General features: G+C 38.7%; 2 gene segments (V, D, J or C); both read right to left on the bottom strand.

Moving 5' to 3' along the window:
• Positions 1 to 8,347: 8,347 nt before the first annotated feature.
• On the bottom strand, positions 8,348 to 29,368 carry LOC117404589 (T-cell receptor beta-2 chain C region-like). The segment is given in 5 exon segments: positions 8,348 to 8,527; positions 9,030 to 9,136; positions 10,514 to 10,531; positions 11,369 to 11,707; positions 29,056 to 29,368. Coding segments are annotated over 5 exon segments (618 nt in total).
• Positions 29,369 to 31,488: 2,120 nt separating this feature from the next.
• LOC117404523 (M1-specific T cell receptor beta chain-like) lies at positions 31,489 to 40,196 on the bottom strand. The segment is given in 5 exon segments: positions 31,489 to 31,743; positions 32,286 to 32,392; positions 34,158 to 34,175; positions 34,579 to 34,920; positions 40,108 to 40,196. Coding segments are annotated over 5 exon segments (555 nt in total).
• Positions 40,197 to 72,089: the final 31,893 nt, after the last annotated feature.

The following is a 72,089-nucleotide window of genomic DNA, read 5'->3' on the forward strand; positions in this document are numbered from 1 at the left end:
CAATTTTAACCGTCACACTTGCTTTGACTCCACACCTGAACTAAATAACTAAATGAGACAGAGGGGAGCGCTTGTGTTAAACAAGTACAGCCACTGTTCTACACACAGTGCAGAGTTTCTTTTTTTCCCAATAGATGTCACTGTTGACTCAGTTTTTAAGTTTTCTTCAGCATTTTGACTCATTAAAATAAATTTGAACTAATAGGGTGTAAGGTAAGTTGGCAGTAGTTTTTACACTGCAGACCGCTAGAATGATTGTTGATCAGATTTGAGGGCAATAGCGCGAAATATGTTGTATTATACATAATAGTTTGCGAGTTGATATCAAATATCTAATAATGGAAAAGTGGAAGAGGAAATGATGAAGAGTTTAGTTATTAAAAAGGACACGGTACTGTGTATACGTGTGCAGCGTCACGTTACCTAGCCCTCTATTTCACTTTATGGGCCAGTATATTCTATACTGCACAAGCCACGCTCTCTCCCCATAAAAAGTATTAATTTTACAACTTAGCCCTGTGTCCTACACGGACTGAACACACCCAATGTTGCTGCAGACAATGCCAAGCAATGTGGACCTCAGCCCCTGATTTATTCTAGTGTGTCTCTAGCCCGATTCTAAACACCCCCACCAGTCAGAAGAATATTCCATTCTCAACGTCACACTTCCTCTGACTGAACAGCATTGAATAAGCAGAGACTAACTACTGGAGCCCAGTGTGTGACTCAAAGCACCATGTTCATATTAAACTGTGTGCTACTGCTGTTGGTCGACAGTGAGTATTTAATAAAACTTCTCAGTTATCCTCAAAGTGTTTTGATCATCATGAAGTCTGCTGATTGGGATGTGTGAAATGTTTCACCATTAACAGAATGTCCTCAGTTATGTGTAATCAATTCTTACATTGGTATTTCTTTTCTTTTAGGTGTGGATACTCTGTCTGTCCATCAATCCACTCCTTTCTTATCCGTGCTGAGGGGCACTCACCTGAAACTGAGCTGTTTTATTACAGGGCACAGCAATTATGATATTTACTGGTACTGGCAGTCCCCTCACACTGGACCTCAGCTAATGTTCTATTCGTCTGGCACTGACCTTGTGGACCCCTCTAACCTGGGCCAGTTCACTGCTTCTAGACCCAACAGCTCTCATTTCTTTCTGGAGTCCACAGGTGTTGCAGTGAATGACTCGGCCGTGTATTACTGTGCAGGCAGCCCCCACAGCGACTCAAACACACACTCTCTGTACAAAAACCACACCTGCACTGTTTCCCAGTCACTTTCCTGTCTGTTTATAACTCTCTAAGACAGTTATTAACACGCATTCCTAACAGTAATATAAAATGATTCAGTTTTAACCGTCACACTTGCTTTGACTCCACACCTGAACTAAATAACTAAATGAGACAGAGGGGAGCGCTTGTGTTAAACAAGTACAGCCACTGTTCTACACACAGTGCAGAGTTTCTTTTTTTCCCAATAGAGGTCACTGTTGGCTCAGTTTTTATGTTATCTTTAGCCTTTTGACTCATTAAAATACATTTTAACTAAGCTACGGTGTGAGGTAAGGGGTCAGAAGTTTTTACACTGCAGTCCGCTAGAATGACTTAAACAGATTTGAGGGCAATTGTGCAGAATATTTTGTATTATACAGAATAGTTTGAAGGTTGATATCAAATATCTAATAATAATAATAGAAAAGGGGATGAGGAAATGATGAAGAGTTTAGTTATTAAAAAGGACACAGTACTGTGTATACATATGCAGCGTCACATTACCTAGCCCCCCATTTCACTTTATAGAACAGTATATTCTATACTGTACAAGCCAAGCTCTCTCTCCTTAAAAAGTATTCATTTTATAACCTAGCCCTTTGTCCTACAAGGACTGAACACGCCCAATATTGCTGCAGGCAATGCCCAGCAATGTGGACCTCAGCCCCTGCTTTATTCTAGTGTGTCTCTAGCCCAATTCTAACCCCCCCCACCAGTCAGAAGAATATTCCATCCTCAGCGTCACACTTCCTCTGACTGAACAGCATTCAATAAGCAGAGACTAACTACGGGAGCCTAGTGTGTGACTCAAAGCACCATGTTCCTATTAATCTGTGTGCTACTGCTGTTGGTCGATGGTGAGTATCTCATCCCATTTCATTTCTCAACTGTCAAATACTTTACTGTTTGTCATCATGAAGTCTGCTAGTTGGGATGAATGCAAAGCTTCACCATTAACAGAATTTCCCCAGTTTTCTGTTTTTAATTCTCACATTGATTTGGTTTTCTTTCAGGTGTGGATAATCTGTCCATCCAGCAGTCTCCTGCATTCTTATCTGCAAAAGCTGGTGCTTCAATTAAACTAAGCTGTGAATTTACAGACGTTGGCTCTACACTGCTATATGCCTACTGGTACAGACAGGACCCTCACAGTGGACCTCAGCTGCTTTTCTCCTCTTTGTCTGCTCCCAGTGTAGACCCCTCTAACCTGGGCCAGTTCACTGCTTCTAGACCCAACAGCTCCCATTTCTTTCTGGAGTCCACAGGTGTTGCAGTGAATGACTCGGCTGTGTATTACTGTGCAGGCAGCCCCCACAGCGACTCAAACACTGACACTCTCTGTACAAAAACCACACCTGCACTGTCTCCCAGTCACTTTCCTGTCTGTTTCTTTCTCTCTAAGACAGTTATTAACATGCATTCCTAACAGTAATATAAAAAGATACCGTTTTACCCGTCACACTTGCTTTGACTCCACACCTGAACTAAATAACTAAATGAGACAGAGGGGAGCGCTTGTGTTAAACAAGTACAGCCACTGTTCTACACAGTGTGGAGTTTCTTTTTTTCCAATAGATGTCACTGCTGGCTCAGTTTTTATGTTTTCTTCAGCCTTTTGACTTATTAAAATACATTTGAACTAATAGGGTGTAAGATAAGTTGGCAGTAGTTTTTATACTGCAGACCGCTAGAATGACTGTTGATCAGATTTGAGGACAATAGTGCAAAATGTTTTGTATCATACAGAATAGTTTGCGAGTTGATATCTAAAATATCTAATAATAATAGAAAAGGGGATGAGGAAATAATGAAGAGTTTAGTTATTAAAAACGGACACAGTACTGTGTATACGTGTGCAGCGTCACATTACCTAGCCCCCCATTTCACTTCATGTGCCAGTATATTCTATACTGTACAAGCCACCCTCTCTCCCCTTAAAAGTATTCATTTTACAACTTAGCCCTTTGTCCTACAAGGACTGAACACACCCAATGATGCTGCAGGCAATGTCCAGCAATGTGGACCTCAGCCCCTGCTTTATTCTAGTGTGTCTCTAGCCCGATTCTAAACACCCCCACCAGTCAGAAGAATATTCCATTCTCAACGTCACACTTCGTCTGACTGCCTCCCTGACTGAACAGCAATGAATAAGCAGAGACTAACTACTAGAGCCTAGTGTGTGACTCAAAGCACCATGTTCCTATTAAACTGTGTGCTACTGCTGTTGGTTGACAGTGAGTATCTCATGCCATTTAATTTCTCAATTATCAAATATTTTACTGTTTGTCTTTATGAAGTCTGCTGGTTGGGATGCATGCAAAGCTTCACCCTTAAGAGAATTTCCCCAGTTATCTGTTTTTAATTCTCACATTGATTTGGTTTTCTTTCAGGTGTGGACGCTTTGTCTATCCAGCAGTCTCCTGCATTCTTATCTGTAAAATATGGTGCTTCAATGAAACTAAGCTGTGAAGTTACAGACTTTGGCTCTGGAGCTCTATATGTCTACTGGTACAGACAGGACCCTCACAGTGGACCTCAGCTGCTTTTCTCCTCTTTGTCTGCTCCCAGTGTAGACCCCTCTAACCTGGGCCAGTTCACTGCTTCTAGACCCAACAGCTCCCATTTCTTTCTGGAGACCACAGGTGTTGCAGTGAATGACTCGGCTGTGTATTACTGTGCAGGCAGAACCCACAGCGACTCAAACACTGACACTCTCTGTACAAAAACCACACCTGCACTGTCTCCCAGTCACTTTCCTGTCTCTTTATGCCTCTCTAAGACAGTTATTAACACGCATTCCTAACAGTAATATAAAATGATTCAGTTTTACCCGTCACACTTGCTTTGACTCCACACCTGAACTAAATAACTAAATGAGACAGAGGGGAGCGCTTGTGTTAAGCAAGTACAGCCACTGTTCTACACAGTGCAGAGTTTCTTTTTTTCCAATAGAGGTCACTGTTGTCTCAGTTTTTTATGTTTTCTTGAGCCTTTTTACACAATAAATTTGCACTAAGCTAGGGTGAGAGGTAAGGGGGCAGTAGTTTTTACACTGCAGACCACTATAATGACGGTTGACCAGATTTGAGGGTAATAGTGCAAAATATTTTGCATTATTCAAAATAGTTTAGTGAGCTGATATCTAAAATATCAATAATAATAACAATAATGCTGTTTTCTGGCATTGATGTCCTTAACTTTTCAGTAATGATTCCTCAAGCTGATTATGTAATAAAGCTAATTAGATGACAGAAACACATTGACGTTTCTGTCCTCTCATTAGCATTAGGCCTCCTTTAAGCAGCAGGTGAAATGCTCAAATGCACCCTCTCCCAGCAACAGGTAGTCAGTTAGATTCACTGCTGAGCCTTTCAGGTGAACTGAGTTTGAGAACCTGCGTGATGATCTTCTCTGACCAGCAGGGGGCACTGCAGTTCAAATAATCTCTGGAAAGGGTCTCAGGAGGTGATGAAGAGTTTAGTTATTATAAAGGACACAGTACAGTTTTTACGTGTGCAAAGCCACATTACCATCCAGAATATCACTGGGGTGCCACAGGGTGATTCTAACAAGCCATTCATTCCTAAAGATTTAAAATAACCAACAAAAAAATGTTCCCCCTGTCTTTCCAATTTCAAAAGTTACTGACTTGAACAGCTCCCTGAGATGCTGCTGCTCTGGCAAATGGGGGGTGATTGTACAGTTCAGGGCTCCAGTGCTAACGGGGGGTGCTTGTACAGTTCAGGGCTCCAGTGCTAACGGGGGGTGCTTGTACAGTTCAGGGCTCCAGTGCTAACGGGGGTGCTTGTACAGTTCAGGGCTCCAGTGCTAACGGGGGTGCTTGTACAGTTCAGGGCTCCAGTGCTAACGGGGGTGCTTGTACAGTTCAGGGCTCCAGTGCTAACGGGGGGTGCTTGTACAGTTCAGGGATCCAGTGCTAACGGGGGTGCTTGTACAGTTCAGGGCTCCAGTGCTAACGGGGGGTGCTTGTACAGTTCAGGGCTCCAGTGCTAACGGGGGTGCTTGGACAGTTCAGGGCTCCAGTGCTAACGGGGGGTGCTTGTACAGTTCAGGGCTCCAGGGCTAACGGGGGGTGCTTGTACAGTTCAGGGCTCCAGTGCTAACGGGGGTGCTTGTACAGTTCAGGGCTCCAGTGCTAACGGGGGGGGGGTGCTTGTACAGTTCAGGGCTCCAGTGCTAACGGGAGGTGCTTGTACAGTTCAGGGATCCAGTGCTAACAGGGGGTGCTTGTACAGTTCAGGGCTCCAGTGCTAACGGGGGGTGCTTGTACAGTTCAGGGCTCCTGTGCTAACGGGGGGTGCTTGTATAGTTCAGGGCTCCAGTGCTGACAGCTCTTTATGATTTATGACACAGTGTGTTTGGGTGAGCCTGTCTGTGTGTGCTTTGTGCATGCTGCTGTTTCCAATTGAAAGGAATGGTTTTGCTACTGTTCACTCCACTGTTTACTTCTAGTAAACTAAACTTTTAGTTTTTTACATTTGTAATGAATATATGTTTCCCATTTAAAAGAACACAAACTGCCAGAAGCTAGATGCGCTGACTCACCTTTGAGCACCTGTGATTGACGTGTTTTCAATGTTCAAAACTGAATTCACCTCTACCATGATGTGTGCGTTTCTCATATTGGAAAATCTGAGAAATGATGGCAATATATATTAGGTAGGATTTACTGGAGTTATTTTGTTAGCACTGTGTACTTCAATAAAAGATACTCTCATAACAAAACAAATGGTCTTTTTGATTGCATTATACTAATCCTGCTTTTCAGAGACCTTCTGTGGTTATGGTTACAAGAAAAATAGATGTAGCAGCTATGATAATAACATAAGATAATAGACGAATGAGAGGAAGTTGGTCATCTTATGACTCATTTAACCCAAAAGGGTAGACAGCTTTCGTATTGACTAAATAGATCCATGTCCCTCAATCGTGATAACTGAGACATAGATTTGAGTAAGTGTGACTTCTATTGTTCTTTAGAAACAGCATAACATTTTATAAATAGGACATGCAAACATGTGTTTCAAAAACATATCCTTGATCAACGACACAGCTGCTGCATGAACAAAGCATGCTTCATATTTTCCTTTGATGGCATCTTTAGAGCCCTCCTCCCCCTTCTCTCAAGCTGCAACCCCACAGAACATGTGCTGTGGTTTCATGACCTGCTTTCAGAGCACCTCATTTCTACCCCTCACGCAGAGAGGCAAGCAGCTCGCTGAGATCAGCTCCACCACATCCTCCGCACTTGCTGCTCTGCACAACTGTGAAAACAACACCCTAGCAAAATGTGCTGATCCCGGTCTGACAAGTTATTCTAAGAAACGCTGCAGTGAAAAGGCTCCAACTGAAAATAACAAAAACACAACCCCCCCACACACAGGTCTTAAATTAGTCGTGCCTGTGACAAAGGTTCTAAAACTTTTTCTAACTACACAAAAACAAAAGCCTTTACTGATATTCAGATGAAGCACGCCTCAATGTAGATTTTTTTTACAGTATGAACAGAAAATACATTAATAATAAAGCTAAAACATATACATGTTTTTTTAAAGGACCTCCTCCGAGTGGCTGATCAGAATAAGACCAGTCCTTGCCGCTTGACTCAGAGCTGGCTGTTTAGTTGAATGGGGAGACGTTTGTCTTTGAACCGTATGGTTTGCAGTCTGTGTCCAGCCCTTTCCATTGGGTTTAATGGGCTGAGATGCCAATTCATAACAGTATGAGAACTCCCAGCTGGAATAGGGGGAGGGATTCTGCATGCCCTGCACCCAGTCCTGGGCTCAGTTCTACATGCCAATGGAATGTAGTGTCAGACGAGTACCATGTTGTGAGCAGAGTATACAATAGAGGTAAATAGAGTTACTATATATAGTTGATCAGTTGATATACAGTAGAAATAGAGTTTCTCTATAAAGCTGATCAGTTGATTGTATTACCTGGCATACTCTGCTATAAATAGGACAGCTAGATTACAGTCAATTCATTACACTTTGAAAACTTGGCTGCTCTAATTCATGCACTATGTTTAAGACAATTACATTGGCAGAAGAAGTGTGCATCAGATCTTTCACATGGTTTCTCATCAAGAAATGATAGTAAAGAGCCACTTCAAAGATAGTTACATGGATTTTTTGCTTCATCAATTCACGTTTGTGCTTTCTAAAGCCTTATCCATATTAAAACTGAAATGTAGTGCAAACTGAAGTAATGGGTAAAGTTTAAGATTTGCTGTAGTGATTTAGTCATGTTAGCAGCTTCACATTTTCTTATAATATGTGACAGCCTCACAACATACTCATTTATTATAAATAATAACAAACTAAATGTGTACTTATGAACTACTATTACACATAAACAATGTCATTTGTTAACTTCAGAACTATTCAGTGTGTTCTGTGGCTCTGGACATGAGATAAGATCTGGAATTCTGACAGAAGCTTTCTTATACGGAATAAAAGTCAATAGAAACTAAACACCCAAATTACTAAATAACTGAACTACATACCCAATACACATTTCACTTGGGTGCAGGTTGCAATTTCTGTTTTACAAATTAAAACACAGGAACAGACAAATATGCTGGTACACTGTTTATTAAGTACACAGGGAGAATAGAAGCATAGGGAAATGACATATACTGTAAATACAAAAACGATTGTTTATTTGCAGCAGTACTAAAGAATTATAATATAACTGTGCAGTTTTACTTCATTAAAACTGATTGTGTCTAAAATATTAAATTGCAGAAATGCTGCTATATATTTCTGTATACCCCCCTCCCTCCATCCCCGTCTCTCCACGCACACACACACACACACACACACACGCGCACGCACACACACACACACACACACACGCGCACGCACACACACACACACACACACACACACACACACACGCACGCACACACACACACACACACACGTGCACACACACGCACGCACACACACACACGCGCACGCACATACACACACACACACACACACACACACGTGCACACACACATGCACACACACGCATGCACACACACACGCGCACGCACACACACACACACGTGCACACACACACGCACATACACACACAATGCAACAGTGCGAAATTAGCAGTTTATAAATCCTACAGTAAGATATGTGTGCACACAGCTATATACTTTAGTCTGCAGGCAGCAGGTATTTCTCTGGTTTTCACACAGACTCATCCTTTCAGTTGAACCGCTTCTCAATTTTAGGCTACAAGGGAAAAAATAAAAAGAAAATTAAGAATTATTCTAAAACATTTTCATTCTCTAAATTTGATTTAAAATAAACCCTAATTGCAACTTTCAAACTAGTAATGAGCTATATGTGTTTCAATATCTCAGCTCTCCGTTTAGCAAGCATAGCAGACACAGTGGAAATTACAAGAGATGGCACGCCAGTCTTTGCCAGTAACGTTTGATTTAAAAAGGATCTTTTTAAAAGAAGGTAATACTGTTTAGAAATGTATGCCTTTTCATAAAACAAATTCACATGTGTCTATGTTGTATAACATCCATAAATATACAATATAAGTAGCAGTACTGAAGAAAATGGTAGAAACTTGAGGAGTTATCTTCCTAACTTATATTTTTGAAGCCCGGGATTAATTTAGTTGCTGCTCTGATCTCTCCCCTTGTGTATCAAATTAATACCAGTTTGTAATTCATGAGAAAAATACTATTAACATTACTACTAATAATAAAAGACAATATACCTTCAGCTTCCACACCAGCGCCGTCACTAGCAGACCGTACAGGACGCTCTTACACACCATGAGGAGGTAGGTCAATCGGGCTGCTCCCAAGTCCTTGTGCATGGAGTCTATAGAATGTGAAGGTCGTTAGATAACATCCTGTTCAGGCAATTTAACTTTAATAGCTGTAAAAATATTAGGCTGCTGACATGACCTTGGGAGGAGAGACAGAAAGATACTGCAAAGAAGGACCTACAAACCCATGATCAATTATAATACATTGTATGAATGTGAAGGGTTGACATGGTCTATTAGATTAGCTATGGTCACACCTGAAGAAGAGTATATGGAGGTCTTGAAAGCGTGTATCAAATGGTCTAATAGATGAGTATGAGATCCATTTTCACTACAACCTATTATTAACACAGAAAAAACTATAGTTTTGTTTTTATATAAACTAAGGAATTCTATATTGACTTTGCCACCCAGCAACATAAAGTGTGCATGCTCTGTGTTGTCAAGACCATTTTTTTCCCCCATACATTTATCAATGTTTCCCTTATTGAAAAAACATATATATTTTAATATATGGTAGAAAAGTATGATCCTTATATTTTTCATATATAGAAATTGGCCCCTTTTTATATATTTAAAATATATTGGATATATTTCAAATATATTTTAGTCTGTAATCCATGTGTTTATTGTATATGGATTACAGACTAATGAAAATAATGATGCACAATATATTTTCAACATATAAAATAAATATATGGATTACAGTCTAAATATATATTTCGTCTGTAATCCATATATTCATCCCATATATGGATCCCATATATTTTAAATATATAAAAAATGGGCTAATTTCTATATATGAAAAATATAAGGATCATACTTTTCTACCATATATTAAAAATATATGTTTTTTTCCATAAGGGTTATTAAAGGCAGCGTTAAAAATGAATGGTTAAAATCAATGTGAATAATACATTTTCCATTTTTTTCACGGGGAAAGAAAAATGGTTCAAGTGATTATATTCCCTGTGACTGCTAAGACCTGAGTACAGTGTAAAGCTGAGGAGGTCAGATCAGTAAATCTGTTTGTTAACAAACAGGTTGGTATTGCACCAAAACACCATGCAGACTTCATATCATATCTGTAGAGAATTTCCATTTCCAGATTGAGCAGACACTGTTTCCATTGAAAAACATGAGCGTTAACTTAGAACAAAAAAACATGAAATTTAACTTAGAAAAAAACATGAGCTTTAACTGAAAAAACATGTGCTTTTAACGTAAAAAAACATGAGTTTTAACTTAGAAAAAACATGAGCTTTAACTGAAAAAAACACACATGAGCTTTAACTTAGAAATGAGCTTTAACTTAGAAAAAAGCATAAGCTTTAATTTAGAACAAAAAAACATGAGCTTTAACTTAGAAAAAAAACATGAGCTTTACTTAGAAAAAAAACATGAGCTTTAACGTAGAAAAACACACATACCAGAAGTGACACCGCAACCTGAAAGATAATAAAAAATGTATTTTAAAATGTGAACTCAATGCTTTCAGATGAGAAAATGAGCAGTGCAGTGATCTAAATATTTCACAAAGGGGCATTCGGTGTGTGTACTCAAGTTTTAAAGTTCATTTTACAAAACTTCGAACTTGTGTTACGGCTACGCAATTTAATTCAAGGTCTTAAGTTGTTTTTTTTGAAAGAGGAATTTTTTCCTTTCAAAAAGTAGGAGTGAATTTTTTAAAAAAAAGCAAAAAAACAACGACGAAACCCTAAAATCATGTCACCTTGAATTAAATTAATACAGGGTTGATTTGATCAAAGTATATTTTGCCAATCCGATAAAGATGCTGAGATGTTGGCTCATGTTTTTGTTAATTCTCAGCTAGATTATTGTAATGCTTTGTTTGCTGGCCTTCCTGATTCTAAACTGCGTAGAGTTGGGTTGAAAATGCTGCAGTTGACTCGCACTCTCCTTTCCTAACACATTACTCCTGTTCTTAAGTCACTGCATTGGCTCCCTGTTAAGTTTAGGATGGAAAAAAACAAACATATTGGGGTATTTTACCAAAGGATTGCGTCAGCTATCACTTATTTGTAGTGAAATACCACACTGTTCCTACCTCGCATTAGCACTGGCAGTGTTAGTGGTGCCCCTTTAAAGGATTGCTAAGCAGGGCTTTATATTCTATTTCTATTCTTACTATTAACCCTAGAAACATTACTAGCCCCTTTGTGGCAATGGTTCTATTACGATTAGTGACATAAAGGTTTTGTATGTCGATAAAATTGAATTTGGTTTGAGCTATTAAGACTTACAGAAAGTCTTAATAAACCTACCATCCTTTCCAGAAATGTGTTTTTCAGGAGTTACAGTTTCTGAACCGTTTCCTTTGTAGAACTTCACAGCGCAGGTGAAGGTGTTCTTGGGGTTAAACCATTCTCTCGGAGTCAGTCTTAGCCGGCTGCTGATGCTGGATGTGTTCTTGTCATCCTTGGTTGCATAATCGTCTGTTTTAACCCCGTCCTCTCTGTTCTTGCCATTGATCTTCCAGGTGATTTCAATGTGATCCGGGTAGAAATCAGTGGCCAGACACACCAGGGTCACCCGCTTCTTCTGCACAATCTCTTCCTTCGACGGCTCGAGGATGTGAAGTTTAGGTTCAGAAATGTTACGCTCTGGTAAAGAGAAATGAGAGTAGAATTGAACACACTGTAGGTATTGCCCCAAATGTTTGTCTGCTTTTTCCAATTTTCCCTCAATAATACTGATGAAGGCACTAGCCCAAATGTTGTTTGTTTGCCTTAGCATTTACTCCAGTCCCTAGTTAACTCCTATATTTTGACAGAATAAAACGGGGGGGACGGGGGGGGGGGGACATTGTTAAACTTACTAAACTAGAATAATAAAAACAAATATATAATGCAATTTGCAGGAGCTAATGCTTTTCTTCAACTTGTACCTCTATAACATTAAAGAATGCATTAACCAAACTTTACTTTGTTTGACTCAGTTTTTTACTTGTACCTCTATTACACCGATGAAGGCGCGAGATGAAACGTTGGTCTATTTTCCTACAGTTTTACTTCAGTAATACTGATGCAAATTGTAGCCAACAGAATATCCTACTTGTCTTGGTCTCTTATAATTTATTTGATAACTCTGATGAAGACATAAGCTGAAATATTTTCTTACAGGACTTATTTTTCTATAGTTTTACCTCAATAAATTGATAAAGGCAAGCCCTGAAACTCTGTTTTCTTGACTGGTTTTGAATAGTTTACTGCATTAACTCTGATGAAGACATTAGCCAGAATATTTGTCTGCTTGATTTCAGGTTTATATGTTGCATTGGACAGACTGTTTGATACCCAGATAATTCTTGTGGCTGAATTCACAGACCCCAGTTAACACTAATCCGAGACTACCTTACCAAACATTAGTGCAAGATGTATGCCTTATAAAGACTTACTTTAACTTATTTAGTTCTGCTTACATTTTACATTATTTTCAATAGTCTTTAATCAAAAAGATGAATCTCCCCTAATTTCTATACAATACCAAAGTTTGTTCAGTGGTAAACAGGCATTTTCACTGCTAACTACAGTCATATTACTAATTATGCCACTAGTACTGTTATCCACAGTATAGGACTTAGACAACACCTCAGACATCACATTTTTCACATATTACACATTTAAACAAAATATTGTATAAACTGGAATATTTGAACTGGAATAAAAATCTATGGGGGAAACCTACAAAGACTGTTACAACAAAGAGTCATTAACACATTTTCATTTCTGTCACTCAATATGAACCAAACAGCCACCCTCCTGCAGCACAGGGGGCTGAATTCTACAAAAGATGTTTTTCTGAACAGCAAAAAAAAAACATGTTAATGTCAAGAAACTAAAACTTAGAATATCAAAGAGTACTACAGTTTTTTATGCTCATTTTAGACACAACTAATAAATAAATGACACTTTGATGTAACTAACTTTGTGTATTCCCCTTCTATGTTTTTATTTAAACATTATTACCGTAGCTTCAAAGGAAATTCACCTTTAAGTTTAGCCCGTAGATTCTTACCTAAAAATGTCAGTTTTGTTCCTGGCCCAAAGTGCTGTTCATTGCCAGAGCACAGTTTAACAAGACAATCACAAAACTGTTAAACTGAGAAACACTAAGACGGCATCTACATGATACCCTGTCTTTGAGTACAACATCAGTGTATTATAAACTGTTTTCAAATATAGAGTTTCTTACCTAGAACACTTAGTTTTGTTCCTCTACCAAACTCTAGGGGTGAAGTGCTTGAGCACAACACTGCCAGACCTTAACAAAACTAACTCCAGTGAAGTGAGCAGTATTTACATTACAGCCTACTATAATGCTTAAAGGGAATTGGGTCACACTTTATTTTGCTTGGCATAAAAGTATTGGATTGCTATGTAATAAACACTTAACAGATATTCAGTAAGGGTGCTTGTGTGATCCACCGTTAAGCTGCATTAACAATTTGCACCAATTTTGCATTTTGATGTTGATTTTTTTTTTACTGTTCAGCTAACCAGTAGAAAATTAGCCGATCTAGGTAGTTTCGATCACATATTTAAGACATAAAAACAGTTAAATCATTTAAATATGTTTTTAAAAACCACAGAATTTCAGTCATATTCCTTACCTAGAACTGATAGCTTGGTTCCTTTTCCAAATTCTAGAGGATAAGTCCCAGAACACAATGCTATGAGACTTGAACAATACTAGCACCTACGGGACCACATACAGTATAGAGCAGCTATCTAACCATGATCAACAGTCATACCATTGCCAGGGAGTTCATAATAGCAGACTGAATTGCATTAAAATACATGCAAAACTAAAGACACAGAAAATATATAAGGTTTAACCAGACTGCTGCAGTACAAACAGTGCAATGTTTGAAACGTAATGTACTGTACAATATGTACAGAAAGTACATGCATTGCTTTCTGCTTAGTGTTTCAATACATTACTAGAATGATTATTCGAATGCACCCCGACAAATGTAGTCAAAATGAATTTCTTATAATTTGGTATTCCGCGTATACGGGACTGCTTGCAGAAAATGTAGACCAATTTAGACGAATGTAAAAAAAAGTTCAACGTTTTTGCTTTTAAGATTAAAGTTTTTTTTTTCTTACCCGAAACAGCGAGCTTGGTTCCTGCACCAAAGTGTAGGATGGATGAAGAGCCAGAACACTGCACTGCAAGACTTTAACAAAACCTGCACATGCAGCAGCCAACACACTGCTGGGATATGCTGCTTTGGGTTGTAAAATTGATAGAAAAAAACGTGCCTTACCCAGAACTGTCAGACTGGTTCCTTCCCTGAACCTTACAGGCTCAAAGCCAGAGCTCTACACTTCATTACTTTACCAGAACCTGCAGTTCGTTAACAATATGCCAATGATATGCTTTTTTTGGTTTATACATTGTGCTTGGTCTAGTTTTCTTACCGAGAACTGTCAGCTTGGTTCCTTCACCAAAATACAATGGGTTATAACCAGAGCACTGCGCTACAAAGTATTAAGAAAACCAGCACACCTGGCAGAGCAGTATACTCTCCAGCAGTGCCAGTCAATGGAGTTCTCTGCTCTTCACAGGGGACACATACAGACTTCAATATAACAACTACAAAAGCACTTTACTGTGGAAATTAATCTGTGCTTGTACTCATCAATCATAACTTCAAAACGCTCAAACATGAATTACAAGATTATTATTTGCATCAAAGTCCGGTTGACTTTATAATAATGCATGAGAATGAAACTCTAGTCACCAGAACTGAAATACGCAATGTATAACGAATATGTTGAGAAATGCAATATGTAACAAATGTGTTGTTTTTACTTTTTGACTAGTTTAGAAACGTTCTCTGTCAATATAATAATGTTTAAACCCATTTGTTGATTTTTCTCAATTGAAATCAAGCACTTGACAATGAGAAGCTACATGACACAGTTTATAATGTTATGTAAAAGTATTTAATATTTGTACACTGGTTACAAAACTCAAATTAAAAATGTATTTCTCATTTGCTGCTCACGTTTCTGAAGCATGTCTTGTTTGAAATATGTCTCATTTGTTTTACCCAGGGTTCTCAACCTTTCTGAGAAGTGAAAGAGCCTTGTAGGCACCATAATGTCTTGAGGTTCGTTTCAAAGGCAGTGTTCTTTATTGTGTTTGTTTTCTTGTTTCTTGAATGATCCTCTGTCTTAAGAACATAAGAACATAAGAAAGTTTACAAACGAGAGGACGCCATTCAACCCATCTTGCTCGTTTGGTTGTTAGTGATCCCAGAATCTCATCAAGCAGCTTCTCAAAGGATCCCAGGGTGTCAGCTTCAACAACATTACTGGGGAGTTGGTTCCAGACCCTCACAATTCTCTGTGTAAAAAAGTGCCTCCTATTTTCTGTTCTGAATGCCCCTTTATCTAATCTCCATTTGTGACCCCTGGTCCTTTTTTCTTTTTTTAGTTAAAAAAAGTCCCCTGGGTCGACATTGTCAAAACCTTTTAGGATTTTGAATGCTTGAATCAGTTCACCACATAGTATTCTTTGTTCAAGACTGAATAGATTCAATTATTTTAGCCTGTCTGCATACGACAATTCTTTTAAACCCAGGATAATTCTGGTTGCTCTTCTTTGCACTCTTTCTAGAGCAGCAATATCCTTTTTGTAACGAGGTGACCAGAACTGAACACAATATTCTAGATGAGGTCTTACTAATGGATTGTAAAGTTTTAACATCACTTCCCTTGATTTAAATTCAGCACTTCTCATAATATATCCGAGCATCATGTTAGCCTTTTTTATAGCTTCCCCACATTGTCTAGATGAAGACATTTCCGAGTCAACATAAACTCAGAAAATGTCTTCATCTAAACAATGTGTATGGACTTCTCCTCACAGGACCGCAGCCACAGTTCATATATATGTCAGGACCTGGCAGTGCCCACAAGGGGAGCTGGGCTGCTTCTGCTGCTGCTCAGTGAGAGGGCCTGGGAAAGGGTGATCCATGACGTCTACCCTCGTGGACGTGTTGTGTCAGTATATTCAGTTTGTTATAATGTTTCTGTTGACACAAAGTATATTGCCTCAGCTCATTTAGTAAGATATCATAAGTGCATTAGACCTTCTTTGGATTTATCTAGATGACTTGTCATGACATGCACCAGCTGTTTGCACAGGACTGGGGAGCTTTTGCCAGATCTGCTTTCAATAGATCGGTTGCAAAGGCTTAATACATTGAAGACCGTGTGCTTGTCACTACTCTCTTGAGTTCTATCCAGGATTCAGAACTGGAGATAGTCTGGATCAACTCGCCCTCCTTCTCCATCTTCTTGCCCCTCTCAGACTCTGACCTCTCCTCCCTGCTCCAGGGTCACAAACCCACCACGTGTGCCTTGGACCCCCTCCCCACTCACCTCTTTCAAGCTGCTGCTCCTGCTCTACTACCCTTCATCTCCTCCCTCCTCAACACCTCTCTACTTTCTGGTATCTTTCCCTCTGCCTTCAAAAAAGCCTCTATCACTCCCCTCCTCAAAAAACCTACGCTCGACCCCACTTCCCTCCAGAGCTACCGTCCTGTCTCCCTCCTACCCTTCCTCTCCAAAACCCTTGAGTGGACTGTACACCGCCAGCTCTCTGCTTTCCTGTCCAACCACTCTCTGCTTGACCCTCTCCAATCTGGCTTCCGCTCTGCTCACTCCACTGAAACCGCCCTCCTGCCTGTCACCAACTCACTTAAGTGTGCCCGAGCTGCCTCTCTCTCCTCTGTCCTAATTCTCCTCAACCTCTCTGCTGCCTTTGACACTGTTGATCACTCTATTCTACTATCATCTCTCGCTGACCTGGGGATCTCTGGCACTGCTCTGGCCTGGTTCTCCTCCTACCTCTCCAACCGCACTTACCAGGTAACATGGCGTGGAGCAACCTCCACACCTCACCAACTCTTAACTGGAGTCCCCCAAGGGTCAGTCTTGGGTCCTCTCCTGTTCTCTCTCTACACCAGCTCCCTGGGCCCCTTCATCGCATCCTATGGTTTCTCATACCATTTCTATGCTGATGATGCTCAGATTTTCCTCTCCTTCCCCACCTCTTACTCCACCATCTCCTCCCGTATCTCTACCTGTCTGTCTGCTATTTCCTCCTGGATGCACTCGCATCACCTCAAACTCAACCTCTCTAAATCTGACCTCCTTTTCTTTCCCTCCTCCTCCCCCTCCTCTGATCTCTCTATCTCTGTTCCTCTGGAATCTACCACACTCTCTCCCTCTTCCTCCGCTAAGAACCTTGGAGTCACCCTGGACCACTGCCTCTCTTATTCCCAGCACATCTCCACTCTGGCATGCACTTGCCGATTCTTCCTGAGCAACATCCAAAGAATCCGACCCTTCCTCACCAACTATGCTACCCAGCTCCTGGTCCAGGCCCTGGTACTCTCCTGCCTAGACTACTGCAACTCCCTCCTGGCTGGCCTCCCTGCGTCCTCCACCCATCCGCTCCAGCTCATTCAGAACTCTGCTGCCCGCCTGGTGTTCTCTCTGCCTCGCTTCGCCCACGCTACTCCACTACTCCGCTCACTCCACTGGCTCCCGATCACCGCTCGCATCCAGTTCAAGACTCTTGTACTAGCCTACAGATGCCTTGACCAGACTGCACCCAGCTACCTCCAGACCCTCATCTCTCCCTACACCCCCACTCGACCTCTCCGCTCCGCCTGCACTAGAAGACTGGCTCTACATCCGCTACGCTCCCCTGCCTCCAGAGCCCGCTCCTTCTCCACCCTTGCTCCGCAGTGGTGGAATAACCTTCCTACAGATGTCAGGACTGCCCAGTCCCTGACCACATTCCGGCGCCTCCTTAAGACTCACCTCTTCAAACAGCACCTGTAGAACTCCTCTGTTGTATCCTGGGACACTATGACCCTTCATTTATATGTGCTTTATTTTGCTCTTATCTGCCCCCTATTTTACTGCATTTAATCCTGTACTTCAGAATACTGTAATCTGCCAAGTGTTTAACCTGTAGTATTTTGTACTTAATCATATCCTGATGTAACTATCACTATTTAATCATATCCTGATGTAACTATCACTATTATCTGCTGTATTATTGATTTGTGGTTTGTCACACTTGAACAAAAATTATTGTATTTCTTGCTCTTATTGTATTACTTGTATTGTAACACTTGAAATGTATTTGCTTGCGATTGTAAGTCGCCCTGGATAAGGGCGTCTGCTAAGAAATAAATAATAATAATAATAATAATAATAATAATAATAATAATAATAATAATAATAATAATAATAATCAAGAGCCTCACTGCTTCCACTCAAATGTTAAAACATTGAATCATACTAAACAATGATTGCAGATGTTTTTAGTAGAAACAGGGTATATGAGTGTACTGAGTGTAATTAAAGACTGCGAGTGCATCAGAGAATACCACGTGACTTAAACACAATAGAGAAATAGAAGGGGCAGCGTCTTCAGAGCACTCTGGAGTGAGGAATTGCTTTTCCAGATTACACAATCGAGGGGTGTGATAGGTGTAGATGTAATGACAACAGGCACACACTTTGCTGAATGAATCAGTCAGTGATCATATAGAAGGTTATTAATATATATATATATATATACTTGTGGAAGGGTGGTGGGTAATTCACTGACGCAGAGACAGACAGGTGTATTTGGAGTCACCACACAGGTGCCCAGTTTTATTTTCGTTTTGAGCAGGGATTTGGTTTCTTTAGCCCGCAGATGGCGCTGTGGGTCCGTGGTCTGCGTACCACCGATGGTAAACAGAGCCACGGAGAATACCAGGAGTCTGGTAAACCAGGGATCGGGCAGTAGCACTCGCAGGTGCCTCAAACAAAACAATGAAAACAAAAGGCCAAAGAAAAAGAGAAAATAAAACACAGTAATAAACCTCCAAAGAAAAAGGTGCTGCCCTTGGCAACGATATCCCGGTCGCCGCTACCCGCACGACCCGGATCTCCGTCCTACTCTCCCGGCTCGCTATGCTTGCCTATTCACTACTGGGGTTCTGCCCAAAGGTACCCCGCTCTCACTAATTCTCTCTATCCGGAGGCTCCTTTCTCTCCGCTGATCCTCGCTCCCGGTCAGCACTTTCCGCACCTCCAGCGCGTCTAAAACGGCAGACCTGAGGAAACAGCAGAGCATTATCTTATAGGGCCAACAATCTCCCCCATTCAGAGAGAGGGAGAGTCCACACACACTCTCTCCCACCTCCCCGTGTCACGGCCATGACTGACAGGCGGTTGTTGGATGACTGCCGCCCCCCTCCTGCAGCACTGTGAACACGCCAGCAGAGTCAGCACAGATCTCTCCCCTATCACAATACTGTTACTCAATTACGAATATGTTGTTTAGTTTTAAAATATCCTAAAAAATAGGAACATCCCCAGAGTGCTCAGGAGCTGGCTGGAATTCTTTGTTTCATGTAAATTGTGTTTATAAAATGTGTTGGAAGGAATGATTGGGCAGGGACTCCCTTGTAAAGGAGATGGATCACCTCTTTGAGTTTTAACAAATAACTCAATGATATGTGCATTTCTGCAATATGAGTGATGGTGGCATTTCTTCAGTGTGAGTGCAGTGCCTATGTTTGAGCAGCTGTTTTCTAAGGTGCTGTTCACCACTGTGGGTAAAGCACCCTGCTTCAGTGCAGCTACACCAGAAGTCTGCAGATCAGAAATGGGTCAGGCTTTGAAATAACAGCCTGTTTCTTGCAAACAGTGAATCTGATACACTTTTAAAAGCCAAGCTCTATTTAACTACAGTATAAAAGCCCCTTGAATATAAACAAACTGAACCAAGTTATAAAATATATAAACAAACAAGAAACTGTATAAGATATTATCTTCAGAAAGGAGACAACCGCCAATGGAATGAAATGAACAATGTATTGATTTGACAGATAAACATGCCTGTAAATTATTACGTTGTTATTTGAATTTTGGCCCATGGCCTTGCCCATTGGAGGTTGTTAGCCACACTTATGCTGGCAAAACTATGATGAATGAAATCTATGAATTAGATGAATCTCTAATGCCAGCAGGCAGGACAAGGGGCACTTGAGGGCCACCTTCTCCCCCAAAAAGGACGAGGCCTCCTAAGCTTCAGCCACCTTACAGAATTAAACCACCCAGCACTCATATAAGTAACCCCTCCCCCTGCTCACACACAAGGTGACAGGAGGAAGCCTTAGGGAATCCATGGCTAAGGGTAGCCCTTCCTCCAGACCCCAAGAATAAACCTCTTAATGTTCTTTTAAATGAACACTAATGTTTTCTGCGCAGTTGTATTTGACATTCTCAAATACACAGTTCATAAGCTCCTGAGCTCCATCTCCCCGTTGCCTTGATTAAATGTGGAGAACGTTCTGTATGCTGCAGAAGTAGAAGCACCGATTCTGAAGGGATTCCTAACAAACTGCAAGCTAAACAATGCTAAACTACAAACGCGAACTAGTATTATAAGCAAACATAGTAGCATTGCAATGCCATAGTAAACGTTTATTCTCACAGGCATATGACCTAATTTCTCCAGATTGTAGAATAAGGATCACAAACATATCAGACTTGGTCTTAATGTAATGTGTGTCCAATAGCAATGTTTTATATATGGTATGTGATACCACGGTCTGAGGCTGCCACTTGGACTATCTGCAGATTCTATTTGCAGATTTCACATTTGTGAATTATTTCATGAAATAACAGTAACTCCAGCTCTGATGAAAATATCGCGCACCCTCCACAAGAAGGACAGAGCACCCGCATCACCAATGCAGCAGTCCCAAAACACTTAGTGTGTTTATGTGGTTCCATGTCCGTAGCTCCAACGTTTCTATGATGACCACCCTCTTATTATCAGCAGCGTAGGATGGAAGGTAATGAGACGGCCGTGATAAGTCTGATACATACTAAGCTGAAACGAAGTACTAAGATGGCGAAACATGAAAGTACAAATGCGGCGTTTGGAGAGACTTGTAGAGTATGATTTTTATGCTGTGATCCTGATGTAACTGTGACCACTCTCAATTCAGTTACTTAAAAAAAAGTAATAAAATCAAGCTTGATATTCCTGAAACTGTTCTGTAATATTGATGGTTACGTTAACAACGGTAAAAAAAAACCCAGTATATTCAACAAGAACCCATTGAATAACACTGCTGCATTCGTGATGTAGCATTGAGTATGCGTCATAGAGCTGTCTATAGGGACTAAAGCTGAAACATTCCTGTAAGAGTTCACCTTAACAAGCGAGGTGCAGAGTCCAGAACTCGATGTCATAATTTTCGAGGAAAAAGTTACAATATGACAAAATGTGCGTTCCAGTTTAGTGAATTTGCTCATGGAGTTTATTGGAACGAGTGATGGTCGGCAACCAAGTGACTGAATTGATAATCGCTGGAGTCACTGGAAACTGCAGAAATATCCTTTCTCTTTTTTCTTATATATATCGAAACGTTGGGCAGCTGGCTCTTTTAGCTAATATATATATAAAGGAAAAAAGGAAAACTGCTGTGATCAAAATGATCAATAAGAAAAAAGAAAAAAGAAAAGGATATTTCAGGTACTTAAAAAGGTAGAATAATTGATTACAAATCAATTATCAGGACGTTTCGGACTACAAGTCCTTCATCGGCTGAATACAAAAAAACAGTGCTTTAAGAAGTTGATAAAAAAAACAAACAAGTAGACTTTTAAACAAAATTGCAGAATGTTGATGATGATGATGATGATGATGATGATGATGATGATGATGACCTCAGAATAGAATGTTCATTCCGAATGGCTCCAAAGTGCTTAGTTTGAAAATAAGTTCACATTCCTTTTGTTTCCTGACAGCATTAGTTCCATAGCATTGAACCATCCCACAAATTGTGATGTCTTCTATAGTGTGGTCATTTCTGTTAAAATGTCTGGCAACAGGAAAGGTAGAGGTGTTAATTCGTATACTTCTCAGATGTTCCATGAAGTGATCAGCCAAGCGTCGTTTTGTTTCACCAATATATAGCTTGTTACATTTGATGCAGCCAATGCAATATACTATTCCTTTACTGATGCAAGTAAAAGTATCATGGATAGTAAATGAGTATTTTGTTCCCTTAACTACTGTGATGCTGTGAATGTATTTACAAGTTGCACAACGTGACCTATTGCATGGAAACGTACCCTTAAGATTAGGTCGAATGTTACTGTGGACCAGATGCTCTTAGATTTTTGTCTCTTCTGTATGACATTAGAGGAGGGTTATTGAAAATAGGAGCTGCGACAAGCTTTGGGATGTGAGGAGTCGTATCTTAGATATGAATGAGAGTCTGCTTCTTTGTAGAAGATTGTAGTATTGATGGTACAATTAGAAACCGTGATGGTAATGTCTAAGAAAGAAATTTGTTTAGAAATGTTCCATGTATACTTTAGAGCTGGATGAAACTGGTCAATAAAATGTATGAAATCCATTAAATCTTCATTAGTGTTATCGGAGATGCCAAATATGTCGTCAATGTATCTAAGATATAAAATTGGTGTATGTCCCTTGTACTGTTGAAAAACTTTATTTTCAATCCATCCCATAAAAAGACAGGCATAAGAGGGCCCCATGCTGACACCTCTAATTTGTTTATAAAAGTCTCCATTAAAGGAGAAACAATTCAAAGAAAGGACGAGTTGGGCTAGTTGCAAAAGAATATCGGTTGCAGGTTCTTTTACTGTCTGTTTATCAAGGAAGTATCTTAGTGCTTGTAAACCGTCACTGTTGGGGATAACTGTGTAGAGGCTTTTGACATCCATTGAGAAGAAAGTTATATTTTCACTGTTACCATTTAAAGAAAAAGGATCTATTATTTGCAAAAAATGGTTAGAGTCTTTAACGTATGAAGGTAGAGCTTCCACAATGGGTCTGAAGACATCATCAAGGAACTTGGAAATTATTTCAGTGGTGGCAGGAACATGCTGATACAATAGGACGGCCTGGGTTGGTAGGCTTATGAATTTTAGGAAGTAAATAATAACGGCTACAGCGAGGGTTTTCAACAATAAGATTAGACGCAGATTTTGGTAATAGATTATTCTGAATGGCAGAATGGATAGTAGATGTGACTGTAGTTTGTAACAGCTGGGACTTTCGTGTAGAAGTTAGAGTCAGAAAGTTGTTTAGATGCTTCTTCTATATATAGATCATTTTTCCAAACTACTACTGCTCCTCCTTTGTCAGCAGGTTTTATTATGATGTCATTATGTTTCTGTATATTCTGTAAGGCGTGATATTCATCTGTTGTCAAGTTTAAACAAATAGTGTGTTGTTGAAAATTAATTTGGCTTATTTCTCGTTCACATTTATTAATTAAAAAAATCTAAGTGTATAGTTTGAGAAAAAGGAAAACTGCTGTGTACCAAAATGATCAATAAGAAAAAAAGAAAAAAGAAAAGGATATTTCAGGTACTTAAAAAGGTAGAATAATTGATTACAAATCAATTATCAGGACGTTTCGGACAACAAGTTCTTCATCAGCTGAATACAAAAAAACAATGAATTATTCTACCTTTTTAAGTACCTGAAATATCCTTTTCTTTTTTCTTATATATATATATATATATATATATATATATATATATATATATATATATATATATATATATATATATATAAAAATATATATATATATATATAGTTTGATAATTACATATTTGATTAAGAGGTGGATTCTCCTTTCAAAAATACAACCAAGTTTCCAAGGAAAACATACAAATTTAGGCAGGAATTATATACTGAATTATTATCAAAAACACCACTTCAGGCAAAGATCTGTATGATGTTCTGATGCAACATGTATTATTGTATATATAACATTTTAAATATTAAAATAACATGGTTCACACCCTCTAAAAATGCCAGAATGAAATATTGATTTTTTTTTAAAGCAGTGGTTTTATTAAGAGTTGAATGCAACATAAGTTAGTGTCTTTTTTTGTCCCTCAGGAGCAACTTAAATTAAAAAAGTACAGTGTATGATGATACCAAATTCTTCTTTGTGACATCTCAAGGGTACATTATCGTAACGTGAAGTGTGTGGATGGGGACCAGTGAAATGTCATGAGTGTGAGAGTGTGTTTCCTCTCTGTTTGTTGAGGTTTTTGTACAGACAGTATACGGAAACGTATCACCGTGGCCCCCTGTCCCCACAGTATCACACTGTCATACAAAAACATATGCGTGTGTCATTTCCTCTGCTGACATCACTGCTGAGGTCTGAAGAGAGACAGACACTTATCTTTTATAAAACTGTGAAAGGAAATGGCATCAGACACATCTTACCTGAAGACCTGCGTGTAAACTGAAGATAGGATCCACCTTTTTAAATATACAAACACATCACAGCCCTTTGCAGTCACGCCCCCTCCACATCATATCCGATACTGATTACACATTTCTGTCATCTATGTCTGAATACACTCCCCTCCCATAAGTATTGACACTGATGAATACATATTCTGCTTACTAAAAATCATCTCTGAATAGATCATTGTCATTTCTCCCATCTTAAAACAATGGCTCCTCCCCTAGTGAAATCATTGCTGCATGTAGTGCAGGGGGAGTCATGAAATTGTGGTTTGAATTCCAAAGTTGCCGATCTTTGTTGGGGACTTACAGTTGGTCAGATAGCTCAATGCATCACTCCTCAGAGCCTCTTACTGGTCAGAAAGCTCACCGAATCACTCCTCAGTGCCACCTACTGGTCAGAAAGCTCACTACACTACTCCTCAGCGCCCCCTATTGTTCAGATAGTTCACTGCATCACTCCTCAGTGCCCCCTAAAGAAAAACTCAAATGAGATTATTATAGAATATTCTTACATTATATGTGTGTAGTTGTTTGGTCTGTAACACTGTAAAGCATTCCTATGTCTAGTTTACCCTTCTGTGCATGGTGTCACAATAAAAGCATTCTATATGATGGTATCTGGAATCCAACTTATATGTGAAATGTAATAAAATGTGTATTTTCTAATCCTATACCTTAACCATTGGCAGGATAGGAGGGTGACTTTTTACAACATATAAATGTGTTCAAGAGGCAAAGCTGAGGTTCACAGTAACTATGCATTCCTTCACTATCAGTGTTATATTTTAAGCTGTGTTGTTGTGTGATGCTAATATAAATGTAATTGTATCCTGTCAATAGAACGTTTTAGCTTAACATATCCACACTTGAGATTTGTATTTTATATGCTATCAGAAAGACCTGAAGACCTGCATGTAAATTGCAGATAGGATCCACCTTTTTTAAATATACATCACATCACAGTCACGCCCCCTCCACATCATATCAGGTACTGACTGCACATTTCTGTCATCTACGCCTGAATACACTTCCCTTCCCAAGACATCAGCCAGTGTTTTTGTATTAAGCACCAGCGCCATCTAGTGCACAGCAGTGTTATGCCAGCCAGGTGAGGGGCAGTAAAAACAAGCAACTAAGAACATGAAATTCGAAGCTACTTTATAAGAATGTTTTTAAACAGTTCTTGAACATGTTGATGGTATACGATTTCATGTATCATGTATTGCCTTAATATACAATACTGAGTTACACAAAGAAAATCCACAACATGTGGGAGAAACAAAACAGTTTGTGTTACTGTGTGTTTAACATGCTGAACTTAACAACTGATCGCAGCTTTACAGGTTTTGCATTCACAAAGACAAGAAACTGGTGAGCTGCTTTTCCGATAACACCCCCAATATTTACCTGCAAAAATGAGAAAATCACCAATTTTCACCCTTTTTTCAGTAACCACTGTGATACATTTTATATCAAATAAATATTGTAAATAAAGGGCTTTAGAGATAATGTATCGTGTTGTACAAGAGTTTGTACGTTTCAAATGCGTTGGGCTGAACAAGGGGGAACTTGAAAATTGTTCAGCCCTGTATTTCTACAGTATGCTGACAGTTGGGGCGATACAGTTTGTCTTAACAGTGGCAGATCTAAATACTGCCCTGGTGTAGCTCATTAAAACCGGGCTCCTGTGTATCAAGCTTGTGAAAGTCAAACCTTAAACAGTGCATGTCTTTTGTGTATAATGTTTGAATGAAAATGTATGAAGATCAATGGAATAAATGCCAGTGAAGGGAACTGAGAACACTTGTCTTGGGTGGAATCCCATTGTTGAACTCTTCCAAGGCCACAAGAGGGCAGCAGAGATATCTGAAATTACAGAAGTGGGACAAAAAATGGACTAGTTGCACTATACATTCTACAGGTGACTCACTGCATGAATACCTTGGTAAGCTGTGTGTTGTGCATGTAGTTATACAGCTGTAGTATGGAAAAGCAGAAGGATCTCAGTGACTTCACAAGGGGCATGATAGTGTGTGTCTGTGTAACCGTCTCTCACAGTGGCTGCAATGACCAACAGCAATGTCCACCACCATGAGTGTGTCATGTTGCTTCCTGAAATGCAGAAAAAAAGAAAGAAAGAAAGACTGATGACAAAGGGGTCATGATGGACAGAGAGGTGCACAACAGTGACCCCAATCACAGCTTCAACCCTGGATAAGAGACAAAGAACAGAAAGAACATTGACAAACAAGAGGCGGCCATTCCACCCATCAGTACTCGTCCACTTCTTTGCAGCTGATTGATCTCAAAACTTTGTCAAGTTGGGTCTTAAAAGACCCCAGTATCAACAACATGACCAGGTAACCCATTCCACCCCCTCACCCCTCTCTGTGTGAAGAAGTGTCTCCTTCCTTCTGTCCTACAGTAAGTATATCTCCACTTAATCTCCAACTGTGTCCTCTACTCCTGGTTTCTGCACTGCTCTTAAAGTATTGGCTATAGTGTTTGTTTGGTCAACTCCTTTACAGATTTTAAGGACTTCAATCATCCTCTGTCTAATTCTTCTTTGTTCCAGGCTAAATAGATTCAGGCGATCTTCATAGCTCATTCATATAATCCTTTGAGATTGGTCTCTTCAACACTGCATAAGAGACACGTGTTTCCAACACAAACCACATGGTTCTCTTTTAATATTGACCGAGGCTTTATACTGACGGAAAATCTGGGCTGTAAAAAAGCAGCCTTAATTCTGAGGTAGCCTTTTTACTGAAGGGGGCCTAAAGCAAGGTTTTACTGTAAGATGCAAACTTGTCACCATATTTACTACATTTTACATGTTTCCCAACCCATCACACTTACTAACCACTAACAAAACATTTAAAATATGATAAGAAAGCTGTTCACAGTTATAAACAAAAACAGTGCCCCAAAAACAGAAAGGAAATGACACACCTGTGTTTGAATGGTATCTACCTCATATCTTAAACAAAGCACTGAATAACATACACCACACTTTGCAGACTATTTGCAGGTTTCCTTTGCAGCTGAGGAGGGATGCTTTGCTGAACTGGGTAACCACAGCACTATGCAAAAGCGAGAAAAACTGCTTTAAAAACATGTCCTAGTTCCGGCCCGATATGGTAGTTTTTCTGGTAATTATATACCTCACACTTGTGGGTGGAGAAAAAACGTTAAGCACAGATGTTTTCACATCTGAGAATTGTTTATTGTATTTTGCTTGTTTTTTTATGATCTAGTTTAAGATCAAAAAGCTTCCTCTCTGGAAAATAATCTATTGTAGGTAGAGAGCTATTTATGTAATTTTTATTATGAATGTTGAGGGAAAACAGAGAGGAAGAAAAATACACCGACTGGCCAAAGATATAGAAAACGGCCTTAAGGTCATTCCTGTATTCAGCATTAAGACTGTCAGCAGTCCCAAGTACATCAAGCTGCTGTTACCCTACAGTAAGATCAGCATGCTGTAAACTACCAGCCTCTTAAAACTAGGATGTAACGTGATGTAACTCACTTGATTTAGTTAAAAAAAAAAAAAAACTTAAAAAATAAAACAATAAATTAAAACACTATGCATAGACGAAAGCTACTATAAAGTACATCTCATTAAAATACTTAAACTCTGTACCTCAGTCGTAAGGCCACTCCCCTTTAAGGCCACAATTCTTTGGTATGGAGACTGGCTTTAATAACTACTTATTTTGTAATTAGTCTCCTATTCTGTTTTGTTTGACTGGTTCTGCGCTCCTGAGTATTGTGCAGGTTTAATCACCAGCGTATCACTGCAACCTTTGAGCGAGTTCCAGCATTCTGGCTTTTCTGTAATGAGACCACTATATAAATGACCACGAGGGCCAGTAAGTGTATCAAACATTTGCGATGGAAAACATCAGACAGCCTATTGCTTTAGTGGGGAGGTTAGTGGTGAACATCATTTTTACACTGCCCTCCGTATATAAACTGACATCACAAGGGTAAAATATAAAAATAGTACATTGCTTGTTTCTGTAAGAAAACTAAATGATCTTCGTCAGAGAACAACACATAGTATGTATGGTTATTTTACACTCCCCCATGTCGTCTCATTTAGCGTCTCCCACCTCCTCCCCTTTCTCCACCTTGCAGCAGGTCTCATCTCAAGGGGGGGGGGGGGGGGGGTTCTCTGGCTGCCACGGCCAACAGGGCAGCTTAATACGTCATTGGCATTCATGCATTGGAAGAGAAGCATGATCAAATCTGAATATCCCTATTTTAATTTTCTGGCTGAAATGCCTGTAACTTTATTAAGTGTCAATTTACCCATAAGTGCTGAAACAGTAATACATGATGATTGATACCATGGCATAATAAACACATACTTTATATATATATATATATATATATATATATATATATATATATAGCATTATAAAGTTTCACGGTGGCAAAAATGCCTTTTGGCTCCAATTACATTGTGCTATTTAAAAACAAAATGGGTTCACACTGTTAGCATTTCAACCTCTTCTTAACATGTTCTGCGGTTAAATGACCTACTTCTTTCCACTCATAGCGATACACAAGCAGCACAAAAGCACCAGAGCAGACTCACCACTTCCTCCGCAGCTTGGTTCTGAGAGCAGCTTGGAAACACAGGAAACGCTACAGTTTCCGAAGAGGGGGAGAGCACAGCACACAGCTGAAGCACACTTTTGTTCTTCGTTGAGCGAGGGTGTCATTTTACAGAAACTGTTGAAAGTATGCAGAGAAAAAGCATCCGTAGCATGTTAATATCTTGGTGTTTCTGCAAAGAGAACTAAACTGGTGACAGTAAGCGCCTGACTTGATCAGGAGTTCAGCAATAACAAGCATGTCATGCGGCTCTTACATCTACCCTTTCTAGGCTTTTATTTCTGATGTGATACTTGCTCTTATCTGCCCCCTATTTTATTGCATCTAATCATTTACATCAGAGTACTGTAATCTGCCAAGTGTTTAATCTGTAGTATTTTGTATTTAATCATATCCTGATGTAACTATCACTGACACTGTTATCTGCTGTATTATTGAATTGTATTTTGTCACACTTGTACTTGCCTCTCACCAGGACATTCTGATGTGGTGATAATAACCGGATGAGTGATATTAAGCAGGTTTAACTGTTTATCACTCAATTTACCTTCAGGAGTGTTACCTCAACTACAGGACATCTCCTTCAGTTCTAACCACTTAATGAGGACCCATGAGTGATGGCCTGAAGCAATGGTTTTAATGAGTTTCACCAGCCAGTCCAGACATTAGCCATGGCATCAGTGTAGCTGTGGAAGCTGCGTTTTAAAGGTTAGGTGTGCTGAAGCCAGCACACAGGTCCAGTGCTTCACGCCTGATGAGACAAATAGAGGAAACCGGTTTCAGAACATGAAACAGACACTTTGAATTTGTTTTTGTTCTGAGTGATCAAAGTCCAAAGCTTCCCACTGTCTAATAATCTTCACATTTCATTCAGTTTAAGGGGCTTTCTGGCATGATCAATTTTCTGTTTTTAAAATGTAATAGCACATTCCAAGTGTCATAGGGCTCTGTCCCTAAAATGTTATGGACTGTTTCGTTAAATCAGTTTTGCAGTTCATGAAACCTATTTCAGCTGTTTCAGAGAGGTGGTTGTTGTGTGTTTGTAAGTTTTCTTTTTTTCAAAGCTGTGTTTAAGCTAAGATGACCTTTAAACAGTAAACACACAAAAACTGTCCTTAAAAATCTTTCCTTAGAATAGGTCCTGAAGTTTTGTGAATAAGGCCTCTTAATGTTATGCCTTGAGAAGTGTTGAACATCGTCTCTGGTTAAATGCACAGGTTTGGTGTAACCGGGAGGAGGCTGGGCCTGAACCAGTGAACCCAAACACTGCAAGCGAGCATCTTAACCACTGTGTAAAAGAGCCGCCAGGAATCTTTAAAAAATATTTATTAACCTCATCTCACCGTCAGGGACAGAAACCAAACAGGAGGACATCACCCAACACTGCCCGTTACGTTATTTCTCGGTCATCTGCTTAGAACAAAAACCGGGGCAGCAGTGTGGAGTAGTGCTTAGGGCTCTGGACTCTTGATTGGAGGGTTGTGGGTTCAATCCCAGGTGGGGGGACACTGCTGCTGTACCCTTGAGCAAGGTACTTTACCTAGATTGCTAGAGTAAAAACCCAACTGTAGAAATGGGTAATTGTATGTAAAAATAATGTGATATCTTGTAACAATTGTAAGTCACCCTGGATAAGGGTGTCTGCTAAGAAATTAATAATAGGTTGGTCCTTCACTGTGGAATGCCTACACGTTTGTTTGAAATATGTATTACTGTACTTGTACCCTATTCATAACACTGCTTTCTAAGGCCTGCATGTTTAAACATTATCTTTGATTAAACACTGCTTTGAAAATTTGGACTTGTCATCCTCTGTAACATCAATTGAAAAATTGATTTAATTAATAAAAGTTGGACACTGGATATGGAGTGATTTCAGCTGTTGAATTGCAAGCTTGAATAAACGCAATAAAGAAAATCACAGAAAAAAAAAACCAATATGCCACATCTGTCAAGAGAGCAGCGCCTTCGTGCAATCGGCATGTTGGAGGCTGGACTAGGGCAGCATGCTGTGGCTGGCCGTCTTGGGTGTTCACGGTATAACCAGACACACTCTGTCAACGACAGTCCATGAACTGGGAGACCAAGAGTCACAACACCTGCCCGAGATCCACAGATCATTTTGTAGCATCTTTGTGATGTCAATTGTTAATCAGCACAATAAAAAGTCACCGCACCTGCTCTAAAACAGAGTTTGTCATTTTTCGATCACATCTAGTGAATTTTATCCAAACATAAGTGATAAGTTTCTTTAGATGCTCAAATATAAGTGATGAGTTTCTTTTGATGCTCAGTATATATTTTGATGTTTGGATATTAAGACACAATTCTGGATCATTTCTAAATGTTTAAACTCTAACATATCAACACATTACACAAGTACAATAGAAATAAAAACAAAATGACAGCAACATGATTTTATTAAGCTAGTTTATTAGGCTGTAAAGTAGGCAAGCTTGAAAAGTTCAAACGCATTTGCAAAACTAACATGTACTCTATCGTATTCATTTCTAGTAATTACCAAACATGTTCTGAAGCATACATGCACCAAGCTTGCAGACGTATTAAGAAAATCTAAAGCTGAAATAATCAAAGAAGCATATCATTCGTCTCTTCCGTTTAGCTGCTCTCTCTTCTCTCAGTTTAAGCGCTTGCTTGAAGAATTAGGCTGCAGGAGATAGAGGAAGGTGAGATCATTGAAACAAACCTGCATCTTAACCAGTACTTCTATTAAATGATCACGTAGCAGGGGCTGGTTACTGTTGGGCATCAGGAACAGAATATATGATAGAAGGAGTGTTTCCATAGAAAGTATTCTATAGATTTCTATATACAGATTGTATTGCTGGTTCCATTCCACAGACACCAGCTCGCCTTTCGAATGACATGTCCTATAACTATGACTACAAGTAGATCATATTCATTTCCCTCAGAGAAACATGGCTGTACTAATTCAGGCTGTGTGTTTAATATAGGCAGAGACCATTACAGTGATTGATAACCACTTGAAACTTGAAAGATCTATTGTATTTGCAGCCCAGGTTTCAATGGCTAAGTTGATTGTATGACTCCTTCAGCGGCCTTTCTAGGTGAGCCAAAGACCCTGATAGAAGTAGTTTAAACCCAAGCACAATTTGGGGTTTGGTTTTCCAAACTCTTTCTAGTGAACTATGCTTAATTGTAAAAACAGCTTTTTACAGTCATCCTTACCCTCAGTTTCCACACAAGAAATGTCACGAACAGTCCATACATTAAACTTTTGCCAACCAACAGCATGTATGAAATCCGTGCAGCCACTGATTCATTCCGATTTAAAGCTGCAAAAGAAAAAGATAAAAACAAAACGAAACTTTAAGAAATTCTACAGTCAGTGTATATTACTTCAGGTCTCTTTACTGTGTGTATTATACATATATTATACTTTAAAACAGAATACACAAGAAAAAATGCCATGATGCCCGTATAAGCATTTAGTATAATTCAGAAAGGGGAAACGGGAGATTACGTCTACAAGCTTCGTCGTAGGTCTGAATTAAACAATCATTCTACCTGATACAGCAGAAATAGTGAATAATGTCTATACGATCATGGCAAGCCATCTGCAGCATATACATTGTGCAAGTTATATTTTGTAATCTCTTGGCTTCGCTGTACGATACTATTGAATACAGCTACAACGACAGATTTAAATAGCTGAGGTAAAAATAGTCAAGTAGGTGGGAGTTGTCACTATGGGGGTTAAAGGCTTTACTCCAGTCTTCAATTAACTACTATTTTTTGAAGGGACAAAAATCCATGATTATGTAAAAAACAAAACAGCTTGAGAGAGTTTAAGGAGTAAGTAGCGGGGTTCGGAAAATATACGGTTATATGTCCCCATGTGTTGCTACAACTGTTTGAAATACGAACTTGTAATTTTTTTCTTTTCGTTGTTAACATTCTACAATCCAACATATTAGATTCTGAGGTTAAAATGAGCTGCATTTGTATGATATTTTCTCCCTGTCTCCCCCAGCTTCATTGGGGCATGTCTCTTCAGGAATACAGGTAGGAAAATGACGTCAAAGAGAGGACACGCCTCTGATCTCAAACCCGAGTGCACTAAACAGACACTTGAAAAGACCTTTGAGAGAGACTTTAAAGTGTAAAAGTTGTCAGGAAGTTAACAACGAAAAGAAAAATGCCAGGTATGTTATGTAAACAGTTGTAGCAACACGTGGGGATGTGTAACGCTATATTTTTCGGAACCCCGCTAATTCTTTAAGAGACCTTGGATTGTGCTTGTTTGTTTTTAAAAACTATTTTTTAAATATCAAACATTGACTCTACATTTTAATGGATTGCAAGCACAAGTGCACTGCTGTCCATCTGAAACTGCATATTTCATAATGACTGCACAATCACATGGCGTGCGACTAGTCGACTCCCAGTCTCTGAAACTGCATACTTCATAATGACTGCACAATCACATGGCGTGCGACTAGTCGACTCCCAGTCTTTGAGGTCGACTATCACTTTACTATTCCAATGGTAAGTTGACTATTAGGTGCTCCCCCTACTATTGAGCAGATGGGGCAGCTTTAGCTGAAATATCACAGCAAACAGTGATCTGAACACATGCCTGTATAACTCAGTCCAGTGCAGATCATCATTTTAAAGTAAGAGCTTAATAAAGTTATAACAACCATGGGTAACACTTTATATCAAGGTGCTGCTTATTAATGTTTTATAACTGTTTTATAAATATATAATATATGCTTAATAACTATGCTATAGTGTTAATAAAGTATTATAGATGGTTTGTAACCATGCAATAGCCATAGGCTGAATTACAGTTTTATAAAGGGGACAGTTTTTAGCCACCTATTGTACTTTGGGATGTTAAACATAATTCCACCTATAGCTATGTCTAACTGTCTCTGTTTATTATGAGTATCAAAACTATAAATTAGAGACTACAAAAAGCCTTTTTATCGTACATTACCCCAAACAACATCTTATTAGCAAAAGTCTACTGTAGTAAAAAGAATATATATATATATATATATATATATATATATATATATATATGTGTGTGTTTACCTTTAGTCATGCCACATCCTGTAATGAAAGAGATAATATCATTGTTAAATGGTTAAAGTGATTTTTACATGTTCCATTACTAGTATGGTGTTTGCCATACCACACTCTGAAAGTGCATTAGCAAAAAGAAAGCATGAGGCTGAAATCATGACATCACATTTCTAGTGCCCCAATCATCTCCTCATCTGTGCCACTTCTATTGGGTATCACTTTTTTCTGCATTGTGTTCGTATAATCACAGAATTAAGAACTTGTTTGGAAATCAACATAAAAAAAATACACTTTCAATTTTTTCAAAATCCATTGTCTTGCCTCTTATTAGGACTAGCCATATTACCCCCACCTTTATGATGAGAACAATTGAATTTGGTTTTACATGGTTAATTGAGGACAGACTTACAGAAAGTCTTAATAAACCTACCATCCTTTCCAGAAATGTGTTTTTCAGGAGTTACAATTTCTGAACCGTTTCCTTTGTAGAACTTCACAGCGCAGGTGAAGATGTTCTGGGGGTTAAACCATTCGCTCGGAGTCAGTCTTAGCCGGCTGCTGATGCTGTAGTTGTTGGCTATATTGTCCTTGATAGCATAATCATCTGTTTTAACCCCGTCCTCTCTGTTCTTGCCATTGATCTTCCAGGTGATATTAATGTGATCCGGGTAGAAATTAGTGGCCAGGCACACCAGGGTCACCCGCTTCTTCTGCACAATCTCTTCCTTCGACGGCTCGAGGATGTGAAGTATAGGTTCAGAAATGTTATGCTCTGATAAAGAGAAATGAGAGTAGAATTGAACACACTGGTGAAGACAATTACATTTTAAAATATCAAATTCAACAATAGCATCTGTATTGCAGATTTTATTTTAAAGTAATCCATACTGTTACAAGTTACTGTTAGAGATTTTTTTTTTTTCGGTTTGGTCAGGCTGAAATATTCTCTGAAGATCCAGCAATGAAACTCGCTCTTTCTCTCCTTTGATGCCATTTTCTAGCAAGATGATATAAAATTAACTTGCCCTGTCAAAGCACTTTCTGATGTCCATGTTATTGATTATCCATAGTCTTTCTTTTAAATGCAACTAAAAGTAACTATGTTATTATTTCATATTATTTGTTTATTTAGTAGACACCTTTATCCAAGGCAACTTACAGAGACTAGGGAGTGTGAACTATGCATCAGCTGCAGAGTCACTTACAACTACGTCTCACCCGAAAGACAGAGCACAAGGAGATTAAATGACTTGCTCAGGGTCACACAATGAATCAGTGGCTGAGCCAGAATTTGAACTGGGGACCTCCTGGTTACAAGCCCATTTCTTTAACCACCAGACCACACAGCCCTCTTAAAAATGTAGTCCTTTACCTCATTTAGTTACCAACCTGAGAAAGGAATCTACAGTTACAAGGTACTGGAAACTAAGCAGAGTACAGTATTGTTACCTCCCTAACACTGCTAAATAGAATCCTGTTTTTGGCTTCATTATTCATTTTGCATGTGTTTGTATTTGGAATATTTTACAATAAACATTATTTTAGTTGATGAATAAATTATTTTTTGAATAATTCACATAAATATTACAAATGCACTTATTAAACATAAGTTTTAAAATCTCTTCCCTGGTACGCTATACCCCCATTTAAAAATCAAAACATTCCTCTCGTTGGATATGTCTTACTAATAGGTTATAGGGGTGTTAATAGTTTAGACATTTAAATGTTAGGTTATATCTCAAAGAAGCCTCTCCAGATACACATGCTCACCCTCATTGCTAGGCTATTCCTGAAGACAGCTACTATATACAGCTAACCACGCTGTTGAAGAAAGCAGTGCAATGCAGCTGGAACATGAACTGTTAACCTGCTATCCTGTCCCCATTCCCAGCACAGAAAAATCTTCCTTCCATATCCTAACCAGTTCTGAGTTTACACTTGATCAAGTTCAGGGTGTTAGAAGACCAATTCAATAAGCATTAACAAGTAATCCTATAGTCAAGTATTATTACAGCCAACTGAAGTGTATTCATCTTCCCAATAAATATTTACCCATTTCATACAGACCATGTACATTAGAATGAAAGACTATTCAGACCACTTCTGTAAGGTGTGACGGCACCAGTTTAATATAAGATAATACTTGTGTGGGGTATCCTATTCCCATGCAGTTCTGGGTTCTCAAACTGTGTGATGTCTGTTATACTAAGATACACCCTACACATGACATTTTATTATCAATTATAAAAACAGACTCGTGAACCACAATTCAATATAAAGTGTTAGCTTAAGAATCGTGTTAGTTGCCCCAGGTGACATGAGTACACAGGGAATCATGCACTGGAATTAATAGTTGATTTCTCAAGATGTACAACACCGAATATAAATGGGTACAATTGTACCCAAAGCTTCCTCTGCATAGGAACATTTAACTACCTATTAACTACATTGTACCTGCAAGGGTTTCTGAGTGATTTTTTTTTTCCATAAAAGCTTGTGACTTTTTTTTTTTTACTTTTTTACAATGTTAAATTTGCACATTTCTCATGATTGTACCATGCATTTACCAGTTTACCATAGTTTTTTTTAATATGCTTTACCATGTCTTTCTGTGCTTTACCAAGCTTACCTTTGCTTTACCATGCTTTCACTGTGCTTTACCAAGCTTACCTATGCTTTACCATGCTTTCACTGTGCTTTACCAAGCTTACCTATGCTTTACCATGCTTTCACTGTGCTTTATTACACTGTGCTAAGCTTGTTGTTGATTGATTCGAAAATGGGCATGTGTCTTCATAATGATGGGGATGGAAGCACGCAAAATTGCAGATTGTTCCAAGTAAATGTTTTCCCAAAACACGAAAAGAAACCGACTGCCTGTCTATTAATATGATCATTTGCAAGCCCGTTTGGGTTATTTATGATGTTAGGCAAACACACTTCTGTTTGTATTCACTATCTCCATATTGCCCACATACTTTTAGGAATTCAAAGTGTATTACTTTACAGTTTATGCGTCACTGAGGAGTGTCCTGGAAAAAGATAATCTTTTCTTCTCATTAAATACATACAGCATTCTAAAAGCTGAACATTTCCATTACATCTTTTTATTATTATTATTTTTTTTTTAACAATTTTCTAGTAAATAGTTTTTGATGGTAATATGAGGTTCATAAAAAATTGTGCGATATCAAGTTTTAACTGGACACCCCTCAACAAACAAAACCAAACTGTGCTAAAGTTAACTGATGGTTTTTGCTATTTTATGAACTGTTAGTATTAAATTACTACACACATTGTCATATGTTTTCTTCACCTGCTATAAGGGCACAGATATTTACATTTACAAGAATCCTATGATCTACATTTCTTTTTTTTCTTTCTACTCACCTAGAACTGTAAGTTTGGTGCCTCCTCCAAAGTATTGCACATCTGCAGAACACTGTGCTAAGCGACTGTGAAAAAACTACCTTTCTGAGATCTGGGTTATTTATACTTTTGTTTTATCAGTTTGCCAGTGGTTTCCTTACTTTAAATTATTAGAGAGATCTTAAAGAATCCCATTGATTCAGCCTTGATAACTTGGCTCTGTTCCATACCCTCCTCACTGTGTGTGAAGATGTGTCTCCTGCCCTCCGTTCATTTAATTTCCAACTGTGTTCTCTGGTCCTGGTAACTGTGCTGTGCTTAAAATACTTCAAAGTGATCATGCATAACTAGAAAACAAAATATGCAATCACAATAAAATAAACTTAATGACTGAGGAAGTCATTCTATATGGGGTAGATTCTCAAAACGATTTACTCCAAACTCATCAGCACATTATTATATAAAACACCAATTACTAAAACTGATAAAGCTAGAATATACATTTAAAGCCTGTGCATTGAACATCAGAGATCCCAGTGTCTTAGCGTTTGTTTTAAGACATGTTTTTTTTAGTATTACTGCAATTGCTTTCCCACTGAACCGAATGTGTTCTGTGAAAGATTGTATTAATTTAATTTATGGATGTCCAAGATCGATGTAGAAATTTAGGTCTTAATTTATCGATCTGTCAAACTGCAACACTGACATTTAAATATGCTGTATTTTGGTTTATGTCTACAAAAAAAACACATTATAAAATGACCTAGAAAGAAAACATCTTTCCATTAGGAATATTAATAATTTCAAAATAACAACTGGTCTATACCTGCAGCAATGCTGGCAAGGCTTGAGGAGTCTTCCTATAGAATAATGAATTCCTTACCAAGAGCAGTGAGGACGGCAGTGTCTCTAAAGTACTGTGGATTGCCCGCACCACGGCATTGAAATAGAGCACTACACAAGCATTGAATTATACAGCATTATTTCAGTTGGTGCCTCTCATAGCAGCAACACTGTACTGACAAAGAACTGCAATCCTTAAGCTGCACAGGGCATTATATATTTTACAAGAGCATTCCCTTCTTACCTAATACAGTTAGTTTAGTTCCTGTGCCAAACTCCAAGGGTGAAGCGTTAGAACACAGCACTGAAAGCCTTTAACAAAACCAGCACCTGTATCTAAGTTATTACAGGCTGAAGCTCTGCTGTTGTCAATCTTTACAGCTAATGTTTCTTACCCAGAACAGTCAGCTTTGTTCCTTTGCCAAAGTACTGGGGTGAATTTCCAGAACACAATGCTAAACGACTTTAACAAAACTATCACCAGCAAAAAAGCACCCACAATCTTGCAGACTACAAACTGTACGTTATGAATGTGAAGATGATACTGTTTTTCTGAATTCTTACCTAATACTGTCAGCTTGGTCCCATTGCCAAAGTACTGAGTATTTGAACCAGAGCACAATGCGCCGACTGTGTAAGAAAACTAGAGAAACACAATCCACTATCTTCACTGCAGAGCTTAAGAAAGAAACAGTCAAAACTGCTGAAATGCAATTGACAGGGGTATCTATTCACAAAACTTTTAAGGATTTTTTTTATGAACCTTGACATTTATAAAATATCTATAAATATGTCACCCAAGTTTTTTTATGATCATTAACAAGGGACAGCAGTTTATTATAATGCAATGTAATGACAGTGTCATGTCAAGTTGTAAATTTATGATACAGCCTATATAAAGTAAAGGTCTCAGTTCAGATGTCCTCAAAGCTGTGCCAGCATTGCAATGTCCTTTTTGGAATAAGTCCAGTAGGCTTAGTTCCATGTTTTGGTAACACTTTAGTTTAGGGATCCGATATGCGTGATTATAAACAATCTATAATCATGTTATTAATTATTCTATTAACAATGATATAATATGATTAGAAATAATAAGACTATTATTATACACTTTTGTCATTGTTTGTTTTGCTATTGTTTATAATCGCTTATAATGGATATAGTCCTTTCAGGTCTGTTTGTTCTATGTCTGTCTGTCTGTCTGTCTGTCTGTCTGTCTGTCTGTCTGTCTGTTTGTCTGTCTGTCTGTCTGTCTGTCTGTTTGTCTGTCTGTCTGTCTGTCTGTCTGTCTGTCTGTTTGTCTGTCTGTCTGTCTGTCTGTCTGTTTGTCTGTCTGTCTGTCTCACCAACTATATGGGGTTGCTTTGTTTTTGCAATACAGTTATTATACACTTTTGCCATTTTTTTTGCTATTGTTTATAAGCACTTATAACGGATCCCTAAAATAAAGTATTACCCGTGTTCATATAAGCATGTAGGCTGATTTCACAGACCCTGATTAGCACTATTCGTGGACTGCCGTACCTTAAGGTAACATTATGTAGTCCAAGATTAGCCAATCAGGGTCTGTGAATTAGTTTAATACTATAATCTGATAAATAACTGTCTGATATGGTTTATAAGAGATTTTTTTTTTTTTTAGTGAACAAGCCCTCTCAAAAGAACACTTAACCGTGATGCCATGCAACTCGCATGTGGCGTAAAGACTAAATGACTCAGATAAATGACTTTCAAGGTGGTCTCTTACCTAACACAGTTAATTTGGTGCCATCCCCGAAGTACTGTTCTCTGTTACTACACACCATCTCTCAGCTATAGCAAAACCACCAGCTGCAGGTGCACTGTATCTACAGTAACTGGAATGTGTTAACTAACCGGCCTAGATACTTAGAAATGAACAAACTAAACCCTTCGACAATCTAAATTAACATGAGAGATATGGATTTTTATTACTGTGCTTAAACCCTAACTTTAACACGAGCTAAATTACGTTCACAGTTTTTTTTGTTTTTTGTTTTTTTTCAATCCTAAAATTCAAACTTCTGGCTAGAGCTGTACAAACCTAACAAACCATCCCCTGTGCCAAACATGCTTCCTTCTCCTTTTTCTGGTAAAGCAGAATTATCATCAATATTTATTTAACACAGATGTTTATCTGACAACCAGAATACAGAATGATGCCATGCACTTTCTCTAAAAAATACAGTTTTGCTTAAGCCTGTATGCAGCTAATGTAACCTGGGGCTAACTGTTTTAAACATTACATTTCCGTCTGGTTTCACAGACCCTGATTAACACTGATCTTGGACTTTCTAATGTTAGCTTGGATAAGGTTGTCCAAGATTAGTGCTAACTGGGGTCTGTGTAACCTGCAATACACACAAACCTGTATAGTAAATTAGCTGTTTACTATAGACTGCAATAGCAGAGTTCTCTATTAACATTTTTGCAACTACACTAAACATTACAGTATGCCGTTCACTTAAACTAGAATGATAGACTATAGCCTGACTACATTAAATACAAAATCTACTATTCCACTCAACAAAGTGTTCCAGAGACAGCAATTAATCAACCAACTAGTCTGTTTGGATTGAAGTACTTATTGCTAAAATATGTTCATCTTTCTTACCTAGCACTGTGAGTTTGGTTCCGTTTCCGAAGTAAGCTTGCTGTGAGTTCACACTGTTTGGCAGCTGCAGTAAAACTGCCTTTGCCCATCGGACACAGATGGGCTTTGGGCTGACTGCCACAGCTAGCGTTATGCTTGTGTATATTCAGAAACAAGATTATGTGTCCAGTGCAGTACAATATTTTACACAATCGCTTGGAATTGCTCTGTCATCCATTAGGTGAATATTCGTTCTGTGTTCTTACCTAGAACTGTGAGTTTGGTTCCTTCTCCAAAGTAAGCTGGGTAGTTGTTCACACTGTTTCACAGCTACAGAAAAACTTCCCCCATGAAACAAGGGGCATGGGATTGACTGTCGCACAAACTTTTATACAGCTTCATACTGGTGAACATCCACAAGCAAAATTTCATGATGTGTACAGTACAGTACAGTACTTTACATAATGCTTACACTTGGTTCATCATGAGTTATGGGATATTCATTCTGTTTTCTTTTGTTTTCTCTTTCTTTTCTTACCTAGAACTGTGAGTTTAGTTCCATTCCCAAAGTAAGGCTGGTTGAGATTCACACTGTTTCACAGCTAAAGAAAAACTACCGCCACCCATTAAAAATAAATAACAGGCAAATCAAAATAAAAACTCCATATTTTAGACATTAATTAGCTTGCTTTTGAAAGGGACGAACAAGCATCCCCCTTTTAAAATACACACAACTGGAATTTGGACATGGTGTTGCAATGACCTTAATATACTAAGGTCATGAAACTAAGCTGAAATCGCACTTATTGTAACGTAAAAAATAAATGTCATTACATTTCTGCAGTTTAAAAATTCAGGTAACTTACCAAGAACTCTTAACCTGGTGCCTTCACCAAAGTAAGCTTGGCTGGTACTGCTGAGCACAGCCACAAAGGACTCTCAGATATCAGCATTAACCCCCCCCAGCACCCATGTAGACCAGCAAGCCAAATCACTATGCTTCTCACTGTACACACATGTCCTTAATAATTGAATCTTGAATTCACCTTCCATCAGTTTTCTTACCCAGAACTGTGAGTTTGGTTCCTTCTCCAAAGTAAGCTTGTTCAGTATTCACACTGTTTGACAGTTATACAGAAAGATGGGCTTGCCCACTAAATACCAAGGGGGTTTGGGCAGAATGACATGCAACATTTGTACAGCTTCAATTGTGCTTTTACCCTGCTTAAAAATGTACTGTTGTATTCCAGTGCCACGATACAATGAAAACTGCTTAATAGTACCACTGAATAAATTGCAGTGAAAAATTACATTCCCTTGTTAACAATGCATCCGCTTAATGTGATCAAAATGAAGGTGCACAAACATTATCACATTAAGAGTTTTCACTGTAAAAGAAAAGTTCAGTATCGTAAAGTACTGTGAAACACAGGCAACTGTATAACTGCACAAGTAGCACAAGCGGACTGTGGTAAAACTAAATTTACAAATTAGCTTTCATTGTGTTTATCAGGAGCCTCTCTGACCAAAGTACAGCATTTCAAAAGATTGTGTCTTGAATTTGAAAGGTATTTAATCTGTTTCTTACCAAGAACTGTGAGTCTGGTTCCTTTTCCAAAGTAAGCTGGGGTGTTTTGTGTCACACCGTTTTACAGCAACAGAAAAACTGCCTTTGGGGTTTGGGCTGACTGCCAAGGCAAACTTTAAAAGAGCTTTTATCCTTCATGGAGGTTTTTAGAGTGTTTGCAGTATAGGTAAAGTGCAGTAAAGGACTGTGAAAGAATATGCAAGTACTGTACAAGGCAATCCATGGTATATGCATTGTATATATGTTAACTGCAGAAGTAGACATAATAACAGAGACATAATAAATTCAAAGACAACCGTTTCAACTAGAAGTCTTTCTCATTTTCTTCAGTCGTTGAGAAAACCTTCTAGTTGAAACGTTTGTTATTGAATATACTCCATTTCATTTAGTATTTCTAAATGTAGCACTATTGAGTGTATAACAATGAAGGGTGATGATGCACTGCAAAGTGCTATAAGGGATGGTTGTGAATATTCACAAACCAGATTCCATTACAACTAACTTTCATTCCTCAACTAATTCCTAGCCAGGCAGTTTTTAACTAATGGTTAAGTAGGGGTTGCTCTTATTCGTTAGTGGTAAGTGGACTAGACTAGACCAACTCTCATCCTTATAACTTAACTTATTACATGAGTAATTGCTATGGCAACCATTGGGTAAATATTAATTTTTGGTATGTTTTTCACAGGAACCCCTCTAATTAAAATAGAATATTTAAATTAATTTTGTCTTAAATTGGAAAAATATTGAATCAGTTTCTTACCCAGAACTGTGAGTTTGGTTCCTTTTCCAAAGTAAGCTGGCTGGTTGTTGTTCACACTGGTTCAGAGCTACAGAAAAACTGCCTTCCCCATTAAACACAGATGGGGTTTGTGCTGCCTGCCATGTCAATCTTTAATACAGCATTATGCATGTGAATATCTACAAACAACAGTCTGTTATGTGTACAGTACAGCACTTTATATAATAGCTTGACATTAATCTGTCCTGAATTAAATGGATATTCTTTCTGTTTTCTTACCCAGAACTGTGAGTTTGGTTCCATTTCCAAAGTAAGCTTGGCCGAGGTTCACACTGTTTCACAGCTACAGAGAAACTGCCTTCCCCACAAAACACAGATGGGCTATAGGCTGACTGACAAGGCACATTGTAATAGAGATTTCAAATTTAATAGATTCTTGTTGTCCTATATGGGTACCATTTTAAAAGTACAGTATAGCAAAGATGGGCTATATACTTTAAGAACATAAGAACATTTATAACTTTGTCATCCGCTTCCTATAGCTGGTTGATCTCAAAAGTCAGATCTTAAAGGATCCAAGTGATTAAACATTAACAACATGACTACCCATTCCATCCCCTCCACTCTCTGTGTGAAGAAGAATCTCCTTCAGCAACCTGTCAAGGTAACCCATTCCATCCCCTCAGAACTCTCTGTGTGAAGAAGAGTCTCCTTCACACTGTCCTAAGTCTATCTCCACTTAATTTTCACACTGTGTCCCCTCCGGTCTTGGTTTTAGTGCTGCGCTTAAAGTATTGGTAAAGGTTAACTTTGTAACTCATGTCCCACTTAATTCTTCTATTAAATTAATTATTCTAAAAGATCGTATTTGCTCTCAAAGCTAATTACTCCCAATAATAATTTAATGTTGGGATTGCAAGTTGTTTGTTCTTCAGAAATGAAAAGTTGGAGTAAATAGCTAAATCTAGCTTAAAGTCGAGTGTGGTAAAGATAAAAAAACGCTGACAATGCCAACTACATAATATGGGAAACAAAAATGACCATTGAACAGTGCACAGTATTTTAATAAGGGTGGTTCTTGTAGGAACACATATCACCCTTCATTATGTTTTAAGATATAGTCTAGTAACAATTTCATCCTGTATTATAAAGACATTTATTTCAGTTTCTTACCTAGCACTGTGAGTTTGGTGCCGTTTCCGAAGTAAGCTGGGTTATTGTTCACACTGTTTGACAGCTGCAGTAAAACTGCCTTCCCAACCAGACACAGATGGGCTTTGGGCTGACTGCCAAGGCAGACTTTAATAGCTTTTGTGCTATAGTGGTACCATGGTTAAAACTTCTATATACTGTAATAGTATGCTTTTGAATAGCCACACATAATATTGCATGATGTTGTGGGATATCTAGGGACCCCTCAGAATGAAAGTACAATACTTTACATACATGCTTAAAATAAAAAGGTTCATTTTCTGTGTTCTTACCTAGAACTGTGAGTTTGGTTCCTTCCCCAAAGTAAGCTTGTTGGTTGAAACTCACACTGCTTCACAACCACAGAAAAAACTGCCTTTGCCCATTAATGACAGCAGAGCTTGAGCTGACTGCCTAGCAAACTTCAATACATCTTTTTTTTGTGAATTCATTTCTATTAGGCTTGGAACCATTGCTGAATTATTTTTCAATTTGTCTGTTTCTTTACACTCACTCACACGGTAAGGCCACTTGACAGTAACATTTGAAAGCTGTTGCATACTTTATCCGTCACTAAATATTTCACCATTGTTTTATGTTTAAGTCAGCAAGCGAAGTGGATATCTATCATAGTGTCAACTGTACTAAACGGAATTGGAGAATAATATTAGCTTATGGTCATAAAAGTACTTCTTACCTAAAACTGCCAGCTTGGTGCCATTTCCAAATGTAGCTGGAGTGGTTTGAGCACAGCGTGAAAACAACGTCTTAAAAACAAAGCAGCTGTGCCTAACAACACACCTCCTTCACTACAGACTGCAGACAGACTGCAGACTTATTGGAAAAACCAGAAGAAACCAAGTCAAGCAGACAAATGTTTTAGCTAATGACATGAGGTCAAACAAGAAACATTTCAGCCACTGCATTCATCATTGCAATGGAGGTATAACTAGAAGAAACTAATAAAGGAGACTTTTACATATCTTGGTGTTTTGACATGCTAAACATAATCACTCTTCATTTATACAGCAATATATTTAATGATAGCTCTTACAAAATATTTTCAAAAATGATAATAACTTCCGAGGAACTGTTCATTTTGTGCCCTCAACAAAGTGTGCTTGGAGGTCAGTACAGTGCTCAAGTGTCCTATCAAAATACTGGGGCACTAGAAAGCAGCAGTAGGTATTTTATATTGAAAACAATGGGCGCATACACTACCTTAGAAATCAAGATGTACTTTTCCACATTTTTATAATGCTTTCTGTGCAGAATGCTTTAACTACAGTACATCACAGGACATAATTATACAATCTTAAACATCTTCTAGTACAGTACATTAACTACAATTGCTTTGGCTAGTGTCTTCATCATTTGAAATAACTAATGAAGGAACTAGCTGAAACATCTGTGTACTTGACCTAGTTTTTTCACGGTCTTGCTCCTTAAAATGATCATGTCTTTTTCAGTGTGAAAATGTTTGTGTTGAAATGTTTGTCTAGTAGACTAAGACGCTTCATTAGATTTACTCAGATTTGACGAGTGTTTAAGAGACCGGTGAACTCAATAAAACAGATATTACATCAGTTTTCTTACCTAGAACTGTGAGTTTGGTTCCTTTTCCAAAATGAGCTGGCTCGTAAGTGTTCACATTGTTTAACAGCTGGGAAAAAACTGCCTTTGCTTATAGAAAGGGTGTGTGGCTGTCTACCAGACACACATACAGCACACAAAGGAGATCTCTATCACCACATACATATCTACAATTAATAAGAATGTAACTACTAAGCCATTACAACTGAATACATTCAAATCCAAACCTAGCATTCATCACAAACTCATCATGAATTCATCAAAAGTAGTGTTGGTGTTGGGTTTCTTAATATAACAAGTGTTGAATGTGTTATGAATTCATATTTAATGTGTGTGAGTTAAATAATTAACTAATGTGGGTGAATTTTCATGTGTAATTCCACTGAATTTTTTGGAACATAAACAAAATAACCTAAAATTATTTATATCACCTTCAGTCATTGCGTGTATAATTGTACCATGTTAAATGTCCTATCTATGTATCTATTTTATAATGCATATATATATATATATATATATATATATATATATATATATGCATTATAAACATTTCACTCAACATTTCGTAATAATTAATGATTAGTTCACTAATTAAGTAGGCAATGTGTATGAATGCATATTAACTGCATAGTTTTCTTAATCTAACATATACAGTTACCTATATTTTTCAGAGTGGTATTAGCTTGTTGCAAGTATATCTGTTTTCTTACCCAAGACTGTGAGTTTGGTGCCGTTTCCAAATGCAGGCTGAATGCTTGAGCACAGCGAGAAACAGCTGGCATTAAAACATGGAGCTCTACCTAACCACAGACTTGCTGGACTGCAGACTGAAGATCAATCAAATCAGATAGGAGGCAAGATTTTCAAATGTAGGCAAACGCTGGGCAATTGAACTCAGCTATCAATACAACCCGTCTACATTACATTACGAATCTGCAAGTGAACTGAGTCTGCATCTGTGTTACGTATCATAGATATCTGTTTCTGTGCTTGATGAGGATATCGGGATTCCAGTAGTCAGTCAATACATACAAAACTGGCAGCAGAAACATTTGTCTGCTTGAGGTAAAACTATCAGCTGAAACGCTTGTCTGTTTGATTCACTTTCAATAACACTGATGAAGGCACTTCTAACGTTAGTCTGCCTGACTTTGTTTTAATAGTTTTACCCCAGAAACTATAATTATTTACCAAGAACTGTTAGCTGTAAGTCTTCCCTGAAGTAACAATAATCATAATGAAATTTATAATTAAAGTTCGGTCAGACACCAATCTCCGCGTCACCAAATTAAATCATTCAATTTACACATTAGCTAATTAAATTGTTAGCACTATAAATACCCTCTTCACTTATCTCTCAGTTGCGTTTTGATTTCATCGTAACCCACCATCTCCTCATCTCCACCTTTCTTAATAACAATTTTTATGTTTTAATCAATGGGGGTCTCAGCCTTGTCCAGTCGGCCAGGCAGCGAACCCTCAAACCAAGTTAGGTTTGATGCCAAATGAATGTGTATATACAGCATACTTTTCTGTAAAATCGCATACTCCGCATTCTCTACAATAAATATTTGTACTAAAACATTTTGTGATTGGTGTTTGTCCCGAACTACTGAACTATGTTTTAAAATATTGAAATCTTGTAAAATATAACAGACGTATTATGAGACATTTTACAAAACAGCATGATTCTTACCGAGAACGGTCAACCTAGTTCCTTCACCAAAGTAAGCTGCCCCGCCACCGCTAGCACAGTGCTGAGTCCTCAATCAAAATAAACTACACAGAACAAGGCATTCTGTCTCTAGTGATAATTAGACTAATACACCCTCACTCATTGGAGCCAGCGAAACAGACAACGTAGTTCAATGAAACAAAGTTTTCAGATACGTTCAGACATCAGTGTTGCTAAGTCATGACCAGTTTTATAAATTATAATGCCTTGATGTAAAAATATCATGCTGCTTATATATTCTCCTAGAGCACATTTTAAAGAGATTACAGAACAAACAATGGAAATGAAAGATAGATATCGTTTCTTACCTAGAACTGTAAGCTTGGTACCTTCACCAAAGAAAGCTTGGTAGCCACCACTAGCACACTGGTAAAGTCCTCAAACAAAATTCACTTGAAAGAACTTCAGAATTAGCTACTTTCTTTTAGTACACCTCAATTATGAGTGTAAAAAAACCCTCAGGTCTCAAGTTTATTTATTGTTGCTTTAGTAACTTTATTTCATCTTTCTGAAAAAAAATGCTAATGATTTACTGTAGCGTAGAGAATCTAGACTTATATATATTTTAAACAAAGAAGATGTACAATTACAATTACACTGTTTCGCGATCACTACAGTCATTTGTCATGATCTGTACTAGCTCAGTCTGTAGTGTAAAAACAATATTGACTTACCAAGAACTGTTAGTTTTGTGCCTTGCCCAAAGTAATACTGGGTGTTGGCACAGTGGTGAGTGATCATGCAGTTTCAAAACTCTCCTGGAAGCTCATTCTGGTAATGTATTACAGAATTTATAAAGACAAATCGTTTCTTACCTATAACTGTTAATTTAGTACCTTCACCAAAGAATGCTTGCCCAAAACCAGTTTGCACAGTGATACAGTCATCAATACAAATACACCAGACAGAACCCACCACTAAGCTGTGTTATACAGTTCTATAGCCTGTTTGTGTCGGTAATAACTGGTTGATTGTTAAGCCATAAACCCATAGGTCAGACTCTCACTTAAACAAATAAGATGTACAATTGTGTAGTTTCAGTATAACTGCAGTTATCTGTAAAATACAACTACTTACTAGGAACTGTAACAAAAAATATAATTTAGCTTCAAAGCTCTTCTTAGAGTTCATTTTGTTAATATATGACAGAAGAAAAAAGGTATGTATTTCCTTACCTAGAACTGTCAGTTTAGTGCCTTCTCCAAAGTAAGCTTCGTAATTTGCACAGTGCTTACGTACTATGTCTAAAAACACTACAAACCGAACTACCTCTGAAAGCTAAAACAGGCGAACTTTAGTGTAAAGAAATGCTATAAACAGCCCAGAATGCATATAGACGTGTTATAAACAATATTAAACAGTTTATAATAATATTTCATTAAAAATGTGACGAAACATACAATATCTAGTTTAATATAACCCAATACCTGACATGTTTTTATTTTTACGGTTATTAATGGTTTAACTTACCTAAAACTGTCAACTTGGTCCCTTTCCCAAAGTAAGCTTCATAGCCCGCACAGTGCTGGACCCCATAGAAATAATTGCCCTGTAAGTATTCCCTTACCTGAAACAGTCAATGTGCTCTCTAGTCCAAACAGCTACAAATAATGCCAGAACAGACTTTCCTCTCATGCCAGGCATGTGTCCTGTTCATTTTACACCTCATTGTTTACTGTTTCATCTAATTAGACATTTCAAGAAACAAACACTCAAACTTACCTAGTACAGTTATTCGGGTGCCTTCACCAAAGTGATAGTCGTAACTGGCACACTGATACACTAGCTGGTCAAAAATAATCAACGGCAAACGTGTCCCAATGTATCATCAGCTTACCCAGGAATGTGCTCAAACTAAACAAGATAACACTTTCTGGTGACCGGCATGTATATATACACTCTACTATGTTAGTTACAATAGAAGTGTTCTTTTATTAATGAAAAGCTAACTTACCTAAAACAGTAAGTTTAGTCCCCTTTCCAAAGACTGCTGCACTTCCAGTAGCACACAGTTCAATCCAATGACAAGAATATACTCATGTATAAAATCCTAGCACTGGAGCCTCATTGTAATAATAATATCCATAGTTAATCCTGAAATCGACTCTCAATTGTTGTAAAATGGAAAAGTCGTTAATTTTTTATATTTGCCATATGTTCTACTTACCCAAGAAAAAAAAAAAAAAAACTGAATTAATTAATATGCTTTTGGGTACACTCACACACTATATTGATTGCAGTGAACTTGTTTATTGTGTGAACTTACCTAAAACAACAAGTTTTGTTCCTTTTCCGAAGTATACCTCGCTGCCGGAGTCACATTGTTAAATTCAATGACAAGAACAATTCTATGTATAAAACAGCAGCAAAGCATCTTTATTGTTTAGAAATACAGCTGTAATCCTGAAATCAAGTCACATTTAAATCAGTGTTTTTCACTGAACATTTTAATATTTCACATCAATATTCAAACTCTGTCTTGAGTTTAAAAATCGCTCAAGCTTCACATCAGTATAAATCCAAAATCTGTTTTCTTGATTTTTATAAACAAGGTTAATATTCCGTTCAGTAATTTGTGAAAGTGCTCCCCATCTTGTTCTCCAGAGGCAGGTACAGTGCCAGTATTCAGCAGTGTAGGCTGCTGTGTTTCACACTGAGGTTTTTGTACAGCCAGTCAATGGGAATGTATCACCGTGGCCCCCTGTCCCCACAGCGTTAGACTGTCATACAAAAACCGTGCTGCTCACAGCGGCAACTTCCTGTGCTGTCTGACTCTAAGCTCTGAGTGCTATCAGTGCAGACAGTTTGTATTTCTACAGAGCTCACTCTCTACAGGAAGGGTATCTGTGCAGGTAATACCCACCCACTGGAAGGAAATGACACGTCACTGACCCATAAATAGCAATGCTCTTTATAGCAGAGCATTCATTAAGAAAGTGGCAGCTAGGCTCATCCTCCTAAAAAGAGAAGTAACCACCTCCCCCATATAAAGGGTTAGCATGAGGAATGGGAGGTACAAGAAAACTTAGAAGCAAATACTTTTCTGTGTTAAAAGCACATGGTTACTTTGGTCACACTTTAGGGTTAGAGTACATATATTATTATGGGCTTGTTATAAAATCTTTAAATTCATTCACAAACATATCGTGATCGTCAGTCTCATGTACCCAGTGAATTGTAAGAACACCTGCATTTGCATTAATAGCTAAACTGGGTCTATCTTTTACACAAAAGGTTTCCAGTGTGCACGTGTGTAACTCTAAAGTGAACCCTGAGTAACACACAGTATGACAAGGGCTTCGATGGTTAACAGCAGACTTAAAGGAAACTTTGACATTCGGTGTAGTGGGGGGGTGGGGGGGGTGGGGGTTGGTATGATTCTATGACACCTGCAGTACAATTGTAAGCCTCCGTGGCATAGAAAGTTATGCATTTTAATAATCAACAAATACATTATATGAATAGTCCTGGTATGTGTATTTATTATTATTATTATTTATTTCTTAGCAGACGCCCTTATCCAGGGCGACTTACAATCGTAAGCAAAAACATGTGGACCTTTTTTCCTCCAAAAAAAAGAACTAACTTAATTTATAGTGAACTTTTTTCTATACAAGTAGACGCTATACTTGCATTTTGGAACCAACCAATTTTCACAATTGTAATAATAATAATAATAATAATAATAATAATAATAATAATAATAATAATAATAATAATAATAATAGCAAGGTTTTAGTACAACATGAATGTAGAAGTCACCTTTAAAATATTGGCTCCACTTCCATATGTGATGGACTCCAGTGCATTAGCTGCTATTCTTGCAGTGTTAATTAAAAGTTTTATCGTTTTTGTCTTTTTAAAAATATACCTTAAAGCCATAAATATTTGCGACCAAAATATTTGTTGAATCACACCCATTAAACCTATTTTGCTCCAGAAATGTTGGTGCCCCGTTGCAATATACAAAGTATGTATTGTTAGTGGAATTTGATATTCGTGCCAAAAATATTTGCAGTTTTTTTTTTCATACTCCTGCAAATATTTATGGCTTTACAGTAGAATAATTGGAGTAGCACAGAATATCCTGCAGGGGGCAGTATTTGATAAGGTAAATGGCAATGCATTAAATCAGCATTACCATGACAGAGACAGTTAAGCTGATAACTCAGCACCTGCAGCTGCTTTTGTGTGGGTTTGGTGGGTACCTTTCATATATTATCTGTATCCCAGCATACACAAGGAAGCGGTATTTACCAGAGTCTATCACATTGTTATATACAGAACATTCAGCAGGGGGCAGCAGTGCTCAATCAGTGCCAATTTCTGAACAAAGTAAGAGATGCTTCGGCTAATGTTATTGAGGTAATGCTAGAAGAAAATAAATCAAGCAGACTAACTTCCTGCTACTGCTTTTATCAGTATGAAGCAGGGATTCGGATTGCTTACAGATTGAAGCAATAGAAGCCTGATTAGAGGGGAGTGTCTTCTGGTAGCTGAGCATGCTGGACAGACAAGCTTCACAGCCCAGGTCACTCCTGGAGGTTAGTGCAGTAAGATACTGAACACAGACTAGGAGGTGGGTTCAATCTAAAACCAAGGCAGGTGTGTGTTCTGAGAAGCTGACGGCTTTACGGTTTGCATTGCTTCTTACAGAGCATCAAATCAAAGAATTACTGAAATGCAAGGCGCTGCATTACGGGAGGAGAGATATCACACGGGGATGCTTAGCATGGCTCACCCTTGTATTAAATGACATACAGGAGTCTTTTTTTTGTTGCTTTGATAGATGCCAGTTTCATTTGCTGGACCCGACTTTATTGAATCTATATGGCAGGACCTTCAACACTAGGCTTCCCATGATCAACGAATGCTGTACGAAAATGCAACACTGCATCCTAACCTCCTTATGGGGGTGGGTATCATTCCGAGCGGCTCTTATTTGCAATATATATATATGTATATATGTTTGTATTGTTTCTAGTTGTTCTAGTTGCCTGCCACAGATACATTTATAGAAATCAGAGAAGCACCATCTAGATCAGTGGTTCAAAACCCTGGTCATGGGGACACCCTGCTGGTTTTCATTCCAACTGAGCTCTCAGTTACTTAACTAGACCCTTAACTGAACTGATCATTTGCTAAATTAGACCTTTTTTAATAGTTTTCATCTCCTAAAAAGCTCAAGTTCAAGTTCAAGTTCATTACTTATTGGGAAGCGCTGATCTAGTGCACAGTGTATTGCCTTCAGTACAAGAATAACCCTCTGTATCTGTTCAGTAGGTGACGCTGGCTGATCATCTTATCACATCTAATCACAAGCTGCAAGCCGGCTGTCAGAACCACTTCCCTTTCAGCTGTGTCAGAGCTGTGCTGCGAGTGTCAGTTTTTGTAAAGCTGTGATGCAGTTCTGTGTCAGTGTGATACTCGATGCACAGAAATACACGGCAGTGTCTTCAGATGTTAAGCTCGCTATTTCTAAAGAGGAGTGGTAGGTGTCTGGTCTAATTATGCCAAACTTGGATTCAAACCCTTTTTCTATTTCTTTATGATTCGCACCAGTTGAATAACCTATTAAAGTTAATCCTCCATCTCTGACTTGCTGGTACCAGTAGATTTGGTAGTGAGTGCTTTGATCATGTTCACAGTTTATCGTCACATTTGTTCTTTTGCTGCTCAGTAAGATCTCGGGTGTCTGAGTGACAGTCACTGCCTGAGAAAAACCTGTAAAAGAAGAGAATAGCAGGTACAATGTTAGGTAAACAGAGAAACAGGAAGACTAACAACTAATTAGTAAATGTGAGTAATCTACAGGATAATAATAATAATAATAATAATAATAATAATAATAATAATAATAATAATAATAATAATATATTTTATTTTTTTATTAATATAAAACATGGCTAAAATGTCTTACTGGTAATAGACAGCAGCACAGTGAGTGAACAGAACAGAGTGACCATGTCTGTAACACACACACACACACAGAGCAGAGCAGACTCTCACACTGAAACACCCGGCAGCAACTCCAAGAGATGAACGACTAAGAAGTGACGTCTCAGAGGAAGGTAACTCTTACATCACTGTCACTGAAGAAATGGGTGCAGCTAAGACCCCAACTTTGTTACCATATTTCATGTTTCCAGTTCTGTCATTTGTTTTCTAGCAAAGGAACCCATATTAGAGCAATGAGACCGTGTTTAAGACACAGGTTTAGACCCCTAATGATTATTTAGTGCAGCACTGAGAGGGGCTGCCAGGTGATTCCAGGCTCATGGAATCACAGGGCTGGAGGGACACATGCAGTGCCTGGCCTGGGTTTGTACCAGAGAGAGGTTAATCCAAATGCAAGTGCTGTCTAAATGATTTTAAAATCAGCAGGATTGACATTTTAACTACTTTTTGGCAGCTGTATGTAGCCTTTTTAAGTTGATTTATAAATGAGTGGGTGGACTGGGAGTGGGATAAAAATCCTTGCTGGATGGCTGTTTCTCTTTTAGACTCTATGCCCCCAGATTGTCACTTCCCTTTCAGATGTGTCAGAGCTGTGGTGCGTGTGTCAGTTTTTGTAAAGCTGTGATGCAGTTCTGTGTCAGTGTGCTTGTTTTGATGCACAGAAATACACGGCAGTGTCTTCAGACTTCACACTCTTTATCTCAAAAGAAGATCTCTTGATTTCGGGTCTGTGAATAGTGAAGCTGGATTCAAACCCTGCTTCATATTGTTCATCATCCTTATTCAATGAATAAGCGATTAAAGTTAACCCTCCATCTCTGACTTGCCGGTACCAGTAAAGATAGTAGTGATCAGCGGCATCATGTACACAGTGTAGCACTGCAGGCTCTCCAGTCCTGCTCAATAAGAAGATACTGGGAGTCTGAGTGACATTGACTGCAATAGAAAAACCTGCAAATGGAGACATTAGAAGTGATGATGAGATACATGGATAGACTGACAAGCATTTGTTATTATTATTATTATTATTATTTATTTCTTAGCAGACGCCCTTATCCAGGGCGACTTACAAGATATCACATTATTTTTACATACAATTACCCATTTATACAGTTAGGTTTTTACTGGAGCAATCTAGGTAAAGTACCTTGCTCAAGGGTACAGCAGCAGTGTCCCCACCGGGGATTGACCCCACAACCCTCTGGTCAGGAGTCTAGAGCCCTAACCACTACTCAACACTGCTGCTATTTGTAAATATCATCCTTATGCAACATGTTAATATTAATAAGAATATTAAGAATTACAAATAATAATATAATTCCATTGGTCAATTATAATTTCTGTTATATAAAATTCAGAAGCCTCTTACTGGTAATAGAAATCAGCACAGTGAGTGAACAGAACAGAGTGATCATGTCTGCAACACAAACACAAACACACACACAGACACACACACAGCAAAGCAGACACTCACACTGAAACACCAGCACTAAGAGCAGAAATACTAGGAAATGATCTATCATAGAACCAGCACATCACTGTCATGTTAGCAAACAGGCAGGGCTTAAAGAGTAAGTAGCGGGGATCCAGAAATACAGCGTCACACGTCCCCACGTGTAGCTACAGCTGTTTAAATAACGAACCTGGCATTTTTCTTTTCATTGTGAACATCCTGACAACTTTTCACACTTTAAAGTCTGTTTCAAAGCTCTTTTCAAAATGCCTGCTCTATGCACTGATAGTGTAAGGATTATTACCCACATTGTCAAACAGGTAACACAGCAATAACGATCCATGATGTGGTACGGAACAGAAAAGCCAGAGCACTTGTTGTGATTTTTTTTTTAATCGCTCTTCCTGCAGTGATTTAGAGGACAGATCTCAAACCCTAGTGCACTAGAGCAGAAATTTTGAAAATACCTTTGAAAAAGACTTTAAAGTTATGTGTCAAAAGTTGTCAGGATGTTAACAATGAAAATAAAAATGCCCAGTAGCAACACGTGGGGATGTGTAACACTATATTTTTCGGAACCCCGATACTTAACTCTTTAAGAATATTTCTACAGGAATGTCACTTTTTTTTGAGGGGTTGTGAGGCTCAAACAGACCACAGGAGAATGTTGAGCCATCCCAGTAAATGAAGTGCAAAGAGTCTCTACAACATGATTACCTTGAAATATTCATAATGCATTTGTACATGTTATTACTACAGTTTAGAACTCCATGGTGTCTTAATAATATCTCTAACTTAATGTATAAAGCTGTGACAGGGTGGACGAGTGGTGACATCAGGTCAGATAAGCATCAGGTCAGATAAGCCAATAAGCCTGACTTCTATTATATGTAAACTTATGGAAACTATAATAAGATCCAAAATGGAAAATTACTTATATGGTAACAATATCCTGGGAGACAGCCAGCATGGTTTTAGGAAAGGGAGATCATGTCTAACTAACCTACTTGACTTTTTTGAGGATGCAACATTGAAAATGGATAACTGCAAAGCATACGACATGGTTTATTTAGATTTCCAGAAAGCTTTTGACAAAGTCCCGCATAAAAGATTAATTCTCAAACTGAACGCAGTAGGGATTCAAGGAAATGCATGCACATGGATTAGGGAGTGGTTAACAGGTAGAAAATAGAAAGTACTGATTAGAGGAGAAACCTCAAAATGGAGTGAGGTAACCAGTGGTGTACCACAGGGATCAGTATTAGGTCCTCTGCTATTCCTAATCTACATTAATGATTTAGACTCTGATATATTAAGCAAACTCGTTAAATTTGCAGACGACACAAAAATAGGAGGAGTGGCAGACACTGTTGAAGCAGCAAAGGTCATTCAAAATGATCTAGACAGCATTCAAAATTGGGCAGACACATGGCAAATGAAATTTAATAGAGAAAAGTGTAAAGTATTGCATGCGGGCAATAAAAATGTGCATTATAAATATCATATGGGAGATACTGAAATTGAAGAAGGGAACTATGAAAAAGACCTAGGAGTTTATGTTGACTCAGAAATGTCTTCATCTAGACAATGTGGGGAAGCTATAAAAAAGGCTAACAAGATGCTTGGATATATTGTGAGAAGTGTTGAATTTAAATCAAGGGAAGTAATGTTAAAACTCTACAATGCATTAGTAAGACCTCACCTAGAATATTGTGTTCAGTTCTGGTCACCTCGTTACAAAAAGGATATTGCTGCTCTAGAAAGAGTGCAAAGAAGAGCAACCAGAATTATCCCGGGTTTAAAAGGCATGTCGTATGCAGACAGGCTAAAAGAATTGAATCTATTCAGTCTTGAACAAAGAAGACTACGCGGCGATCTGATTCAAACATTCAAAATCCTAAAAGGTATAGACAATGTCAACCCGGGGGACTTCTTTGACTTGAAAAAAGAAAAAAGGACCAGGGGTCATAAATGGAGATTAGATAAAGGGGCATTCAGAACAGAAAATAGGAGGCACTTTTTTACACAGAGAATTGTGAGGGTCTGGAACCAACTCCCCAGTAATGTTGTTGAAGCTGACACCCTGGGATCCTTCAAGAAGCTGCTTGATGAGATTCTGGGATCAATAAGCTACTAACAACCAAACGAGCAAGATGGGCTGAATGGCCTCCTCTCGTTTGTAAACTTTCTTATGTTCTTATGTTCTAGAAGCAGGAACCAAAAAACTGACACCAATACTGCAGATTCAAAAAGACGCTGCGCGCCGTTTATTCAAATAATACAAAAATAAATAAAATATTTAACCAGAAAACACAGTGCTCACAGAGCGAAAATAAAAGTTTAAACAAAAATAATCACAAACACAAAATAATAAATAATCCAGGTCAGGCTGGGAAAATCGTCTTCTCTGTTCCAAGATATTTTTCTCTCTCTCTCTCTCTCTCTCTCTCTCTCTCTCTCTCTCTCTCTCTCGCTCCTCTCGCTCCTCACACCCACACCCTGAGTGCAGAGAGCTGCAGGCTTTTATGAAGGTGACCATCTCCCAATTAGCAACAAATTAATCACTTAAGTATCGGGAGATGGCCACCTTCTGCACGAGGTTTTTTTTAATTCCTGTGGAAGGGGCTACCCATCCAGGCTACTAAACAAAATACAAAACAAAACATTCGGCTACGCCATCATATATAAATATAATAATAACACATAGTAATAAATAAATCATACACCAAACACACACGGCTTTCGCTATCATATAAATACAATAATAAATCATAATACAAAACAATAACCTGCACAGGGGCGGAGGGGGAGACCCCGTTCTAAAAATAAATAAACAAATAATACGTACAGGGCTCCTCGCCCTGTTACAAAAGCTTGTATATTTCACCTTGCTAATAGGCATACAATACAGTGCTGTCCCCAGGGATGTTGCATTACAGGAGTGTGCTGTATTTGCACATGACACATGGTTTGAATATGACTGGACTGGGATGTTGGGAGGTTGGGAGGTGGGCGCACACTCATGTTGCATTTTCATTTACGTTTTATTTGCATGTCTTAAAACAGGAGTAAGTTCTCGACTCAGAAATGGGAACACCTAAAATGCACTTCTGGCACCCCCTTCTGTTGCAATAAAAGAACTACTACTGAAATCGGTTCATCACACCTAATCACAAGCTGCAAGCCGGCTGTCAGAACCACTTCCCTTTCAGCTGTGTCAGAGCTGGGCTGCGAGTCAGTTTTTGTAAAGCTGTGATGCAGTTCTGTGTCAGTGTGATACTCGATGCACAGAAATACATGGCAGTGTCTTCAGATGTTAAGCTCGCTATTTCTAAAGAGGAGTGGTAGGTGTCTGGTCTTATTATGTCAAACTTGGATTCAAGCCCTTTTTCTAGTTCTTTGCTAGCCGCACGAGGTGAATAACCTATTAAAGTTAATCCTCCATCTCTGACTTGCCGGTACCAGTAGATTTGATAGTGAGAGCTTTGATCATGTTTACAGTTTATCGTCACATTTGTTCTTTTGCTGCTCAGTAAGATCTCGGGTGTCTGAGTGACAGTCACTGCCTGAGAAAAACCTGTAAAAGAAGAGAATAGCAGGTACAATGTTAGGTAAACAGACAAACAGGAAGACTAACAACTAATTAGTAAATGGCAGTAATTTACAGGATAATAATAATAATAATAATAATAATAATAATAATAATAATAATAATAATAATAATAATAATAATAGCACATTTGCTAAAACATGACTAAAATGTCTTACTGGTAATAGAAAGCAGCACAGTGAGTGAACAGAACAGAGTGATCATGTCTGTAACACACACACACAGCAGAGCACAGCAGAGCAGACTCTCACAATGAAACACCCGGCAGCCACTCCAAGAGATGAACGACTAAGAAGTGACGTCTCAGAGGAAGATAACTCTTACATCACTGTCACTGAAGAAATGGGTGGAGCTAAGACCCCAACTTTGTTATCATATTTCATGTTTCCAGTTCTGTCATTTGTTTTCTAGGTAAAGGAACTAATATTAGAGCAATGAGACTGTTTAAGACACAGATTTAGCCCCCTAATGATTATTTAGTGCAGCACTGAGAGGGGCTGCCAGGTGATTCCAGGCTCATGGAATCACAGGGCTGGAGGGACACATGCGGTGCCTGGCCTGGGTTTGTACCAGAGAGAGGTTAATCCAAATGCCAGTGCTGTCTAAATGATTTTAAAATCAGCAGGATTGACACAGCATTTTAACACTTTTTTTTGCAACGGTTTGTTGCATTTTTAAGTTGATTTATAAATGAAAAGGTGGACTGGGAGTGGGATAGCAATCCTTGCTGGAGGGCTGTTTCTCTTTTAGACTCTATGCCCCCAGATTGTCACTTCCCTTTCAGCTGTGTCAGAGCTGTGGTGCGTGTGTCAGTTTTTGTAAAGCTGTGATGCAGTTCAGTGTCTTCAGACTTCACACTCTTTATCTCAAAAGAAGATCTCTTGACTTCAGGTCTGTGAATAGTGAAGCTGGATTCAAACCCTGCTTCATACTGTGCATCATCCTTATTCAATGAATAAGCGATTAAAGTTAACCCTCCATCTCTGACTTGCCGGTACCAGTAAAGATAGTAGTGATCAGCGGCATCATGTACACAGTGTAGCACTGCAGGCTCTCCAGTCCTGCTCAATAAGAAGATACTGGGAGTCTGAGTGACATTGACTGCAATAGAAAAACCTGCAAATGGAGAAATTAAAAGTGATGATGAGATACATGGATAGACTGACAAGCATTTGTAAATATCATCCTTATGTAACATGTTAATATTAATAAGAATATTAAGAATTACAAATAATAATGCAATTCCATTTGTCAATTATAATTTCTGTTATATAAAATTCAGAAGCCTCTTACTGGTAATAGAAATCAGCACAGTGAGTGAACAGAACAGAGTGATCATGTCTGCAACACAAACACACACACACACACTGCAGAGCAGACTCTCACACTGAAACACCAGCACTAAGAGCAGAAAGACTAGGAAATGATCTATCAGAGAACCAGCACATCACTGTCATGTTAGCAAACAGACAGTGCTTGAAGAGTAAGTAGCGGGGTGTGACAAGCAGGCTCTAGTGGTTACGTCAGACCAGAAAGGAGTACACAGACAGATGGTGGATGAAATGGTAAAGGTGCTTGCTTGCGCCGGTTTATTTTAAAATAAAAGGTTTGAACAAAACAAAACACAGGACACAGCACTTGTGGCCAAAATAAACAGACAAACAAAACGAACAGACACTAACAGACAGGGACGAACACTAAACAAACACGTACTGTGCTGGTCCTCCAGCACCACGTAGCAATTGCTTACTATTTACTTTACTTTAGATTTTCTCTTCTCACTCTCTCCTGTTCCTTCGCCCTGAACACAAAAAATACTTGTGCTCATTACACACATTATATCCCGTGTACCAACTACAATTCAGCAACATTAACACACGTAACATACAACACAGAAATGCACACAAGGGCGGGGCACATTGCCTCACGGGGTTCCAGAAATACAGCGTCACACGTCCCCACGTGTTGATACAACTGTTTAAATAACTGACCTGGCATTTTTCTTTTCATTGTTAACATCCTGACCACTTATCACAAATTTCAAAGTCTGTTTCAAAGCTCTTTTCAAAATGCCTGCTCTATGCACTGATAGTGTAAGGATTATTACCCACATTTTCAAACATGTAACACAGCAATAATGATCCATGATGTGGTACGGAACAGAAAAGCCAGAGAACTTGTTATGATTTTTTTTTTTAATCACTCTTCCTGCAGTGATTTAGAGGACAGATCTCAAACCCTAGTGCACTAGAGCAGACATTTTGAAAATAGCTTTGAAAAAGACTTTAACGTTATGTGTCAAAAGTTGTCAGGATGTTAACAATGGAAAGAAACATTACAGGTAGCAACACGTGGGGATGTGTAACACTATATTTTTCAGAATCCCTCTACTTAACTCTTAAAGAATATTTCTAAAGGAAGGTCACTTTTTTGTGAGGGGTTGTGGGTCCCAAACAGACCACAGGAGAATGTTGAGCCATCCCAGTAAATGAAGTGCAAAGTGTCTCTACAACATGATTACCTTGAAATATTCATAATGCATTTGTACATGTTATTACTACAGTTTAGAACTCCATGGTGCCTTAATAATATCTCTAACTTCATGTATAAAGCTGTGACAGGGTGGACGAGTGGTGACATCAGGTCAGAAGCACGAACCAGAAAACTGACACCAGTACTGCAGATTCAAAATGACGCTGCGCGCCGTTTATTCAAATAATACAAAAATAAATAAAATATTTAAACAGAAAACACAGTGCTCACAGAGCGAAAATAAAAGTTTAAACAAAAATAATCATAAACACAAAATAATAAATAATCCAGGTCAGGCTGGGCAAATCGCCTTCACTGTTCCAAGATATTTTTTTCTCTCTCTCTCTCTCTCTCTCTCTCTCTCTCTCTCTCTCTCTCTCTCTCTCTCTCGCTCCTCTCGCTCCTCACACCCACACCCTGAGTGCAGAGAGCTGCAGGCTTTTATGAAGGTGACCATCTCCCAATTAGCAACAAATTAATCACTTAATTATCGGGAGATGGCCACCTTCTGCACGAGGTTTTTTTTAATTCCTGTGGAAGGGGCTACCCATCCAGGCTACTAAACAAAATACAAAACAAAACATTCGGCTACGCCATCATATATAAATATAATAATAACACATAGTAATAAATAAATCATACACCAAACACACACGGCTTTCGCTATCATATAAATACAATAATAAATCATAATACAAAACAATAACCTGCACAGGGGCGGAGGGGGAGACCCCGTTCTAAAAATAAATAAACAGGAGGGACACATGCGGTGCCTGGCCTGGGTTTGTACCAGAGAGAGGTTAATCCAAATGCCAGTGCTGTCTAAATGATTTTAAAATCAGCAGGATTGACACAGCATTTGAACACCTTTTTTTGCAACGGTTTGTTGAATTTTTAAGTTGATTTATGAATGAAAAGGTGGACTGGGAGTGGGATAGCAATCCTTGCTGGAGGGCTGGTTCTCTTTTAGACTCTATGCCCCCAGATTGTCACTTCCCTTTCAGCTGTGTCAGAGCTGTGGTGCGTGTGTCAGTTTTTGTAAAGCTGTGATGCAGTTCTGTGTCAGTGTGATACTCGATGCACAGAAATACACAGCAGTGTCTTCAGACTTCACACTCTTTATCTCAAAAGAAGATCTCTTGACTTCAGGTCTGTGAATAGTGAAGCTGGATTCAAACCCTGCTTCATACTGTGCATCATCCTTATTCAATGAATAAGCGATTAAAGTTAACCCTCCATCTCTGACTTGCCGGTACCAGTAAAGATAGTAGTGATCAGCGGCATCATGTACACAGTGTAGCACTGCAGGCTCTCCAGTCCTGCTCAATAAGAAGATACTGGGAGTCTGAATGACATTGACTGCAATAGAAAAACCTGCAAATGGAGAAATTAAAAGTGATGATGAGATACATGGATAGAGTGACAAGCATTTGTAAATATCATCCTTATGCAACATGTTAATATTAATAAGAATATTAAGAATTACAAATAATAATGCAATTCCATTTGTCAATTATAATTTCTATTATATAAAATTCAGAAGCCTCTTACTGGTAATAGAAATCAGCACAGTGAGTGAACAGAACAGAGTGATCATGTCTGCAACACAAACACACACACACACACTGCAGAGCAGAGCAGACTCTCACACTGAAACACCAGCACTAAGAGCAGAAAGACTAGGAAATGATCTATCAGAGAACCAGCACATCACTGTCATGTTAGCAAACAGACAGGGCTTAAAGAGTAAGTAGCGGGGTGTGACAAGCAGGCTCTAGTGGTTACGTCAGACCAGAAAGGAGTACACAGACAGATGGTGGATGAAATGGTAAAGGTGCTTGCTTGCGACGGTTTATTGTAAAATAAAAGGTTTGAACAAAACAAAACACAGGACACAGCACTTGCGGCCAAAATAAACAGACAAACAAAACGAACAGACACTAACAGACAGGGATGAACACTAAACAAACACGTACTGTGCTGGTCCTCCACGTAGCAATTGCTTACTATTTACTTTACTTTAGATTTTCTCTTCTCACTCTCTCCCGTTCCTTCGCCCTGAACACAATAAATACTTGTGCTCATTACACACATTATATCCCGTGTACCAACTACAATACAGCAACATTAACACACGTAACATACAACACAGAAATGCACACAAGGGCGGGGCACATTGCCACACAGGGTTCCAGAAATACAGCGTCACACGTCCCCACGTGTTGATACAACTGTTTAAATAACTGACCTGGCATTTTTCTTTTCATTGTGAACATCCTGACAACTTTTCACACTTTAAAGTCTGTTTCAAAGCTCTTTTCAAAATGCCTGCTCTATGCACTGATAGTGTAAGGATTATTACCCACATTGTCAAACAGCAATAATGATCCATGATGTGGAAGGGAACAGAAAAGCCAGAGCACTTGTTATGATTTTTTTTTAAATCACTCTTCCTACACTGATTTAGAGGACAGATCTCAAAACTCAGTGCACTAGAGTGGATATTTGCACGACACATGGTTTGAATATGACTGGACTGTGATGTTGGGAGGTTGGGAGGTGGGCGCACACTCATGTTGCATTTTCATTTACGTTTTATTTGCATGTCTTAAAACAGGAGTAAGTACTCAACTCAGAAATGGGAACACCTAAAATGCACTTCTGGCGCCCCCTTCTGTTGCAAAAAAAGAACTACTACTGAAATCGGTTCATCACACCTAATCACAAGCTGCAAGCCGGCTGTCAGAACCACTTCCCTTTCAGCTGTGTCAGAGCTGTGCTGTGAGTGTCAGTTTTTGTAAAGCTGTGATGCAGTTCTGTGTCAGTGTGATACTCGATGCACAGAAATACACGGCAGTGTCTTCAGATGTTAAGCTCGCTATTTCTAAAGAGGAGTGGTAGGTGTCTGGTCTAATTATGCCAAACTTGGATTCAAACCCTTTTTCTACTTCTTTGCGAGTCGCACCAGGTGAATAACCTATTAAAGTTAATCCTCCATCTCTGACTTGCCGGTACCAGTAGATTTGGTTGTGAGTGCTTTGATCATGTTCACAGTTTATCGTCACATTTGTTCTTTTGCTGCTCAGTAAGATCTCGGGTGTCTGAGTTACAGTCACTGCCTGAGAAAAACCTGTAAAAGAAGACAATAGCAGGTACAATGTTAGTTAAATAGACAAACAGGAAGACTAACAACTATTGAGTAAATGGCAGTAATTTACAGGATAATAATAATAATAATAATAATAATAATAATAATAATAATAATAATAATAATAATACATTTGCTAAAACATGACTAAAATGTCTTACTGGTAATAGACAGCAGCACAGTGAGTGAACAGAACAGAATGACCATGTCTGTAACACACACACAAACACACACACAGCAGAGCAGAGCAGAGCAGACTCTCACACTGAAGCACCCGGCAGCCACTCTAATTGAAGAACGAGTAAGAAGTGACGTCTCAGAGGAAGGTAACTCTTACATCACTGTCACTGAAGAAATGGGTGCAGCTAAGACCCCAACTTTGTTATCATATTTCATGTTTCCAGTTCTGTCATTTGTTTTCTAGCAAAGGAACTAATATTAGAGCAATGAGACCGTGTTTAAGACACAGGTCTCGCCCCCTAATGATTATTTAGTGCAGCACTGAGAGGGGCTGCCAGGTGATTCCAGGCTCATGGAATCACAGGGCTGGAGGGACACATGCGGTGCCTGGCCTGGGTTTGTACCAGAGAGAGGTTAATCCAAATGCCAGTGCTGTCTAAATGATTTTAAAATCAGCAGGATTGACACAGCATTTGAACACCTTTTTTTGCAACGGTTTGTTGCATTTTTAAGTTGATTTATAAATGAGTGGGTGGACTGGGAGTGGGATAGCAATCCTTGCTGGAGGGCTGTTTCTCTTTAAGACTCTATGCCCCCAGATTGTCACTTCCCTTTCAGCTGTGTCAGAGCTGTGCTGGGAGTGTCAGTTTTTGTAAAGCTGTGATGCAGTTCTGTGTCAGTGTGATACTCGATGCACAGAAATACACGGCAGTGTCTTCAGACTTCACACTCTTTATCTCAAAAGAAGATCTCTTGACTTCAGGTCTGTGAATAGTGAAGCTGGATTCAAACCCTGCTTCATACTGTTCATCATCCTTATTCAATGAATAAGCAATTAAAGTAAACCCTCCATCTCTGACTTGCCGGTACCAGTAAAGATAGTAGTGATCAGTGGCATCATGTACACAGTGTAGCACTGCAGGCTCTCCAGTCCTGTTAAATAAGAAGATACTGGGAGTCTGAGTGACATTGACTGCAATAGAAAAACCTGCAAATGGAGAAATTAAAAGTGATGATGAGATACATGGATAGAATGACAAGCATATGTAAATATCATCCTTATGCAACATGTTAATATTAATAAGAATATTAAGAATTACAAATAATAATGCAATTCCATTTGTCAATTATAATTTCTGTTATATAAAATTCAGAAGCCTCTTACTGGTAATAGAAATCAGCACAGTGAGTGAACAGAACAGAGTGATCATGTCTGCAACACAAACACACACACACAGAGCAGAGCAGACTCTCACACTGAAACACCAGCACTAAGAGCAGAAAGACTAGGAAATGATCTATCAGAGAACCAGCACATCACTGTCATGTTAGCAAACAGACAGTGCTTAAAGAGTAAGTAGCGGGGTTCCAGAAATATAGCGTCACATGTCCCCACGTGTTGCTACAACTGTTTAAATAACGGACCTGGCATTTTTCTTTTCATTGTGAACATCCTGACAACTTTTCACACTGTAAAGTCTGTTTCAAAGCTCTTTTCAAAATGCCTGCTCTATGCACTGATAGTGTAAGGATTATTACCCACATTGTCAAACAGCAATAATGATCCATGATGTGGTACGGAACAGAAAAGCCAGAGCACTTGTTATGATTTTTTTTAATCACTCTTCCTGCAGTGATTTAGAGGACAGATCTCAAAACCTAGTGCACTAGAGCGGATATTTTGAAAATAGCTTTGAAAAAGACTTTAAAGTTATGTGTCAAAAGTTGTCAGGATGTTAACAATGAAAATAAAAATTACAGGTAGCAACACGTGGGGATGTGTAACGCTATATTTTTCGGAATCCCGCAACTTAACTCTTTAAGAATATTCCTAAAGGAAGGTCACGTGTTTTTGAGGGGTTGTGAGGCCCAAACAGACCACAGGAGAATGTTGAGCCATCCCAGTAAATGAAGTGCAAAGTGTCTCTACATGATTACCTTGAAATATTCATAATGCATTTGTACATGTTATTACTACAGTTTAGAACTCCATGGTGCCTTAATAATATCTCTAACTTAATGTATAAAGCTGTAACGGGGTGTACGAGTGGTGACATCAGGTCAGAAGCACGAACCAAAAAACTGACACCAGTACTGCAGATTCAAAAAGACGCTGCGCGCCGTTTATTCAAATAATACAAAAATAAATAAAATATTTAAACAGAAAACACAGTGCTCACAGAGCGAAAATAAAAGTTTAAACAAAAATAATCACAAACACAAAATAATAAATAATCCAGGTCAGGCTGGGAAAATCGCCTTCACTGTTCCAAGATATTTTTTTTTCGCTCTCTCGCTCCTCTCGCTCCTCACACCCACACCCTGAGTGCAGAGAGCTGCAGGCTTTTATGAAGGTGACCATCTCCCAATTAGCAAAAAATTAATCACTTAATTATCGGGAGATGGCCACCTTCTGCACGAGGTTTTTTTTAATTCCTGTGGAAGGGGCTACCCATCCAGGCTACTAAACAAAATACAAAACAAAACATTCGACTACGCCATCATATATAAATATAATAATAACACATAGTAATAAATAAATCATACACCAAACACACACGGCTTTCGCTATCATATAAATACAATAATAAATCATAATACAAAACAATAATCTGCACAGGGGCGGAGGGGGAGACCCCGTTCTAAAAATAAATAAACAAATAATACGTACAGGGCTCCTCGCCCTGTTACAAAAGCATATATATTTCACCTTGCTAATAGGCATACAATACAGTGCTGTCCCCAGGGATGTTGCATTACAGGAGTGTGCTGTATTTGCACATGACACATGGTTTGAATATGACTGGACTGGGATGTTGGGAGGTTGGGAGGTGGGTGCACACTCATGTTGCATTTTCATTTACGTTTTGTTTGCATGTCTTAAAACAGGAGTAAGTTCTCGACTCAGAAATGGGAATATCTAAAATGCACTTCTGGCGCCCCCTTCTGTTGCAATTGAAGAGCTACTACTGAAATCGGATTCATCTTATCACATCTAATCACATGCTACAAGCCGGCTGTCAGAACCACTTCCCTTTCAGCTGTGTCAGAGCTGTGCTGCGAGTGTCAGTTTTTGTAAAGCTGTGATGCAGTTCTGTGTCAGTGTGATACTCGATGCACAGAAATACATGGCAGTGTCTTCAGATGTTAAGCTCGCTATTTCTAAAGAGGAGTGGTAGGTGTCTGGTCTTATTATGTCAAACTTGGATTCAAACCCTTTTTCTACTTCTTTGCGAGTCGCACCAGGTGAATAACCTATTAAAGTTAATCCTCCATCTCTGACTTGCCGGTACCAGTAGATTTGGTTGTGAGTGCTTTGATCATGTTCACAGTTTATCGTCACATTTGTTCTTTTGCTGCTCAGTAAGATCTCGGGTGTCTGAGTTACAGTCACTGCCTGAGAAAAACCTGTAAAAGAAGACAATAGCAGGTACAATGTTAGGTAAACAGACAAACAGGAAGACTAACAACTAATTAGTAAATGGCAGTAATTTACAGGATAATAATAATAATAATAATAATAATAATAATAATAATAATAATAATAATAATAATATATTTTATTTTTTAATTAATATAAAACATGACTAAAATGTCTTACTGGTAATAGAAAGCAGCACAGTAAGTGAACAGAACAGAGTGGCCATGTCTGTAACACACACACAGAAGAGCAGAGCAGAGCAGACTCTCACACTGAAACACCCGGCAGCCACTCCAAGAGATGAACGACTAAGAAGTGACGTCTCGGAGGAAGGTAACTCTTACATCACTGTCACTGAAGAAATGAGTGGAGCTAAGACCCCAACTTTGTTATCATATTTCATGTTTCCAGTTCTGTCATTTGTTTTCTGGCAAATGAACCCATATTAGAGCACAGAGACCGTGTTTAAGACACAGGTTTCTCCCCCTAATGATTATTTAGTGTAGCACTGAGAGGGGCTGCCAGGTGATTCCAGGCTCATGGAATCACAGGGCTGGAGGGACACATGCGGTGCCTGGCCAGGGTTTGTACCAGAGAGAGGTTAATCCAAATGCCAGTGCTGTCTAAATGATTTTAAAATCAGCAGGATTGACAAAGCATTTGAACACCTTTTTTTGCAACGGTTTGTTGCATTTTTAAGTTGATTTATAAATGAGTGGGTGGACTGGGAGTGGGATAGCAATCCTTGCTGGAGGGCTGGTTCTCTTTAAGACTCTATGCCCCCAGATTGTCACTTCCCTTTCAGCTGTGTCAGAGCTGTGCTGGGAGTGTCAGTTTTTGTAAAGCTGTGATGCAGTTCTGTGTCAGTGTGCTTGTTTCGATGCACAGAAATACACGGCAGTGTCTTCAGACTTCACACTCTTTATCTCAAAAGAAGATCTCTTGACTTCAGGTCTGTGAATAGTGAAGCTGGATTCAAACCCTGCTTCATATTGTTCATCATCCTTATTCAATGAATAAGCGATTAAAGTTAACCCTCCATCTCTGACTTGCCGGTACCAGTAAAGATAGTAGTGATCAGTGGCATCATGTACACAGTTTAGCACTGCAGGCTCTCCAGTCCTGCTCAATAAGAAGATACTGGGAGTCTGAGTGATATTGACTGCAATAGAAAAACCTGCAAATGGAGAAATTAAAAGTGATGATGAGATACATGGATAGACTGACAAGCATATGTAAATATCATCCTTATGCAACATGTCAATATTAATAAGAATATGGAGAATTACAAATAATAATGCAATTCCATTTGTCAATTATAATTTCTGTTATATAAAATTCAGAAGCCTCTTACTGGTAATAGAAATCAGCACAGTGAGTGAACAGAACAGAGTGATCATGTCTGCAACACAAACACACACACACACACACAGCAGAGCAGACTCTCACACTGAAACACCGGCACTAAGAGCAGAAAGACTAGGAAATGATCTATCAGAGAACCAGCACATCACTGTCATGTTAGCAAACAGGCAGGGCTTAAAGAGTAAGTAGCGGTGTTCCAGAAATACAGCGTCACACGTCCCCACGTGTAGCTACAACTGTTTAAATATTGGACCTGGCATTTTTCTTTTCATTGTGAACATCCTGACAACTTTTCACACTGTAAAGTCTGTTTCAAAGCTCTTTTCAAAATGCCTGCTCTATGCACTGATAGTGTAAGGATTATTACCCACATTGTCAAGCAGCAATAATGATCCATGATGTGGAAGGGAACAGAAAAGCCAGAGCACTTGTTATGATTTTTTTTAAATCACTCTTCCTACACTGATTTAGAGAACAGATCTCAAAACTCAGTGCACTAGAGTAGATATTTGCACGACACATGGTTTGAATATGACTGGACTGTGATGTTGGGAGGTTGGGAGGTGGGCGCACACTCATGTTGCATTTTCATTTACGTTTTATTTGCATGTCTTAAAACAGGAGTAAGTACTCGACTCAGAAATCGGAACACCTAAAATGCACTTCTGGCGCCCCCTTCTGTTGCAATAAAAGAACTACTACTGAAATCGGTTCAACACACCTAATCACAAGCTGCAAGCCGGCTGTCAGAACCACTTCCCTTTCAGCTGTGTCAGAGCTGTGCTGTGAGTGTCAGTTTTTGTAAAGCTGTGATGCAGTTCTGTGTCAGTGTGATACTCGATGCACAGAAATACATGGCAGTGTCTTCAGATGTTAAGCTCGCTATTTCTAAAGAGGAGTGGTAGATGTCTGGTCTTATTATGTCAAACTTGGATTCAAACCCTTTTTCTAGTTCTTTCTGATTCGCACCAGGTGAATAACCTATTAAAGTTAATCCTCCATCTCTGACTTGTCGGTACCAGTAGATTTGGTTGTGAGTGCTTTGATCATGTTTACAGTTTATCATCACATTTGTTCTTTTGCTGCTCAGTAAGATCTCAGGTGTCTGAGTGACAGTCACTGCCTGAGAAAAACCTGTAAAAGAAGACAATAGCAGGTACAATGTTAGGTAAACAGAGAAACAGGAAGACTAACAACTAATTAGTAAATGTGAGTAATTTACAGGATAATAATAATAATAATAATAATAATAATAATAATAATAATAATAATAATAATACATTTGCTAAAACATGACTAAAATGTCTTACTGGTAATAGAAAGCAGCACAGTAAGTGAACAGAACAGAGTTGCCATGTCTGTAACACACACACACACACAGCAGAGCAGACTCTCACACTGAAACTCCCGGCAGCCACTCCAAGAGAAGAACGAGTAAGAAGTGACATCTTAGAGGAAGGTAACTCTTACATCACTGTCACTGAAGAAATGGGTGCAGCTAAGACCCCAACTTTGTTACCATATTAGAGCAATGAGATCGTGTTTAAGACACAGGTTTAGCCCCCTAATGATTATTTAGTGCAGCACTGAGAGGGGCTGCCAGGTGATTCCAGGCTCATGGAATCACAGGGCTGGAGGGACACATGCGGTGCCTGGCCTGGGTTTGTACCAGAGAGAGGTTAATCCAAATGCCAGTGCTGTCTAAATGATTTTAAAATCAGCAGGATTGACATATAATTTTAACTACTTTTTGGCAGCTGTATGTGGCCTTTTTAAGTTGATTTATAAATGAGAAAGTGGACTGGGAGTGGGACAGCAATCCTTGCTGGAGGGCTGTTTCTCTTTTAGACTCCATGCCCCCAGATTGTCACTTCCCTTTCAGCTGTGTCAGAGCTGTGCTGCGTGTATCAGTTTTTGTAAAGCTGTGATGCAGTTCTGTGTCAGTGTGATACTCGATTGTCACAAAGACGGCCGGAGTGGGTGGCATCAGACCAGAGCCAGGAAATAAACAACAGAGATTTGGGGTTTTGGTGAGGCTGAGCGCGTGATCGCGCTCAGCATTTAATAATTAACAGACAGAACAGAAAATAAAAGGTTGGAACACAAAACAGGACACGGCACTATACGCCAAAATAAATAGACAAACAAAACGTACTAAAACACTTAAACAGACAGACGAATAAACACGGTGAGTGAAAAACACTTATATTTACGCTTTACTTGGTTTTACTTTCTCCTTCTCTCTCTCCCGTTCTCCACTCACCGAACACCCAACCCCGAGTGACAGAAATGTGCATCTATATATACTGTTGTGCTGGGATTCAAATACTAATTAATTACTCACTTGAATCCCAGCACGTGAATTAGTTAAGTGTACTCCCGTGACCACACATTACATTTTACCAGCACGTGAAGTGATTTGTGCCCTCCTCGTGCCTAAATATAAATCTACATTTTTAAATACACGTGAAACACAGACCCGTTTATATCCCGTGTACCAATCTCTATACACCAACATTAACACACGCACGCAACATACAACATACAACACACAAATGCACACAGGGCCGGGGCACATTGCCACATATACCCCCCCTTGTGC

The sequence above is a fragment of the Acipenser ruthenus genome, chromosome 48 (assembly GCF_902713425.1).
Source record: "Acipenser ruthenus chromosome 48, fAciRut3.2 maternal haplotype, whole genome shotgun sequence".
NCBI classification, from domain to species: domain Eukaryota; kingdom Metazoa; phylum Chordata; class Actinopteri; order Acipenseriformes; family Acipenseridae; genus Acipenser; species Acipenser ruthenus.